Source organism: Arachis hypogaea, chromosome 19 (assembly GCF_003086295.3).
Source record: "Arachis hypogaea cultivar Tifrunner chromosome 19, arahy.Tifrunner.gnm2.J5K5, whole genome shotgun sequence".
In the NCBI taxonomy this organism is placed as follows: domain Eukaryota; kingdom Viridiplantae; phylum Streptophyta; class Magnoliopsida; order Fabales; family Fabaceae; genus Arachis; species Arachis hypogaea.
The window spans coordinates 9,267,237-9,339,325 of NC_092054.1; the positions used below are offsets into that span (position 1 = coordinate 9,267,237).

Here is a 72,089-nt window from a genome sequence, read left to right on the forward strand (position 1 = left end):
TCAGGTGCTCATAGCGTCGCTTGTTGCGACGCTCCAATCTCTCATACCGGCACCGGTTACGGCGCTCCATCTGATCAAGCTATCGGAATAGGCGGTGCACGAGGCGGTATACGGGCTCAGAGGCAGGTGAAGGTGCAGTGGTAGCAGCAGGAGCAGTAGTGGCAGCTGTGGATGAAGAAGTTCCAGCAGACGGTGGGGCTGGCTCATCAGTAGCAGTGAAGGGTGGTGGTCTGTAGCCCAAAGCTAAGAAGTTCCTGCTGTGAGGAATGATCTTCCTGCAATTCGCCGCTGGTGGTCTCTCATCGGCATCCTCCCATGGCACGTCAGCTCGACGGCCTAGCTGTGTAACCAGATACGGAAAAGGGAGGGTGCCTCGGACGTGGACCCTGGCCATAAAATGCCGGATAAAGTGTGGCAGATAGAGGTCCTTCCCCTCCATCACACACCAAAGGAGGGTGATCATAGCAGCCGGGATCTCCGTCTCGTGAGTACTTGGCATCACATAATTACTCAAGATCTGATGCCATAACTGAGCCTCATCATTTAAGTACGCTCTCTTGATCCCTCGAGGCATGGTGGTGTCCTGACCCATCTCCCAAGGAACTGTCGGGTCGAGAGCTATCCGTGCCTTCACGGCATCCCAATCAAACTGCATCTGACGCATGTCCTCCTCAGCCTTTGAATAACCATCAGGCTGATCGGACTTGGCTGGGAGCCGGAGAATGTCCTCTAAGGCCTCCTCAGTGACTAGAATTTGTTTTTCTCTTAGGTTCACTGCATCTAGGGTGGTGAGGTAGTAGTTGCAGTAGAATTCCCGGACCCAAGATGCGTTGACCTCTGTCAGTGTTCTCTCCAGAAAGAACTAGCCCCTTTGCTTGATTTGCTCAGTGGTGTACTGCTGGAGTACTTCTGGAATCTTCAGAGTTCGCTCCAGGTACAGATTTCTGGAGTTTGCAAAAGCCGGGTACTTCAGCTCACAGTATCGGTTTGCAAATTTTATAGGATCATTTGCAGGGAGCAGCTGGTCAGCTTTTTCCTGCTGTGTGAAGTTCTTCTCCCGCTATGAGGAATCGTGCATGAGGGCAATGATGGACTGGGAGGAATCTCCTCGCTTGCGCTTGCCAGTAGCCTTGCCTTTTCCTTTCCTTTGGGAGGCAGACATCCTGAAAAATAGAAAACCAGGATATGGATAAAAATAGTAAAGCAAATAGGGAATTAAACAAAGGAAACTCAAAGCGGCAAAGGAGAAATAAAATAAGGAAAATGAGTATATGAAATGTGATTGAATTTATGTTAAATGGAAAAATAATCAATATGCCATGGTTAGAAAGTTAGAGGAAAGTGAAAATAAACAGAAAAGAGATCAAAAGGGTTAGTATGGTTAGAATTTGAAGAAGAAATTAGTAAATTAAAATTAGTGAGTTAGTAAAGTGCGGGTTAAAGTAAGTGGCATAGAGAAAAATTCCATATAACAAGGATTTACAAGTAGGAATAGAAGTACTCATAATCGAACAAGGAAAACAGGGTGATGCTGATTCGAATAGAAATAAAGAAAGCAAAAATTAGAATCAGTGAATCACAAATGCAGTTTATGAACCAGGAAACCAAAGAGGATAAGAAAGTCTGCCATAGCATTCATGAAACGGTTTGGGTAAAGTAGAGTAAAACAGAGTTCAGAAATGCCAAACCAAAACATGAATGAAAACAATTTACAAAAAAAATTTGGACAGCATTCCGGCTAAAATTGGATTGTCCCGGAAAATAAACACCAATCATAGCAGTGCATATGAATTAAAAACTTGCTGTAGTTACCTATAATTAATAGAAATAGAAAAATTCAGAGTAACAAGCAGCAAATGCAAGAAATCACAGCATATGAACGAGGTCACAGGAACAACAGAATTGCAGTTATGATAAAACAGAAACAGGAACAGTGCAAGTAAACAGACCTAGATCCACTAACCACAGCCTAAGCTACCTAACAACCTAAAAATCCACTACAGCATGCATATCTATCTATCCTAAGTATGAACAAAAACGGAAAAAAATACAGAAAAAACGACGAATGGATAAAAGAGAGTACGTGTTGCGGAACCTGAAAAGCGAAAGAAGCAGAACGATTGGGTGATGGTGGCGGTGGTGTCCGGCGCGGTGGCGGGGCACGGCGGCACGGTGGCGGCTGAGGGGGAATGGGATAGGGTCTTAGGGTTAGTGATAGAGGAAGGGAGGGGGGTTGCGGGTGGGTGGCGGAGGGGGGGGCGCGGCTGGATGGCCGGCGGTGGTGGGTGGTGGTTCTGGGTGGTGGCAGAGAGGAGAGGAGAGAGGAAGAAAGAAGAAGAAAAAGGGGGAGGGGGTGGTACGGCGGCAGTGTCTGGACGGCGACGGCGTCTGGGTGGTGGCGCGGTGGCGGCTGGGTGGTGCTGGGTGGTGGCTGGAGGAAGAAGAAGCAGAGAGGGAGAAGAGGGTTGGGGGTGGGGGGCTGCGCGACTGATAGGGTTCGCGTGGCTGGGGGGGTTATATTTTCGAATCCATGCGACCGCGTGGGGCACGCGGTCGCGTGGTTGGGGTGAAAATGGGAGTGACGCTATCGCGTGGGGCGCGCGATCGCATGTGAGGGGGAAAAGAGGGGTGACGCGATCGCGTGGGTCACGCGATCGCGTCGCTGGAATTCGTGCTAAACGCACGACTCCAGCGCCGTTTTAGCGCAACTCTCTGTCTCCTTTTTGGGGTGATGTGCAATCCATGCGACGCGATCGCGTCGCTCATTCGGTTGTGTGGGATTGGTATTGTGCAAGGGACGCGATCGCATGGGGCATGCGATCGCGTCGGGCCAATTTGTGCGAAACGCACAAGGGCCGCACGATTCCAGCCTAACTTTCTGTTCGTTGGATCCTTACGCCGATATATATATATATCACGCGGCCGCGTGGGTCATGCGGTCGCGTGGGTGGTGTTTCTCGCAATATGACGCGATCGCATGGGGAATGCGGTCGCGTCGTGCACTCCCTTTTTTTTTTAATATATATGCATGAAAAATGCAGAATGCAATGATTAACATGAATGCTATGCATGATTCCAGGTTTAATAAATTAAAATGAAAAAGGAAAAATGAAAGCAATTAACAAGAAATAAATTGAAAAAGAAGCGAACATACCATGGTGGGTTGTCTCCCACCTAGCACTTTTAGTTAAAGTCCTTAAGTTGGACATTGGAGGAGTATCCTATTATGGCGGCTTATGTTTAAATTCGTCTAAAAATCTCCACCAGTGCTTGAAATGCCAATAGCCTCCGGGGTCCCAAACCAAGCATGCAAAGCTTCTGAGCAGCTCCAAACAGATTTTCAGGCTCCCGGGACGACGAATGTTAGGATAGAGTCCAGGATTCCAAGCCTTGCTTTTAAATCCGCCTCTGTCTTGATCTACATGTTTCCATTCGGGCGGTTTAAAAAGTAGAATCTCACCTTGGTGACCAAACGTTTTCCGTGATCCATGCAATTGAGCATGATACCAATCCGTATACTTCGAGGTGAAGCGTGGAACTTTATTGAACCTTGTGCACCAGCTCTGAGTACGAGCCATTTTCCTCTTACTCTTAAAGCCGCAGAGAGCTCTAAGCTGGCCATCTGTTTCAAGCAAACCATATTCAAGTGAATAAGTAAAGTTATAAGTTAAGGATTGTACCCACTTGAAGCTTGTATTAGGTGGTAATGGCCTTGGGATAGGTGTTTTTGGTGGTTCTGCAAGTTCCATTTCTTTGTGCTCTTCTGTGAATTCCTCCACTTCTTTGCAAAGATCTTCAATTATATTTGTGTCCTGGTCAAAGTCTTCTGTGTCTTCCTCATCACTTGAGTCATAGATTGGAGGTTGAGAGAAATCTACCTTTGCATCATCTTCATATTCACTTGGGGAAGATTCTTCGATCTCAGAGAATTCACTTGCGGATGCAAGTTCATCACTAAGAGAGCTAGACTTGTGACTATCACTATCGAGGGAATTTGTTTCTTGGATTATTCCGTCTGATTCTTTATAAACGACTTGCCTTGGAGAAATATCCTCCTTAGCATCAACTGTAGTCTCCTTGACGGCATGTTCCTCAATTCTGGATTCCCATGGAGGTTCAGCATCTCCTAGATCTTCAACCAACTCTTCTTCTTGAGCGATGACAGCTTCTTCTACTTGTTCTAGTACGAATTCATTCTCTGTCTTGTCCACTGGAGTTTCTGGTATCTCCTTCATGCTACGCTCTTCGTTAGACTGTTCACATGGGGCTGTGGCTGATCCTTGTGTATTTGAGCGCCTAGAAACCCATTGAATTATCGCTTGCTCCAGTTGTTGAATGGTTATTTGAAATTTATTTACTGTTTCCGTTAGGCGAACCTCTGCTTCTCGGGTTGCTGGACTTGGACATGACACAAAGGAAAGTGGTGGTGATTGGGAGCGATTGGATTGGCACTGGGGTAAGGAAGGATCATATGGTGGCGAATGGTGAAGAGAAGCTTGTGAGTGTGGTGGTTTGAGGTGATATTGAAAGGATGGTTTACATGCACGGGGTGGGGCTTGTTGGTAGTTACAAGGTTGTCCACCATATCTTTCAGTTGGGTATGCATTGTAGAATGGTCTTTGTCCAGGATATCTCGGAGGGTGTTGCTGCCAAAAGGGTTGATTAGATCCTCTTGGTTCCATCCATCCTTGATTGGTCTGACCTTGATGCGCGTTCCTGCTGTAACTTCTATTTCCTTTAACAATATTAGAACCAAACTCAAAGCGAGAGGGGTGAGAGTTCATGGTAGCAAATAAAGATAAACAGGAAAGAAAGAAAAAAAAACAAAAATAAATAAACAAGCAAAAGAAAAAATATTTACAATAACCAAAAATAAGGCACACGTTAGCAGTTCCCCGGCAACGGCGCCATTTTGATGTTAGGGATTTTTGCCAGTAAAGAATGTCATAAAAACAGTCGCGTTGTAGATATAGTCCCTAAACCGACAAAAATCCCTTCGTACAAACGTTTTGGGTGTCACAAGTAACAAATCCCTTTAAAAATTGTTAACCGAGTATTCAAACCTCGGGTCGTCTTCTCAAGGAACTGCGAGGAGGTATGTTCTTATTATTGGCTATAAAGGTTGTAATCGGGGTTTAGAAGATGAGAAGCAAGTAATTTAAATGACAAGTAAAGTAAATGGCAATTAAAATAAATAAATATTGTAAAGCAGACTTTTGGCAAGGTAAGAGAAGTTGGAGGTCCAACGTAGTTATCTCTCTCAACTATAATAAAAATTGAATCTAAACTCCACTTGGTCAACCTTTACTAGGGCAAAGGAAAGTCAAGGGACTAATTAAATTGACCTTTAAATCCTATTTATTTCCTAAGAAAAGGTTGGGATTACTTAAGTTCAGCTCAATTAGCAAGATAACGATTATCAATTATGTTGAGTTTAATAACTGTTGAGTTACTGAATTCTTAACCAGGACCAAAAGGGGAAAAAGTAAAATTGTTGGAATAATAAAAATGTTCTTAGATGGAAGCAATGGTAACTTAAATCAAAGAGAACAATCATAAACTGAAAATACCTCAATTATCATTAATTCAAATAACAGTCTGTAACATGGAAGAATTCATAGATTCAATTATAAAGGTAAATAGCCAACTCATATACTGAAATAAATAAATAAAGTGAAAGGGAAGTTTAGAACAAAGAAATATAAAACCTGGATTGAGAGTCACTCTTAAAGCGAGAAGAAATCCTAAATCCTAAGAGAGAGAGGAGAAGATCTCCCTCTCAACTAAATCTAAATCATTGAAAAATAAAATATGCGAGCTCTCTTTTGAATGGGTGCATTCCCACACTTTATAACCTCTGGTCTATGCTGTCTGTACTTGGATCTGGGCCAAAAAGGGCTTCAGAAATCGCTGGGGGCGTATTCTGTAAATTCTGATACGTGGCCTCTGTCACGCGTCCGCGTGGGTCACGCGGTCGCGTCATTCGGAGCTTTTCCTTGCCACGCGGTCGCGTCAGTCACGCGTCCGCGTCGCTGCATCTTCGCTTCTGGCACGCGATCGCGTCGTCCATGCGATCGCGTGAATACCAGTTTCCTTCAAAGCTCCGTTTTGCTTTCTCCTTCCATTTTTGTATTTTTCCTTTTCCATCCTTTAAGTCATTCTGCCTTAGAAAATCTGAAACTACTCAACACACTAATCACGGCATCGAATGAAAATGAAGGTAATTAAAATAATTAATTTTTAAAGCTTAGAAAAACATGTTTTTCACAATATGACATAAAAAGGAAGGAAAAGTAAAACCATTCAGTTAATATGAATAAGTAGGTGGAGGATTGAATAAATCACTCAAATTAAGCACAAAAGAACTCATGAAATATGGGTTTATCAGAGACTTATTGAGCTAAATGACCTTGTTGGAACTGACAAAATATGCAAAAATGTAGAAATTTTAATGAAAAAATACAAAAATGTGTTGTTTGCCAAACTCTTTCCCCAATTTGACAAGGTTTGCTATGTAGAAAATGTAAAAGAACACTCACATGATAGGCTTATCTCTAAGCTTTTAAAAGAAGAAATTTGCATACCTAATGTTGTTGGATTCCAATATGGCCTAAAAAGGCTTGGTAACAAAAAGGTTTTCAATTTTTCATAGTGCTTGATGATGTGGATAGTTTGTGTTTATATCCTGACCCAACACTAGGGCCCAGGTCCAAGCACACCAAAAAGGCCCAATCCAAAGATTATCCTTCGCTTCCGAACGACCTCCTCGAAAGAGGTCGGAATCAACACAGACTCCACCTCAAGGAAGCCGGGATCAAATGATAGTTGGCAGATAACACTTATTCGAATAAGTAACTGCCCCTAAAATCTCTCAACCCACTTCCTGGAGCCATATCTCAACTTCCCTAAGATAAAGGGACGGTTATCCACCTTAAAAGGTGAAACTACTCTAACGGTGGTTATTGGTTCACCACTATAAATACACTGACACCCCTCAGGTATCTCTAAGTTCCAATACTCTCTAAACCTGCTAAAATCCTTTGCTAACTTAGGCATCAGAGTGTCTTTGCAGGTACCACCCCCCATTCTTTCACATACACAACTCGGACAGTAGATCCCAGACGCAAATCAAGTTGGAGATCCTCTCCTCCAGATGTTTGGGCCAACCTTATCAGTCCAGCCCATTAATCTCCGGTTAGCCAACGTATCAGTTTGGATCAAGTAAAATATTTTTGTAGAGAATACCGAGACCTAAGTGAAGATAGTAGACTTATCATAACAACTAGAGATAAGCATATTCTTAATGATGAAGTGGATTGGATCCACGAGGTAAAAAAATGGAACGATCCACAATCATTACAACTCTTTTGCTTAGAAGCCTTCAATGAGATTCATCCTCGAGAGGGTTATGAGGTTCTATCCGCCAGCGCGGTAGAGTATGCTGGCGGCGTCCCCTTAGCCTTGAAGGTTTTGAGTTCAAGTCTTCGATCGAAACCTATTGACTTTTGGAAAGGTACTCTGGAGAAACTGAAGAAGTATTCTAATGAGACTATTCAAAACTTGTACAAGATGAGCTACGACGGATTAGATGAAGAGGAGAAAAAGATATTTCTTAAAATTGCATTTTTTTCACAAAGGAGAAGAAAAGGATAGTGTCACAAGCATATTGTTGGCTTGTGCGCTTGAAGCAAGGTGTGGAATGGTGGTCCTTCAAAATAAAGCTTTCATATCTATTTCATATAATAATACATTAGAAATCCATGACTTGTTGCAAAAAATGGCGTTTGAAATAGTGCGTCGAGAAAGCAGCGAAGATCCTACAAGACGTAGCCGATTGATGTGGGACACCGAAGAAATTTGTGCTATACTCAAAGATAACTAGGTAAGACTAGCTAACACCCTTCTCATATATTAAAAATGATTTTACTAAAGAGAGTTTTAAGGATAGAAAAGTTCGACCGGTGCCACCAATTTATTATTTTTTATTAATATTTTTAGTTATTAGTTTAATATTTTTTATTTAAAAGTTTAATAATATATTTTTAATTTATATTTTTAAATATTATTAATTAATTATAGACTAAAAATAATAAATTTTATTAATTTTTTTAATATATATTTTTTTAAAAATACGTACTAATTAAGAAAGTTAAATTTTTTTTTCTAATAATTAAATTTTGCTATATTACTTTTTATTTGTTATACAAAGTAATGAAGTATTCAACTTTTGGTAGAGTTATTATAATGATCTTATATCAGTCAATTTATCTATTTATAATCTATAAAATTAATTTTAATTTTTTATACAATTTTTAGTTATCTTATTTTTTTTAATGATATTATATTAGTATTTTTAATCATATGACAACATACAAAAATCAACCAATCATTTTTAAGAAGAAAAATAAAAAAGTTAAAAAAAAGATCTTACCTACTATTATTATTATTATTGTTTAATTAAAATATAAATTATTAATTAAATATAATAAATATATATAAAAAATATCATAATCATAATTATAAAAAAAATTAGTTATAAATATTTAAATTTCACATTATTTAACTTACTTATACATGTTGATATGTTATATATAAGACTCTTACTATTATATTATTTAGTCTATTTATAAAGTATGTTGCATATAGGGCTCTTACTACTATGCTTTATTTTTTAATCTCTCGCACCAATTACTAAAAACTTCTCCAAACAAAATTAAATTTAGCACAATATTTTTTTACTAGATATATTTAAATATATCATGATTATAAAGTCAATTTATGATTTTATATTATATTTTTTACCTTTTTGTTGTATTACATTTTTTTCCTAACTTTTTTTCTTTAATTATTTGCAAACAATAAAAATAAACAATAAAGATGTAAAGTTATACAATTCTAATATAAAAAATTTATATTTTTTCTAAAATAAATGAGTTCAAATTCCTAAAACAATAAATTATATATAATCTAATTTGTACTACATTTTAGTTGAATAATTATATAAAATTATATACAAATTATCAAATAAATATTTTATAAAATATTTTTAATATAAAATATTTAAATTTAACATTAATTTATATATTATCTAATTAATCTCTAAATAATATTAAAATATACTATATAATATAATTAATTTATCTCTTTAGTATAGCGTGTATCTCAATCTAATTCAACATAACACGAATGAATTAATTTAATATACGTGTCAAATTAGACAAAAAAGTTTGCTAGATTATCGTGATAAAAATCAGTTTTGGCCGGAAAAGAAATAAATTGTTGTTGCCTTTTTATTATTAGTAAAAATAATAAATAAATTTTATAGTACTTTAGTTTGATGTTTTAAAAGTATAATTTTTTGAATTAATAATTTAATGTCAATAAAAATAAAGTTATCAAGATATTTTGTGAGGTTTTGCTAGAGAAACAATTTTTTTACTCAACAATTATCAACTAAAATAGTGGATGAACAAATATTTAAGGAAAAAATTAAAAATAAATGTTGATTAATTATTGGCCAAAAAAATTTAATTCATATATATATATGCACTTCCTAGTAAATTTGTTTTATGAATAATAATAATAATAATAATAATAATAATAATAATAATAATAATAGATATAACTCTGTAGTAAGTATATAAGTACATGCCAAGAAAAGAAAATTCAAAAAATCAGAGAACAATAATAATTTATGTATAAAATATTAACCAGTGTTATACTATTTGCTATTCTGCTATGTAGGGTACAGATGCCATTGAAGGCATAATGTTAGATTTGTCACAAATCGAAGAAATGCAGTTGAATGCTGATGCTTTTAAAAGGATGAATAATTTAAGATTTCTTAAATTATATAAGCCCTCAGATCAATATGCTGGCAACACTAGTCTTCCTGAAGACCTTGAATCATTTTCTCACAAACTAGTTTACCTTGAGTGGTATGGATACCCTTTGGACTCTCTTCCACTAAACTTTTTTGCTAAGTTCCTTCTTAAGATTCGCATGTCGCACGGCAATGCCAAACAACTATGGCAGGGGATTCAGGTACATATATAGATATACATAATACATACAATATTATTTGCATACTGAATTTAGTGTCCATTAAGATATCTTTTCATTTAGTGACAGAAAAAATAATTGAATGAGGAAAAAACTTGAGCATAAGATTTCATGTTTCTAAAACATATTTACATTATATTTGGATAATATTTTCAAGACAAAAATAAAAAAATAAGACATATAGAAATTTGTTAACTGGAGAGATAAAGAATTAATACAAAATTTTGTTATCTTGTAGTATAAAAAATTAAAAATATTAGTGGTCCGTCAGAATTTATTATTTTTGTCATTAGTTGTAATTAATGTTTAAAAGTATGGAATAAATTAAAATATATTGTTAGACTACTAAATAAAAAAAATTAAGTTAATAATTAAGTGATAACTAAAAAATATATTTTGATGCCCCCTAATCGACAAGCACCAACTTCATGTTCTATTTGATGGCTTACGTTCTCTACAGATATTGCATCTCAAGGAATGTAGTAATCTCACTGAATTCCCTGACAACATTGGCATCTTGTCAAAATTACAGGAACTAATACTTGATGGAATGATACGCCTAACAAGGAACTCAAGGAATCTAGCCAGCAAACTCAAAACAACAGCAGCCCAATTGAGGAATTAGAAGAGAATGTTGAAGTAGCAGATGGTCTAGCCATTGAAAAAGGCCCAACAAGTAAGAGAGAAAGAAGAGCCTCATCATGGATGGAGGATTACCATATGAACTAATAAAGAGAGAGCATGATAGTCAATCCATATAGGCAGTTAGTTAGGATCTCAGAAGAATAAAAGGTAAGGGATAAGGAGAGAGAGAGGGCATAGAGAATTACCAAAGTGTGTAATGGAGTCATTCTCCCAAGACTCGAAGCTGGGGGTAGCGTCATTGTAATTACTGGTGGTTGTTGAATTTTGCTTAATTCCTATTTTTCATTCACCTTTCACCCCGTTCATGTGCATTTTCATATTTTGCATTCATTGAGTCTAACAAATTGGTGCTTTCGTTGAGAGGATTCGGAAATGGAATCAGGAACTCCACTGTCCCGTTTGGAGGATGCTTACCAACAACATCGGTCCGAGATCGCAGCGCTTCAGAGAGGGCAAATCGAAACCATCGCTCAGGTCGTGGAAACCCAAAGCCGACTTGGATCTGTGGAAACGTCGGTTAAGAGCATTGAGAAGATGCTCAAGGAAAGCTTGAAGCTCAAGCAAGCGATACCGGAACATGGAGAGAGTTTCGATTCCGCAGGTTCTATGGGGAATCTCCATCTGTCGCAATGGCCGAAGGGAGTTCGGGCCGAGCTACCAATTTTTAACGGCGAGGGAGTGGAGGAATGGACCTTCCGAGCCAGGGAGTATTTCGAGCTTTGTACGGTACCAGAGGCGTGGAGAGTGCGGCTCTTGTCCTTCCACCTCACCGGCCCAGCATATACATGGTATCGATGGTGCGTAAATAATGGCATCATGTATACTTGGGAGGGATTCTTGGAGGCGCTAAGCACTAGATTCGGCTGCAATATTTTTCATGACCCAAAGGCAGCGTTGAAAGATCTTCAACAACATTCCACGGTCACAGAGTACCATTCCCAATTCGAAGATCTGTCCAACCAAGTCACGGGACTGACGGAGGATTGGCTAGTGTCACTCTTTACGGCTAGGTTGAACGATGCACTCAAGTGCGAGCTCATGCTTGCGAAGCCTAAGACATATGTGGAAGCGGTCGCCCTTGCCAAACTGCATGAGCAGAAGCATAGTGCAAATTCTCTCAATCTGCGACCACACAGCCACCGTGCTGCCGGAGGTACTCCTACCACTCTCAGCCCTGTTCGGCCACCATTGCTACGACCACCCTCATCATCCGCATCATTGAAGTCCCCAGTACTTGAAAAGGGACCCCCTGGCTCACAAAGCGGGAGCAATACTCCTCATCGTCGACTCACAGCTGCCGAGATTAAACAGCGGCGCGAGAAGGGACTTTGTTATTATTGTGATGAAAAGTATTCGGTGGGACATAAGTGTAAATCATCCTTTCTACTGCTGGTGGGAGGTGAAGAAATGGATGAGTTACTTCATGGGTGGCAGACCGAAATGACTAATCCAGAGGGAGACTCGGCCAGCTTGGGAACACCCAGTCCGGAGAAAGGCGTGGTGGAGATAAGCTTCAATGCCATGGTGGCAGTGTACCACCCAGAAACTATCAGAATCGCTGAAACCTGTGAAAGGAACCCAGTAATGGTATTAGTGGATGGGGGAAGCACCCATAATTTCATGAAATCAGCGACAGCAAGGAAAGTGGGCTTACCAATCACTCAAGTACCGTAGTTGAATGTATATGTTGGTAGTGGCGAGTGTTTTGGTTGTGTTTCCAAATGCAATCAGGTGCCACTGCATATGCAAGGATTTGGATTCCGGTTAGAAACCTTCATTCTTGATATCAAGGGAGCCGATATTGTTTTGGGTGCACAATGGTTAATGCAATTAGGTGATGTAACAATGAATTACTTGAATTTAACAATAGAATTCGTGGTAGGGGGACATACTGTAAAGCTGCAAGGTGAGCGGTTGTTCCAGCCAGGGGCAATCGGAGGTAGAACTCTTAACAAGATGGTCACTGCAGATGTCATCGCTTCCTTCCTTCATTTAAGAGTACTGGAACTGAATGAACTTGAAGCCACACCAGAACAGCAAGATCAACAAGTGCAGCAAGTATTGGAAGAGTACCAAGAGGTGTTCCAAGAACGCACCGAATTACCTCCACCTAGAGAAATTGAGCACCAAATTCACCTCCAACAAGGAGCAGACCCGGTCAATGTACGCCCCTATCGTTACCCACACTATCAGAAGGAAGAGATTGAGAAATTGGTGGAGGAAATGCTACAAGCAGGGGTTATTAGAGAAAGTCACAGTGCTTTCTCCAGTCCAGTATTACTTGTACGCAAGAAGGATGGGAGCTGGCGTTTTTGCATGGACTACCGCGCATTAAATGCAATTACCATTAGGGATAAGTTTCCGATCCCAAATATTGATGAGATCCTTGATGAATTAGGTGGTGCCAAGTACTTTTCCAAGATTGACCTCCGTTCTGGCTACCATCAAATTATAATGTGTGAAAGTGACATTCCGAAAACAGCCTTTCGGACACACTTGGGACATTATGAGTTCATTGTTATGCCCTTTGGGTTAACCAATGCCCCTCTACATTCCAGGCTATTATGAACAAACTGTTTCATCCTTATATTTGGAAATTTGTAGCGGTTTTCTTCGACGACATTCTCGTTTATAGCCGGTCCAAGGAAGAACACCTGTGCCACTTGCACACTGCCCTGTCAGTGCTGCAACAGAACCAATTTGTTGCCAAACTTTCGAAATGTGTCTTCTGTCAAACCCAAGTAGAATATCTTGGTCATGTGGTCAGCGGTGCCGGGTGCAAGTAGATGCTTCCAAGATAGCCGCCATAGTTGAATGGCCAAAACCAACCAGCTTGAAACAACTACGGGGTTTTCTCGGTCTCACTGGGTACTATCGACGCTTTGTAGCTCAGTATGCGCATCTTGCTGCCCCATTGACGGACCTGCTCAAGCAAAACAGCTTTCACTGGAATCATCTAGCTGACTTAGCCTTTGAGAGGCTTAAGGCTGCTCTTACTCACACCCCAGTACTTGCCCTCTGATGAGCGGATAATTTATACGCTTTTTGGCATTATTTTTACATAGTTTTTAGTATGGTTTAGTTAGTTTTTAGTATATTTTTATTAGTTTTTAATTAAAAATCACATTTCTAGACTTTACTAGGAGTTTGTGTGTTTTTCTATGATTTTAGGTATTTTCTGGCTGAAATTGAGGGACTTGAGCAAAAATCTGATTCAGAGGCTAAAGAAGGACTGCAGATGTTGTTGGATTCTGACCTCCCTGCACTCGAAATAGATTTTCTGGAGCTACAAAAATCCAAATGGCGTGCTCTCAATTGCGTTGGAAAGTAGACATCCAGGGATTTCCAGCAATATATAATAGTCCATACTTTGCTTGAGTTTAGATGACGCAAACTGGCGTTCAACGCCAGCTTTCTGCCCTATTCTGGCGTTAAACGCCAGAAACAAGTTGCAAAGCAGAGTTAAACGCCAGAAACATGTTACAAACTGGCGTTCAACTCCAAGGAAGACCTCTACACGTGAAAGCTTCAATGCTCAGCCTAACCACACACCAAGTGGGCCCCGGAAGTGGATTTCTGCATCATTTACTTATCTTTGTAAACCCTAGTAACTAGTTTAGTATAAATAGGACTTTTTACTATTGTATTTACATCTTTGATCAGTTTTACGCTATCTTAGACCTTTATGGGGGATGGCCACTCGGCCATGTCTACCCCATTATCACTTATGTATTTTCAACGGTGGAGTTTCTACACCCCATAGATTAAGGTGTGGAGCTCTGCTGTTCCTCATGAATTAATACAAAGTACTATTGTTTTTCTATTCAACTCAAGCCTATTTCTTCTCTAAGATATTCATTCGCACACAAGAACATGATGAATGTGATGATTATGTGACGCTCACCACCATTCTCACTTATGAACGCGTGCCTGACAAACACTTCCGTTCTACATAAAAACAAGCTTGAATGCATATCTCTTAGCCTCCTGATCGTGAGATCAGAGTCTTCGTGGTATAAGCTAGAATTATTGGCGGTCATTCTTGAGATCCGAAAATTCTAAACCTTGTCTGTGGTATTTCGAGTAGGATCTGGGAAGGGATGACTGTGACGAGCTTCAAACTCGCGAGTGCTGGGCATAGTGACAAACGCAAAAGGATTACTGAATCCTATTCCAGTATGATTGAGAACCGACAGATGATTAGCCATGCGGTGACAGCGCATTTGGACCATTTTCACTGAGAGGACGGGATGTAGCCATTGACAACGGTGATGCCCAACCTACAGCTTGTCATGGAAAGGAGTATGAAGATTGGATGAAGGCAGTAGGAAAGCAGAGATCCAGAAGGAACTAAGCATCTCCATACGCTTATCTGAAATTCTCACCAATGAATTACATAAGTATCTCTATCTTTATTTTACATTTTATTTATCTTTTAATTATTAAAACTCTATAACCTTGAATCCGCCTGACTGAGATTTACAAGGTGACCATAGCTTGCTTCAAGCTGACAATCTCCGTGGGATCGACCCCTTACTCACGTAAGGTTTATTACTTGGACGACCCAGTGCACTTGCTGGTTAGTTGTGCGAAGTTGTGACAAAGAACTAAGATTATGAACGTGCGTATTAAGTTTTTAGCGCCATTACCAAGGAATGAACAATCACGATTTCGTGCACCAAGTTTTTGGCGCCGTTGCCGGGGATTGTTTGAGTTTGGACAACTAACGGTTCATCTTGTTGCTCAGATTAGGTAATTTTATTTTAATTTTAAGTTTTTTTGTTTTTCTTTTTATTATTTTATTTTCGAAAAAAAATTTTCAAAAAAAATTTTAAAAAAATAAATCATTTTATTCTTCAGAAATTTTAAGAATGAATTCTAAAGTTTCTTCATGATTTGTTGAAGCCTGGCTGGCTGTCAAGCCATGTCTAAATTTTTGGACTGAGGCTTCCACCTATCATGGCAAGAGCCCTTGTACTCTCATCTAATCAGCTGTTATATGCTTGATTTGTATCTGCTGAAGCTTGGCTAGCCATTGGCCATGTCTAGTGTTTTGGACTGGAGCTTTCACTGAAAGCTTGGCTGGCTAGTAAGCCATGTCTAATTCCTGGACCGGAGTTTTAGACTAACATTGCATGATTCCTGGAATTCTCATTAAAAATTTTGAAATCCTTAATTTTCTTTTTCCAATTAATTTTTGAAAAATCCAAAAAAATTTAATACAATCATAAAAACAAAAAATTTGATGTTTCTTGTTTAAGTCTTGTGTCAATTTTTAAGTTTGGTGTCAATTGCATCTTGTTAATTTCATTAAAATTTTCGAAAACTCATGCATGATGTTCTTCATAATCTTCAAGTTGTTCTTGATGATTTGCTTTGTTTGATCTTTGCATTTTTATGTTTTGTGTCTTTTCTTGTTTCTCATAGGCATTTTCAATTTGTTAGTATCTAAAGTTTGAAAATTTCTAAGTTTGGTGTCTTGCATGTTTTTCTTTTCTTAAAAATTTTCAAAAATAAGTTCTTGGTATTCATCTTGACATTCAAAGTGTTCTTGCATGCATTGTGTGATTTGATTCATAATTTTCATGTTTTGAGTCTTTTCATTGTTTTTCTCTTTCATCATTAAAAATTCAAAAATAAAAAAAATATCTTTCCCTTTTTCTTCTCATAAAATTCGAAAATTTGAGTTGACTTTTTCAAAAAATTTTAAAATCTAGTTGTTTCTTATAAGTCAAATCAAATTTTCAATTTAAAAATTCTATCTTTTTCAAATATTTTTCAAAAATCAAATCTTTTTCATTTTTTCTTTCATAATTTCGAAATTTTCAAAATTTATTTTCAAAATCTTTTTCTTATTTTTATTTCATATTTTCGAAATTAATGCTAACAATTAATGTGATTGATTCAAAAATTTTAAAGTTTGTTACTTGCCTATTAAGAAAGGTTCAATCTTTAAATTTTAGAATCATATCTTTTAGTTTCTTGTTAGTCAAGTAATCAACTTTAATTTTCAAAATCAAATCTTTTTAATTTTCTTTTCAAATTTGATTTTCAAATCTTTTTCAATTAACTACTTGACTTTTTGTTTGATTTTAAAAGTTTTATGTTTCAATCATACCTTTTTCAAAACTACCTAACTAATTCTCTCTCTAATTTTCAAAAATCACTAACCACTTTTTCAAAATTCCTTTTTAATTAACTATTTGTTTTAAATTTTAATTTAATTTAATTTCATTTTTCTTCTTAAAATTTTCGAATTTTAACTTTTATGTTAAATTAAAAACAAAAATATTTTTATTTTATTTAATTTTTGAATTCTTCCATCTCCTTCTAATTATTTATTTATCTACTAATACTTCTCTTCTACTAAAAAATTCGAACTCACTCTTCTCTATGTGTTCAAATTTCTCTTCTTATATTCTTTTCTTCTTCTACTCACATAAAGGAATCTCTATACTGTGACATAGAGGATTCTTATTCTTTTCTGTTCTCTTCTTTTTCACATGATCAGGAGCAAGGATAAGAACATTCTTGTTGAAACTGATCCAGAACCTGAAAGGACTCTGAAGAGGAAGCTAAGAGAAGCTAAAACACAACACTCTGAAGAGGACTTTACTGAATTTTTCGAAAAAGAAGGTGACATGGCCGAACCCAACAACAATGCAAGGAAGATGCTTGGTGACTTCACTGCACCAAGTTCCAACTTACATGGAAGAAGCATCTCAATCCCTGCCATTGGAGCAAACAATTTTCAGCTAAAGCCTCAATTAGTTTCTCTGATGTAACAGAATTGCAAGTTTCATGGACTTCCATCAGAAGATCCTTTTTAGTTCTTAACTGAATTCTTGCAGATCTGTGATACTATTAAGACCAATGGGGTTGATCCCGAGGTCTACAGGCTCATGCTTTTTCTGTTTGCTATAAGAGACAGAGCTAGAATATGGTTGGACTCTCAACCTAAAGATAGCCTGAACTCTTGGGATAAGCTGGTCACAGATTTCTTAGCCAAGTTCTTTCATCCTCAAAAGCTTAGCAAACTTAGAGTGGATGTTCAAACCTTCAAATAGAAAGAAGGTGAATTCCTCTATGAAGCTTGGGAGAGATACAAGCAACTGACCAAAAAGTGTCCTTCTGACATGCTTTTAGAATGGACCATCCTGGATATATTCTATGATGGTCTGTCTGAATTATCAAAGATGTCATTGGACTATTCTGCAGGTGGATTCATTCACCTAAAGAAAATGCCTACAGAAGCTCAGGAACTCATTGACATGGTTGCAAATAACTAGTTCATGTACACTTCTGAAAGGAATTCTGTGAGTAATGGGACGCCTCAGAGGAAGGGAGTTCTTGAAATTGATACTCTGAATGCCATATTAGCTCAGAATAAAATATTGACTCAGCAAGTCAATATGATTTCTCAGAGTCTGAATGGTTTGCAAGCTGCATCCAACAGTACATCTTCTGAAGAAGAAGCTTATGATCTTGAGAACCCTGCAATGACAGAGGTGAATTACATGGGTGAAGCCTATGGAAACACCTATAATCTCTCATGGAGAAATCATCCAAATTTCTCATGGAAGGATCAACAAAAGCCTCAACAAGGCTTTAATAATGGTGGAAGAAACAGGTTTAGCAATAGCAAGCCTTTTCCATCATCCTCTCAGCAACAGACAGAGAATTCTGAACAGAATCCATCTAGCTTAGCAAACATAGTCTTTGATCTATCTAAGGCCACTCTAAGTTTCATGAATGAAACAAGGTCCTCCATCAGAAATTTGGAGGGACAAGTGGGCCAGCTGAGTAAAAAAGTCACTGCAACTCCTCCTAGTACTCTCCCAAGCAATACAGAAGAAAATCCAAAAAGAGAGTGCAAGGTCATAACCTTACTTGGTGTGGCCGAACCCAGAGAGGAGGAGGAGGACGTGAATCCTAGTGAGGAAGACCTCCTGGGATATTCAGTGACCAATAAAGAGTTTCTCTTTGAGGAACCAAAGGAATCTGAGGCTCATCTAGAGACCATAGAGATTCTATTGAACCTCCTTTAGCCATTCATGAGCTCTGATGACTATTCATCTTCTGAAGAAGATGAAGACATTGTTCAAGGGCAAGTTGCCCAGTATTTAGGAGCAATCATGAAGCTGAATGCCAAGCTATTTGGTAATGAGACTTGGGAGGACGAGCCTCCATTGCTCATTAATGAACTGAATATTTGGGTTCAGCACACTTTACCTCAAAAAAAAAAAGGATCCTGGTAAATTCCTAATTCCCTGTAACATAGGCACCATGACCTTTGAGAAGGCTCTATGTGACCTGGGGTCAGGCATAAACTTAATGCCACTCTCTGTAATGGAGAAACTAGGAATCTTTGAGGTACAGGCTGCCAAATTCTCATTAGAGATGGCAGACAAATCCATGAAACAGGCTTATGGACTAGTAGAGGACGTGTTAGTAAAGGTTGAAGGCCTTTACATCCCTGCTAATTTCATAATCCTAGACATTGGGAAGGATGAGGATGAATCCATCATCCTTGGAAGACCCTTCCTAGCCACAGCAAGAGCTGTGATTGATGTGGACAGAGGAGAGTTAACCATTCAATTGAATGAGAACTACCTTGTGTTTAAGTCTCAGGGATCTCCCTCTGTAACCATAGAGAGGAAGCATGAAAAGCTTCTCTCACTGCAGAGTCAACCAAAGCCCCCACAGTTAAACTCTAAGTTTGGTGTTGGGAGGCTACAACCGAATTCTAAGTTTGGTGTTGAACTCCCACATTCAAACTCTAAGTTTGGTGTTGGAAGGTCCCAACAATGCTCTGAACATCTGTGAGGCTCCATGAGAGCTCACTGTCAAGCTATTGACATTAAAGAAGCGCTTGTTGGGAGGCAACCCAATGTTATTTAATTATATCTATTTATTTTCCATTGCTATTTTATGTTTTCTTTAGGTTGATGATCATGTGAAGTCACAAAAACTACTGAAAAAATCAAAAATAGAATAAAAAACAGCATTAAAAATAGCTCACCCTGGAGGAAGAACTTACTGGCATTTAAACGCCAGTAAGAAGCATCAAACTGGCGTTTAACGCCAGAAAGAAGCATCAAGCTGGCATTAAACGCCAGAAACAAGCACCAAGCTGGCGTTTAATGCCAGAACAGAGCATGGAATTGGTGTTAAACGCCAGAAACAAGCAGCAAGCTGGCGTTTAACGCCATACATGCATTACAAGGGCGTTTTGCACGCCTAATTGGAGCAGGGATGCTAATTCATTGACTCCTCAGGATCTGTGGACCCCACAGGATCCCCACCTACCCTACCTCTTCTTCTCTTCTCTTCACCCCTTTCCATAACACTCTTCCCCAAAATAACCTCCACCAATCACCTCCATTACTCCTCCAAAACCATCATACAAACCCATCTACACCCACCCACTCAAATTTAAACCATCACTCCTTCCTTTTCACACATCATAACCACCTAAAATCCCCCTTGGCCGAACCACTCACACCTCTCCATCTCATATATTTTCTTCTTCTTCTACTCCCTCTTCTCTTCTTTTGCTCGAGGACGAGCAAACCTTCTAAGTTTGGTGTGATAAAAGCATTGCTTTTTATTTTTCCATAACCATTTATGACACCTAAGGCCAGAGAAACCTCTAGAAAGAGGAAAGGGAAGGCAAAAACTTCCACCTCTGAGTCATGAGAGATGGAGAGATTCATCTCAAAAGCTCATCACTAAGAAAAGGATGGAGCAAACAAGAGAGCCCACTCATGGACCTCAACAAGAGCATGAGGAAATTCCTCATCATGAAATCTCTGAGATGCCTCAAGGGATGCACTTTCCTCCACAAAACTATTGGGAGCAAATCAATACCTCCCTAGGAGAATTAAGTTCCAACATGGGACAACTGAGGATGGAGCACCAAGAGCACTCCATCATTCTCCATGAGATTAGAGAAGATCAAAGAGCTATGAAGGAGGAGCAACAAAGGCAAGGAAGAGACATAGAGAAGCTCAAGAACACCATTGGTTCTTCAAGAGGAAGAAGGCGCCACCCCCACTAAGGTGGACCCGTTCCTTAATCTCCTTGTCTATTTATTTTTCTGTTTTCATTCTCTATGCTTTATGTTTATGTTTGTGTCTTATTACATGATCATTAGTGTCTAGTAACTGTGTCTTAAAGCTATGAGTGTCTTATGAATCCATCACCTCTCTTAAATGAAAAATGTTCTAAAAACAAAAGAACAAGAAGTACATAGATTTCAAATTCATCCTTGAAGTTAGCCTAATTATTTTGATGTGGTGGCAATACTTTTTGTTTTTCTGAATGAATGCTTGAACAGTGCATATTTTTGAATTTGTTGTTTATGAATGTTAAATATGTTGGCTCTTGAAAGAATAAAGAAAAAGGATAAATGTTATTGATAATCTGAAAAATCATAAAATTGATTCTTGAAGCAAGAAAAAGCAGTGACTACAAAAGCTTGCAAAAAAAAATGGCGAAAAAAAAGAAAGAAAAAGAAAAAGCAAGCAGAAAAAGCCAAAAGCTCTTTAAACCAAAAGGCAAGAGCAAAAAGCCAGTAACCCTTTAAACCAAAAGGCAAGGGTAAAAAGGATCCAAGGCTTTGAGCATCAGTGGATAGGAGGGCCCAAAGGAATAAAATCCTGGCCTAAGCGACTAAACAAAGCTGTTCTTAACCATGTGCTTGTGGCGTGAAGGTGTCAAGTGAAAAGCTTGAGACTGAGCGGTTAAAGTTGAGGTCCAAAGTAAAAAAACAGAGTGTTCTTAAGAACCCTGGACACCTCTAATTGGGGACTCTAGCAAAGTTGAGTCACAATCTGAAAAGGTTCACCCAGTTATGTGTCTGTGGCATTTATGTATCCGGTGGTAATACTGGAAAACAAAGTGCTTAGGGCCACGGCCAAGACTCATAAAGTAGCTGTGTTCAAGAATTAACATACTGAACTAGGAGAATCAATAACACTATCTAAATTTTGAGTTCATATAGATGCCAATCATTCTGAACTTCAAAGGATAAAGTGAGATGCCAAAACTGTTTAGAGGGAAAAAGCTACTAGTCCCGCTCATCTGATTGGAGCTAAGTTTCATTGATATTTTGGAATTTATAGTATATTCTCTTCTTTTTATCCTAATTGATTTTCAGTTGCTTGGGGACAAGCAACAATTGAAGTTTGGTGTTGTGATGAGCGAATAATTTATACGCTTTTTGGCATTATTTTTACATAGTTTTTAGTATGGTTTAGTTAGTTTTTAGTATATTTTTATTAGTTTTTAATTAAAAATCACATTTCTGAACTTTACTAGGAGTTTGTGTGTTTTTCTGTGATTTCAGGTATTTTCTGGCTGAAATTGAGGGACTTGAGCAAAAATCTGATTCAGAGGCTGAAGAAGGACTGCAGATGCTGTTGGATTCTGACCTCCCTGAACTCGAAATGGATTTTCTGGAGCTACAGAAACCCAAATGGCGCGCTCTCTATTGCGTTGGAAAGTAGACATCCAGGGCTTTTCATCAATATATAATAGTCCATACTTTGCTCGAGTTTAGATGACGCAAACTGGCGTTCAACGCCAGCTTTCTGCCCTATTCTGGCGTTAAACGCCAGAAACAAGTTGCAAAGCAGAGTTAAACGCCAGAAACATGTTACAAACTGGCGTTCAACTCCAAGGAAGACCTCTACACGTGAAAGCTTCAATGCTCAGCCCAAGCACACACCAAGTGGGCCCTGGAAGTGGATTTCTGCATTATTTACTTATCTCTGTAAACCCTAGTAACTAGTTTAGTATAAATAGGACTTTTTACTATTGTATTTACATCTTTGATCAGTTTTATACTATCTTAGACCTTTATGGGGGCTGGCCACTCGGCCATGTCTACCCCATTATCACTTATGTATTTTCAACGGTGGAGTTTCTACACCTCATAGATTAAGGTGTGGAGCTCTGCTGTTCCTCATGAATTAATACAAAGTACTATTTTTTTTTATTCAACTCAAGCTTATTTCTTTTCTAAGATATTCATTCGCACACAAGAACATGATAAATGTGATGATTATGTGACGCTCACCACCATTCTCACTTATGAACGCGTGCCTGACAAACACTTCCGTTCTACATGAAAACAAGCTTGAATGCATATCTCTTAGCCTCCTGATCGTGAGATCAGAGTCTTCGTGGTATAAGCTAGAATTATTGGCGATCATTCTTGAGATCCGGAAAGTCTAAACCTTGTCTGTGGTATTTCGAGTAGGATCTGGGAAGGGATGACTGTGATGAGCTTCAAACTCGCGAGTGCTGGGCGTAGTGACAGACGCAAAATGATTACTAAATCCTATTCCAGTATGATCGAGAACCGACAGATGATTAGCCTTGCGGTGATAGCGCATTTGGACCATTTTCACTGAGAGGACGGGATGTAGCCATTGACAACGGTGATGCCCAACATACAGCTTGCCATGGAAAGGAGTATGAAGGATTGGATGAAGGCAGTAGGAAAGCAGAGATCCAGAAGGAACTAAGCATCTCCATACGCTTATCTGAAATTCTCACCAATGAATTACATAAGTATCTCTATCTTTATTTTACGTTTTATTTATCTTTTAATTATTAAAACTCTATAACCTTGAATCCGCCTGACTGAGATTTACAAGGTGACCATAGCTTGCTTCAAGCCGACAATCTCCATGGGATCGACCCTTACTCACGTAAGGTTTATTACTTGGACGACCTAGTGCACTTGCTGGTTAGTTGTGCGAAGTTGTGACAAAGAACTAAGATTATGAACGTGCGTATTAAGTTTTTAGCGCCGTTACCAAGGAATGAACGATCACGATTTCGTGCACCACCCTCCCTGATTTTTCTCAACCCTTTATAGTGGAGACAGATGCTTCGAGTCATGGAATTGGAGCTGTTTTATCCCAAAAAGGGACACCCCATTGCTTATTTCAGCAAGAAACTCAGTGGGAGGTTGTCGATGGCATCAGTGTATGTTAGAGAACTTTATGCTATCACACAAGTTGTTGCAAAGTGGAGGCATTACCTTCTTGGTCGCCATTTCGTCATTAAAACTGATCACCAAGGCCTTCGTGAGCTTATGAATCAAGTGGTGTTGACCCTTGACCAATAATATTACCTCACTAAGCTGCTGGGATATGATTTTGAGGTGGTGTATCGGTCTGGCTCCCTGAACAAAGCTGCTGATGCTTTGTCTCGGCAAGGGGAGGAAACTGCAACCCCAATTTGCTTCCAAGCCTTCTCATAAGTTCAATCGGCTTTAATTCCTACATTGCTGCGTGCCACTAGAGAAGATCCAGAGACAAAATTGCTAATTGAACAATATAAGCAAGGAGAATTACCCTGTGATTTTCTCTTTCAAGATGGATTGTTGGTTTATCGTGGTAAAATTTGGGTCCCAGATTTCGAAGGTATCCACACACAACTGCTTCAGGAGTTTCATAACACCCCATTGGCTGGGCACCACGGTGAGCTCAAGACGTATAAGGCTATTGGGGAGCTTTTCTTTTGGCCGGGCCTGCGTAAAAATATTCATAAGTTTATTCAAGAGTGTGATGTTTGCTAATCAACCAAATATATGACTTCTAAGCAACAAGGGTTATTGCAACCGTTACCTGTGCCAAGTGGGCCGTGGATGGAACTCTCAATGGACTTCATTGTTCAACTGCCGATGTGATGTCTGCTGGATACTCTGCAATCTTGGTGGTTGTGGATCGCTTTAGCAAAACGGCACACTTTAAACCATTGCGAGCTGGGTTCACTGCCAGTACGGTGGCAAGAATTTTCATTGGGTCAGTAGTGAAGCTTCATGGTTTCCCTTCCTCCATTGTATCTGATAGAAATCCCCTGTTCCTCAGTCGTTTTTGGTGCAACCTTTTCGAATTTAGTGGCACTCACCTCCACTATAGTATGGCGTATCACCCTCAAACCGACGGCCAAACGGAAGTCACTAATCGCTCCCTTGAACAATATCTGCGTGCCTTTTCCCATTCTCAACCACAACAATGGGCAACCTTCCTACCATGGGCAGAGTTTTGTTATAACAGTTCCTACCATTCAGCAATTCAAATGACACCACACGAAGCTTTACATGGGTTTCCAATGAATCTACCACCAGGATATACACCGGGGTCCTCTCCAGTCATAGAGGTTGACTTGTTTTTACGCACCCGTGAGATTTTGAATGATGAACTCGCGTATTACTTGCACCAAGCCAGAAAGCGTATGAAGAAGCAAGCAGATTAGAATCGGAAAGATAAGGAATTTCAGGTGGGAGATTGGGTATTGCTTAAGCTCAAACCTTACCGGCAATTGTCGCTGTCTCGCCGGGAACACCCTAAACTTGGCCGAAGATATTTCAGGCCCTACCGTGTGAGGAGTAAAGTGGGGAAGACTGCGTATCGCTTGGAGCTACCAGAGGGGAGTACGATCCACCCCGTCTTCCATGTATCCATGCTGAAAGAGTTCCACGGCGCACAAACTGCTGACGCACCCATCCTCGCTGTGGCTCCTGCATCGTTCCAGCCAGTGCCAATGGCAATTGTGGGACAGCGCTCAGTCGAGAAGGATGGGAGGCAAGTGATGCAAGTCTTGGTGGACTGGGAAGGCTTACCAAGAGATGAGACCTCATGGGTGGATTGGGATGAGTTACTGAAGTTGTTTCCGGAACTCAACCTTGAGGACAAGGTTGTTCTCAGGGAGGGTATAGTTGATACACCTAACAAGGAACCCAAGGAACCCAGCCAGCAAACTTAAAACAACAGCATCCCAATTGAGGAACCAGAAGAGAATGTTGAAGCAGCAGATGGGCTAGCCACTGAGAAAGGCCCAACAAGTAAAAGAGAAAGAAGATCCCCATCATGGATGAAGGATTACCATATGAACTAATAGAGGGAGAGCATGATAGTCAATCCATATAGGCAGTTAGTTAGGATCTCAGAGGAATAAAAGGTAAGGGGTAAGGAGAGAGAGAGGGCATAGAGAATTACCAAAGTGTGTAATAGAGTCATTCTCCCAGGACTCGAAGCTGGGGGTAGCGTCATTGTAACTACTGGTAGTTGTTGAATTTTGCTTAATTCCTATTTTTCATTCACCTTTCACCCCGTTCATGTGCATTTTCATATTTTACATTCATTGAGTCTAACATGGAAGCTCTGTGTAGTGCTTGCCTCCGAGCATTAAACATCTTCAAAGGCTGGAAATTCTGTCCTTGAAGAGTTGCAAGAAGCTCTGGAGTTTGCCAGAGCTTCCACCACTAATCCATGAGTTCTGTGCTGATGACTGTGCCATATTGAAGTCGGTGTCAAACTTGAAGACCTTTTCTAGGAAGATGGTGGGAAAGACGAAACACATTTCATTCAAGAATAGCTTGAAATTGGAGGAAGAGTCATTGTAGTCTGTTATGAAAAGCCTCCATTTAACAATGATTAAAGCTGTAGCTAACAATGTGGTAGTCAGAAAACACCACGAAGGCTATAATTATAACAGTATAGAGGTTTGTTTACCAGGAAACAGAGTTCCAAGAGAGTTTTTCGCATACAAAAAATCAGAGTCTTCATCCATTATCGTTACCGAACTTCCTGACTCTGAATGGTTAGGCTTCATTTACTGTGTTGTTCTTTCGCCATCCGAAGGAATAAGGAAGGAAGGCGCTAAGCTTCGATGTCAATGCCAGTTGGTAGGAGGCAAAAAGGTTACATGGTTGAACAAAGCCGTCAGTGAATTGAACTCGGATCATGTTTATGTATGGTATGATCCACTTCATTGTGACAACATTCTTAGATTCCATCCACTGATGGTTCGCTTTGAGTTTAGTGTTACAACTGATGAAGGGGAAGTCGATGGATCAATCCATATTAAAGAGTGCGGTGTACTCCTCATAAGTTTTTCTGTTGTGGAAAATGTTTTACAAGAATTGGAGCTGCATTTGCCTGTTGATTTGGTTGAGGAAGAAAATGTGCTGGCCCCTGAGGAGAAGCCAATTGCATGTTATTCTTCTTAACTAGATATGCCTTTAGAAGAGAATCAAAATAAATCCATGGATCTTGACAAATCTAAAGGATTACTGCAAGAAAGAAAAAATGCGCTCGTGCAACGAACTGAATGCAGCTTACCTTCAAACAGTGAGTTTCATTTAAGCCCTATATTTGAAACTCCATTTTATTTTATGTTTTTTATGAACTAGTCTTATGTTTGTGTTTTCTATGGTAGTGAAAGATGTAGTCAAACAGGCAGAAGTTGAAGGCGACTCTGCAATGACTGCTCAGTTATTAGAAAACTTGGAAGGACCGTTATTGGACGATCATGTCCTAAATTTAGACGATCATTCCCTAATGAAAGGCGATGGAGGTCCTACACTTTTCCGTTGGCTTCAAGATCAAGCGCTTCATTCGGCGAGCGTTGCAAGATACGCGGAGCAGGTGTTCCAAGCTGCCTCAAGAAGCATCGCTGAGAAAGATGAAGAATTAACACTTGCGAGAGATGAGGCGGTCAGGAAGCAAGAAAGTTTGAAAAGAATGGAGGATAGAGTCCAGGATCTAAACTACCAGCTGGCTTATTGGAGAAGAAAATATGAAGAAGCTCAAGAGAAATGGCGTAGAAGGGAAAGTGCGTTGGAGACAGAGGTGGCAATGTTGGTTGCCTCGTTTCAAACTAGTAGGTTGCAGGTTCAAATTTATCTGCCAACTTATTGCCAATAATAATTAATTAGTATATTTTAAACACATATATAAAGAGACACATCCAAAAAATATATCTATAAAGACACTTCTATTAAACATATCCATAAAAAATACATTTTATTAGACACATCCATAAAGACACTTTCATTAAATATAGTTATAAATAAGAGTTGGCAGAAATTGGCAGAAATTCTGTTGGTAACGTAGCGGGATTGTCGTACGTAATAGTTGTTTTATGTTTGAGTCAATTTAATTTTTAATACTCTAAAATGCTTAACTAAGATCTATACTTTAAATTTGATAGGAACGAGTAGATGTTCAGTGATAAGACCAGCTCTGTTTGGGCAGTTAATCAGCATGGCCGCTTCTTTCTAGCTGCTTCTTGGGCACGACCTGAGACGGGCTTCTTTAAAGTGAACTGCGACGGCAGTGTTTTTAAAGATGAGCGTAAGGCGGGCTTTGGGTGCTTGCTGAGAGATAGCTCTGGAAGGTGGGTCCGAGGCTGCTGTGGCAAGGTGGCTGTAACTAGTGGGTTGAGATTGGAGCTTTGGAGCTTATGGAGAGGTCTTCTCCTGGCTTTGGAAGCTGGCATCGAGTTCCTTGTGTGTGAGACGGACTCCATGGAAGCCTTCTCTCTGGTTTCAGGTTGGAGGATTCCCAGTGACCATGTGGAGAAGGATCTGGTTATGCGCTTCTTTGAGTTGAAGAGACTGCAGGGCTGGACTGTGCGTTTTGGGCTGATAGGGAGAGATGCCAATTCGGTGGCTGATTGGCTTGCTAAGGAAGGGGCTCACGGCGAGGCTGCCTCTACTGTGTGGTTGCACCCACCAGTCCCACTTCAGCTGCTCCTGCAAAAGGACCTTGCTTAGTCCCCTCTTCTTTGCTCTTTTCTTGTTTCTCCCTTTTTGTTTCTTCTCCTTCTCTTTTTCTGTCCAAAAATAAAAATGAAAACTATAAAAAAATCAACATATTTTAAATATAATAACAATTCATCTCTACATACAAGTAATTTTGCTCTACAAGTCTTACAAGTCCTCTAATTGATGTTACGCTCAAATGCATCTGTTATGCACGTATGTTTCACGCACCTCTAACAGATTTTAACTCAATCAACGTGCGAATATATAATTTCCTTTTTTGAAAGGATTTCATTTCCTTTTTTCAAATTTCTTGCCTTCTCTCTTCGATATTTTTCCCGCGTTTCTCTCTACCTTCTCCTTCGTCTTTTACGTGCATTTTTCTCTGCTTTCTCCTTCTTCATTTACGTGCTTCAGATTTTTTATTGTGCATATATCCATTGTTTTTTGACATCAAGCTGTGAAATCATTTTTGAAGATAATGGATGATTCAACTTCAGATTATCAGTTGAACCAGAGCGAAGTAGATTTTAAAACTGAATCCAACGAAGTTCATGAGGTATGATTTAGTTTTAGTTAGTAATTGAATCTGAATTTGAATCCAATTAGTAGTTTTTGATTGTGTAGCTGAATAATGCGTGAACCTTGCCTGTGATATTTGCTGTTTATTCTTCCTTGTTTGAATTAAATCTAATGTACTAGTTCTCATTAGAATTCAAATAATTTTGTCCATTTTATATCAGACATTCGGGTGTAGATCAGTCACAATTGGGTCTATTTCAGAAAAGTTTGGGTGCATTTACAGTTTATGACTTTTCATCTGACGGAGGGTGAATTGTCTTATTATTTTAGTTGAATTGTTTTAGTTTTTGTTTAGTAATGATTCATAAATCTGGTTTTCTTATTTTTGATGATGGTTTTATAGTTGTATTTGCATTCTATATTTTATGCTTGTTTTAATATAGTGTATTTTGAGTGTATTTTGCAGACCTTCTGTGGTGTTGATGACCAGTTTGTCCCCAAGGTTGGGATGACTTTTAACACCCTTGAAGATACTGCAAAATTCTACAAGGATTATTCAAAGGTTGCAGGTTTTTCTATAAGAGTTTGGAGCACAAATAAGAAGGGAAACGAAATTAAGAATCAATTGATTACATGTAGCAGAGAGAGATAATGGAAATAGAAAATATCTCTGACCGAGAAGACAAATCCCTCAACTGGTTTAAATTATCCTGCAAGAATTTATATACACGTATTGAAGGATGTTGGTGTTTGGATCATTTCGAAGGTCGTGTTGCATCATTCACATCCTTACTGTCCAGATCAAGCATAGATGCTCAAACAGCACAGGGAACTAAGCATGTCCGTGCATCGTACAATAGAGAATAACGAGGAAGCTGGTATCAGACCTAGCAAAACTTTTTAGTCATTTGTTGCAGCAGCGGGGGGTCACCGCGAGTTAAATTTTATCGAAAAAGACGTAAGGAATTACATCACTAGAGAAGTATAGAATGTTTCGGAACAAGAGGATGCAAAAGAATTCGGGAAATACTTATTAAGAATGAAAGAAAAGAATTGTAATTTCTTTTTCGAGCTCGAACTCAAGGACGATCAGTCCATTAAGCTTGGTTTTTGGGCAGATGCAAAGAGCAGAGCTGCCTGTGAGTATTTCGGAGATGTTATTTCATTTGACACCACCTACAATACAAACAGGTAACATGCTGTTCTGGTTTATGATACTGAATTAATATTGTTTTATTAATCTGCTGCAGAGGTATATATTGGAGGTTTTTGAGTGTATAAGATCATTATTTAGGTGTATTTATTGATTTTAATTCTGTTTAGTCGTAATCTGTTTTAGGTATAATCTGGTTTGTGGTTCTTTTGTCGGGGTGAATCACCACAGTCAGTCAACACTTCTTGGATGCACTTCGATGAAAAATGAAGATATTCAATCATTCAAATGGTTATTTTAATGTTGGCTTCGTTGCATATGAGGAAAGGCTCCGAAAGAAATTCTCACTGATCAATGTGCATCGATGCAAAGTGTTATCGAGGCTTGTCTGCCCACAACAATTCACCGTTGATGTATTTGACACATCATGAAAAAGATTCCAAGCAAATTAAACGGATACAAGGGACACATAAAAATCGAACAAGAAATGAGCCATGTTGTTTGGATCTCTCATACCAAAAAATCATTTGATAGGAATTGGGATGATTTTCTGCTCAAGTATGGTCTTGTGGATAATTAGTGGCTTTCAGGTAATGACGTTTAAAATCTACAGTAGAGGTGTAAATTGCATGTTTTTGAGTGTATTATAGTCTGATTTGGGTGTATTTTGCAGATCTTTATGAAGACCGTCATATATGGGTTCTAATTTATCTTGATCACCACTTCTGGGTCGGGATGAGAATCACACAAAGGAGCGAGAGCATGCATTCATTTTTTAACAAGTTCATTACCTGAAATAGCTCACTTATCCAATTTGTCAAACAATACAATAATTACCTCGGAAGCAGGGAGCAAACAGAGAGAGAATCAGATGCTGCTGATTTTTACACTGTCATACCGTGGGCAACAAAATTCTCCACAGAAGCTCAGTTTCAACATGTGTACACTCACAAAAAGTTTAGGGAAGTCCAAGCACAATTCAGAGGGAAGGTGAATTGCATCACAAGATTAATAAACTTCGCTTTAGGCTATTCAGTATACGAAGTTGGAGAACAAGTTTTCAACTCAATATTCAACAAGTTTGCGGTTACTTACGACTCAGTAGCAGCCCAAGTGAAACGCCAGTGCTTATTATTCGAGTTAAGAAGGATATTGTGCCATCACGCCCTAAGCGTGTTAAGCTTTGAACAAGTAACCCAATTGTCACCGAGATATATACTGGAACAATGGAGCAAGAAGGTAAAGAGGCGACATACACACATCAAGAGCAGCCACGATGAGTCACTGTTGGAGCCAAGAAGCAAGAGGTTTGACAAATTGGTGTTTTGTTTGCAAAATATTTGCGAATTTACATCGGAATCCGAGGAGCTAACTGCCATTCTGCACCGTGCCTATGATAACGTCATGGTTGAGATGGAAGAAATGAAATCCAAAAGGAAGGGGACATGTTCATTATCTCACGAAGGTGCTAACTTGGAATCCGTTAACGAGCTTCAAAGCCCTCCAAGGGTTCGAACAAGAGGACGTCCAAAATATAGGCTAGGTTCAAAGTTGGACAAACAAATTGCAAATGCCTCAAAGAAGAAGAAAACGAAAACTCTAAGCAAGGTAAAAGTGATGTTCTTTAAATAGGTGGTAATTGAGTTTAATTATTTTGTTAATAGTTTTTCTAATATGTGAGTTTATTATTTCCAATTAAACCTTTTTGATGCTGCATCAGTGGTGCAAGCAAATTCCAGCCAATATCACGGACATGTTATGAATTATCAGTTCATCCAGCAGCAGGGGATAGGTTTTTGGGTGTATAGTTACAGGATATTGGTGTAATGCTCAGTTTTTTGGGTGTATTTCTGAATTCTCTTGTGATTGACATTTTAATTTTATATTTTTCAGATGCTACTATTTATGTTAGAAATTAGTATTTTGTTTAGTTTTTAAGGTATAGGATTTAGGGTTTAGGGTTTAGGTTTTATGGTTTAGGGTTTTAGGGTTTATGGTTTAGGGGTTTAGGCTTTAGGGGTTTAGGGTTTAGAGTTTAGGGTTTAATATTTTAAGGTTTAGGGTTTAGGGTTTAGGTTTTAGGATTTAGGGTTTTAGGGTTTAAGGTATATGGTTTAGGGGTTTAGGGTGTAGGGGTTTAGGGTTTAGAGTTTATGGTTTAGGGTTTAGGATTTAGGGGTTTAGATTTTACGAGTTTAGGATTTATGGTTTAGGGTTTTAGGGTTTAGGTTTTAGGGTTTAGGGTTTTAGTGGTTAGGATTTAGGGGGTTTAGGGTGTAGGGGTTTAGGGTTTAGGATTTTAGTGTTTAGGGTTTAGGGGTTTAGGGTTTAGGATTTTAGTGTTTTAGGGTTTTAGGGTTTAGGTTTTAGAGTTTAGGGGTTTAGGGTGTAGGGGTTTAGGGTTTAGTGTTTTAGGGTTTAGGTTTTAGGATTTAGGGTTTTATGGTTTAGGGTGTAAGGTTTAGGGATTTAGGTTTTAGGGGTTTAGGGTTTGGGGTTTAGGTTTTAGGGGTGTAGGGTTTAGGATTTAGTGGATAAGAATGAAGAGAGCGTTCAATCGATCGAAAAGGTTAGCAATACTAAAGATCGGGATAAGATGAATGAGGTTGAAGGTGTGAAATCTAAGTTGATTAATGTTGATGAGAGAAAGGATTTGCAATCTGAAACTAGTTCTATTCAAGAAGTGCAAGGAAGTAATTCCAAGGGATTTGAAGATGAAATTAAAGTCAATACTAATGCACAAGAGTACTCTGGTGATAAAGAGGGTGCCAATGGAGATTGTGAGCCCGAAAGACTATATCCAAATCTGGATAAAGATTGATGAACTTGTAGTAATTGTCCGCAAAATGAAAGAGTTTATTCCTGGGAAGGACAGATTTCACAAAATGCGCAGGTTCACTAACTGTTTTCTTGAGTCAGAAGTTGTAGATTTCTTGTCTGAAGGTCGGTATCTAGAAAGCCCAGAGGTATGGATTTAATTACCCTATATACAACTAAAACCCATGCAGAAATCCTCATATGTAGTCATTATTTTAATATTCTTTGATCATTTTATATTTGTTAATCATATGATCAGACAAATCTACTGAATATTTTAATTGATTATCTTGGTACAATTCTTAGCATCATATTGTCATTACTATCTTTGTGATTGTTGTCTGGTGGTGTAGGCTGTTGAGTTTGGACGAAAACTTGCTAGCAAACTCTTCTTTTATCATGTTCTTGAGTATGTCCAAGCATTTTATTTGACGCTTTCAATTTCTGTTGTTTTAATTATGTTTTATCAGAAAGTTGACAATTCTATGGTGTCTTATTATTTTGATTCTATTTTTTGCATTTTTTTTGGTGATTTTGATACTTTTTGTTTTCTTAAATTTTTGTGTTTGTGAATTGAGTGTCTTAGGTAACTACATCATCATTATTAACATAGAAATATTAATTCAATTTTGTTATTTTGTGTTTTTTCCAATGCATTGAATTAGGATAGTTTGTATTGTGGAGTTATAGAGAACTGCCTTGGAATTTAGTTTACATAGAGCCCTTTGAAAGTGATAGTCGCTGTGATGCTAGGTTATGGCATAAAGGCTTCGAAATCTAAGTTAAGGATTCAAGTACAACTTCAAGAGGTAATGCAAGACCGTGAGGAGCTAACAAAGGAAATAGATGTGCTAAAAAAAAACTTGAAAAGCAACAAACACGCCAAGAGAAAGAATTAGCTCGAGTGAAAGCTCAATTGGAAGCTCAACAAGCCGTTGTGAACTTTTTCATAGTGCACTTTGACAATGAAAGAAACTAGACAATTAAAGGTACTCCTAAAATTGCTTATGGTTTTAATACATATTCCTAGATGATTCATATATTATTAGTATAGTTTAATTTGTATATGGATCTATTTATTACATTTTACTTGTGTCATGGTTGAGAAATAAGTAGTGAATTGGTTGTGTATTGGCTGAGAATAAGTAGTGAATTGGTTGTTTTTTATGGAACCGTAGACGGTGGAAATATCCAAGTTTTAGGAGAGGTTCTGCCAAAATTTTTCTAAACATTTTGGATAAAAGTTAATGGAAAAAATTATAATTAGTGTTATATTTTGTTTCTAATTTTTTCTTTCGGTTTTTCTTATTTACAAGAGTGCTAAAATGGTGACAACATGCTACCATAAGGGTTCAAGAATATTTTGATTCATACAGACACTAATCTATGTTAGACTTTTAACTTTTGGTTGAACTTGTACAAGAAATATAACTTGTAGAACTAATCAATGTACTCACTAATGTTATTTTGTTTTAAAACAATTTTAGTTAAATAAAGTATGTTTGAATTATGTATGTTTTTATATATTATATAAATGTTGACTTGCATAGTAAAGTAGTTAATATATCAGTTAATTAAAAAAAAGTTGTTAAAAAAATATTTTGCTTTTGTAACTAAAGAAAAAAAAAGTTACAAAATCAAGTTACATTTTGTAACAAAATTTTATAATAGGAAAAAATATATTGTCACAAAAAAATTTTGGAGATCAAAATTTATTATCACTTTTGTAATGACTTTTGGTTTTTTGTATCAGAAAAATTTGTTACAAAATATTAGTTTGAATTGTAACAGTTCCATTTTTTGTTACAAAAATTTTTTGTAACGGGACATACTGCAACGGTCCCTTTTTTTGTTACAAAATCTTTTTGTTTCAAAATTTCGATTTTTTGTAACAATTTTTTTGGTTACAAATATTATTTTTTCTTGTAGTGGGTTTAGGGTTTTATGGTTTAGGTTTTAGGGTTTAGGGTTTTAGGGTTAGGGTTTTAATGTTTAGGGTTTAGGGGTTTCGAGTTTAGGGTTTTGGGTTTAGAGTTTAGGGGTTTAGGATTTTAGGGTTTAGGGTTTTAGGATATATATTTGGGTGTATAATTAAAGTAATTAGTCGTATTAGTTGGTTTGGTGTTGTTTTCCTTTAGGGGTTTAGGGTTTAGGTTTTAGGGTTTTAGGGTTTAGGGTTTTATGGTTTAGGTTTTAGGGTTTATGGTTTTAATGTTTAGGGTTTAGGGGTTTCGGGTTTAGTGTTTTGGGTTTTAGGGTTTTAGGGTTTAGGGGTTTAGGGTTTTAGGGTATATATTTGGGTGTATAATTAAAGTAATTGGGCGTATTAGTTGGTTTGGTGTTATTTTCCTTTATTTTTTTTGTACCTGTAGTTTACAGCTTTTGAATACAACACAGACAGTTTATTTATGCAAACAAATTTTATAATACAAATGAATTAAATATTCACAAAATTTACAAGAAATGTTCAAACTATTTCAAGACTAGATAACACTGAAATTAATCACTGTCACTGTCAATATCATATGAATCTACTTGACAATATGGACTCAACAACACTGCAGATGGCTTGGACAATCTCATTGCTTCACTTCCCCTGGTCGCTGTATCTCTATCACAATTCATCTCATGAAAAGAATATTCTTTTAATCAACTCTGTTAATTTAGAAAAGTAATAGAGAGTTATACAATTTTAAACACAATTACCTGAGTTCAATTGTCCCACTCATACTTCTCCTTTATAATATTTTGAGGTTGGATTATTTCAAGCCATTTTATTACATAAACAGCACAATCAAAGCTGAAAACCAAAAATAATTTAGCAAATTAAAATAGGACAGCAAGAGAAAACACAATTTTCAGAGTGAAAGATTTATATGGTGTTTGTTGAGAGGTTCCCCTCAGCATATACCCTAATTCTCGAACTTACGTACCCCTAAAAACAAAAAAACAAAGCAAAATATAAGAAAGAATAAATCTAATAAATGAATACACCCAAAGGATCACAATGTACACCTTACTTTGAATTGAAATACACCCAAATTTTAAAACGCAAAAAACATAATCAACTTACAACAAATTTATTTAGATTCATTCTGGCTTTGGAGGGATACTCATTGTGATACGGGTCAAGTGTATAAAATTTTTTCTTTCTTATGTCAGCCACCCATATCCACCAATACTCTGAATAGCAAACAGGTGCAAAAATCTGAAGCATATCCATATTGAACGGTGTTTTAGTTTAATTCGCACATAACCAAAGAATTGTGATAAGAAGTTTTATAAACGAAAACTTACATATAGATGTGATGCTGATTTTTTCAGGTCCAAAAAGGATATAAGCATTGGGTAGTCTTCGACCATAAATGGCTTTTTGGATTTCGGCTGTAAGAACTCTCCATCTGCATGATTTCCAATGGCCATGTTTTGCAGCATTTGTGAAAAACCAAAAGAAATCTTTTAATACACCCAAAAGATTACACAAATACACCCAAATTTTATTACATTATACCTTACCACAATATTAGGCGGGAGACAGTAAATTTCTTCCTGAAATCTTTTAATATTTTCTTGGTTCAGGATCAGGCACATAGCAGTGACAATCTAGAAAAACAAAATACCCAAATTAATTACATCAATCTATATTGTAGTCACATGTCATAATATAATCATTAATCATATTCAATTCTTACGCCAGCTTCGATATATGAAGTAGCTTTTAGAGATGCAAAGTGGACTCTTGAAAACACCAATGGTTGTTGGGTATTGAGTGTGCAAACAGGATCATACTCATCAGTACTTCCGTCCCTGTATGTCTTTATATGTGTGGCCCAGAGGTAGCATTTTTCTTTCATTTCGGCCGACATTAAATTCCTCTTTGCAGGAGTTTCAAACTTGTCAAAAATTTGGCCCACGGTCTGCTTTTCAATTAGGGGACTTTTACCCTATGCAAAATCCAGTGCTGTCTTTTCTCCACTCTTTGTAATTTTTTCCACCAGCTCATCTAATTCTTCGATTTGTACTGTGGTTTTCGGACTTTTTCCCACCTAAGGTTCTGGTTACCCCTCTCCCTCTTAGGTCTATGTTTCTTCTTGGCTTGAATCAGTGAAGTCAAGGCTGAATGATGGCAACGAAAATTCTCTAGGTACGTAGGATGCTGTCCGGGCCATCATCAATAGTGCAGCAGCAGTGGCTTCAGGGGCTGGATCACTGCGTGTTGACATGTATCATACTATAAGAATAAGAATATACGAATGATATCGAAAACCAAGTTATATTGTGCTGAACTTACATTTTAGATGGAGCTGGTGGCATCGTCGGTGTGCTTTCATCAACTTTCTGGGGTTGTGGAGTGCTGCAGGGTTAGAGAAAATGAATCAAATTATAAAAAAAATCAATTACAGCTCAATTTTCAAGATATACACCCAAATAAGAAAACAATACACCCAACAATAATGACATACACCCAAATAGTTTTCGTCACCTCTCTATTAGCGGGATGGTTCAAATGGTGGCACATGGCTTGCTGATGTTGTCTGGAATGAAGGCAGCATAGTTGAATTTAAACTCTAAACAAGACAAAAATAAAACGTTAAGAAAGCCCTTTAAAATAGATTATTAGAAGGTTGAAATTTAGTTGTAAAACTTACATATTAAGCGGTTCAGAGGGCGGTTGAAAAACGATCATCTATTGTTGAGCTGGATCACTCACCGATTCTTCTTCCCGACTCAACCTGAAATCCACCCAAATAAGAAAACAATACACCCAAATATTAACCAAATACACCCGGAAAGGCTATTTTTTTTTAGAACTTACGTAGTTGCAGATTTTTGTTTTTTTTCCTGCTTTTTTTTTCTTGAATACAACATTAAAGGGCTCTTTGTTCTAAAAAAAATATATACAAAATTAGAATTAGAATATGGTAAAAAAAAGAATTTAGAAAATGGTATAAGAAAAAGAAATTACATGCTATTCGAAGGTATGTTTACACTACTTTGATCCGTTTGTCCTTGAAACAAAGGATCAGACTCGTTTGCTAAGTTCACCTCCGGAATTCTAAGTATAGAATAAATATCATTCAGTAAAAATACTATTTAGTTAAATCAGGATATCAAAATTCTATAAAAAAAAAAAAGCAAAAATAATAACCAGCAACAAAACACCTAGTGTGTCAAATAACCAAAATTTTTTGATACGCCTCCTCTAAAGTTGTATTGTCACTTTAGAGAAAAAAGTACATCATTAATCACCATTGGATTAAGATAGTGGGACTCACAGATAATAAATGTTACAAATTCGAAGGTGATTAAAGCATAATTTTACCACTTTACTAACATTGTCACTTTAAAGGATCTTTTTTCAAATTTTTTATACAACTGACATGTAGTTTTTGTAATTTACTAGTTAAATAGTTAATTTAATTTATTTTAATACTACTATACTATCCTATTTAAATACTTTGGTTTTACAATGCAATAATTTAATGTTGACTGTTTGAATTTTGTGTTATATTCATCTCAACTTAATTGCTTACTTTAATTACTCACTGAATAACTGTTATATTTTCTTTTTTTTTCCATCGAAATAGTTTAACTTAATCTTTTATGTTTGCTAAAAATAAACCCCCGTTATTTAAACATTAGTTATGAAAAAAGAATACCAAGTAACTTCCTACTTTACAATATATATATATATATATATATTTAATAATTATCTTAATGTTTTTTTTGTTACTTTGTGTGCCCTATTGTTATTTTGTGGTTCCGTAGCTAAATTTGCCCAATTTTCCCTTCATGTATGGTTGCTGGATGCTATGGAGGGGCCTACTCCAATTTCTGCTCTTATACATGCTACTACTATGGTAGCGGCAGGAATCTTTCTTGTAGCTAGACTTCTTCCTCTTTTCATAGCTATACCTACCATAATGAATGGAATAGCTTTCATTGGTATAATAACATTATTTTTGGGAGCTACTTTAGTTATTGCTCAAAAAGATATTAAGAGAAATTTGGCCTATTCTACAATGTCTCAATTGGGTTATATGATGTTAGCTCTAGGTAGCTGCTCTATTATATATATATATATATATATATATATATATATATATATATATATATATATATATATATATATATACACACGTGCCCGTTAGTGACAACCCCTACCCCTACTAACCCTTCTTCAGTTCTTCTCTGCCGTAACTCCTTCTCTCCCCTCTCTACCCTCTCTATCTATCCTTCTCCCTCTCTTTATTTCTACCACCCTCCACTGCTCTCTCCACCGTCTGCCACACCGACACACTCATCTCCACACACGGCTTCCATTTCGCATCCTCAGTGTCACTTCAGAAGGAAGATTCGATGTCTAACGCCTGAGAATGACCCACCTAGAGGAGAACCGTCGTCGCCGGAAGAAAAATCGTTGCTTGAAGTGTCATCGTCGTCGGCCATTCGTCGTCGTCTTCTTCTAGGAAAATGTCTCAGGAATCCATCACGGACCACGTCGTTAGTCCCGACGACCTCGCGGAACTGTCGATCGCCGCTCTTATCGACATCATCCGTAGAGATGAAAAGTGCACAGGTTGTGACCACGTTGGGGCCGCACTGGTTAGGAGGGAGGAGATTTTGAAGGCTAGACTTGAAACAACCGAAGCAGAGCTAAGGCAGGCGAGGGTGGAGATGTTTGCCGCCAAGATCACGACAAAAGCAAAGGTGGATGAACTAGAGGAAGAGGAGAAGGCGTGTCGACGGCTGGAAACGATGTTGCAAATGGCGCACCGAAGGAATAACGTGATCGTTCGCCAATTGGATGACAAAGAAAAAGAATTGATGGCAGAAATCGCCAAGCTTCGTCGATGGGAACAGCACGAGGTGCCACCCTGGCATGACCTGGAATGCAGGTTCGACGTTTTGGACGACAAGAAAAATTTCTTGCTCCGTCGGGGTCGTCGTCCAGCGCCGCAGAAGGCACACAGCTCCATCGAGCGGCCGCCAGGCAGGCAGAATGAAGACAAGGTCGGAGGTATTTGACCTGCTGCACATGTTTGATATCTTTATGTCATGTAGTTTTACGCCGAGGCCTGTATGATCCTTTTATTTGCTTTGTTTATTTTATCTTCTCTTTCGGTCTTCTGTAATGCATCTTAAAACTGGGTTAATATAATTATATCTACTATCATCGGTTTGTTCTTAATGTCTAAATTCATGTGAGCGGTTGACACACAATTATAGGGATTTATGTTGCGTTGGTGCCAAATAGTACCATTTCCAATTAATGATTTCGGAACATTTTGGCAACTATTTGTTGGGCCAACCGTGGGGAGCTCTCGACCATCGGGGAGACTTCGGGGAGGAATCAAGTAAGAGAACATAAGATGAGAAGACACCACATCCAACTCAAAACCTTAAGATGTCAAGTTAATGGGTCTCTCATCTTATAAACTCCTCACTCTTCCTTGCTTTCTTTGATGTGGGACTAACTTTATGCACTCCTCACACTTGCAACATTAACAATCTCCCCCTCAAGTGTGAGTCTCCACATCAAGCATCAACTCCCCTCTTTCTAGCTCCTTTGCCACGAGTATTCGTCCATCACACCACCGTAAAACACCGTGGGCTGGACCTTCTTTGCCGGGAAAACTTTCGATGCTTCACTTTGAATACCCCTTAAAATGAGACCGATTAAACCATCGGCTCTGATACCACTTGTTGGGCCGCCGTGGGGAGCTCTCGACCACCGGAAAGATTTCGGGGAGGAATCAAGTGAGATAACATAAGATGAGAAGACACCACATCCAACTCAAAACCGTAGGAAAGAGCCTAGTAGCGGAAACAACACAAATATCCAACACAAGAACAATATGAAAGCACTCACAATACAATATGGCAGCAACTATGAACAAGCAAATATAGCAAGTAAAGCAATAACAAGAACACACTGAGATTTTAACGTGGAAAACTTCCTCAATGTGAGAGGTAAAAACCACGGGTCGTCCAGATCAATGAAATAGCTCCACTATAATCAAATGAGATATGAGAGTCTCAAACAAAGCACAAAAACGTGCATATAACTAGTCAAAATATCAAAGCACCAAAGCTCATAAATGAGAAGCAAGAAGATGAAATATACCTAAAAAACAAAGCTGCTGTCAAAGCCAATTTCTCCCTTTGCAGATCTCTAAATAAATTCTCCATCATTCAAAATGAAGAACAAGATGTGAAGAATCTACTATTTAAATTTTACGTCGATCCAACAGTGAAAGAATGAGAAACTGCCGTTCAAAAATTGCTGCTCTGTGTAAAAATGGAAAGCCTAATTTCTCTCTTGCGAAGCCAATTTCTCTCACTAAAAATCCTCAATCAACATCTTCACCGACCAGAATGAAGAAAAAGATTATAGAAACACGCTGTTTAAGTTTCAAGCCGATCCAACGGTGAACAAATGAGAAACTGCCATTTGAAATTTACTGCTTTGCATAAAAACGGGAATTCTGTTTTCCCTCTTCTTTCTCTCTTTGGTGGCTACACTCTCTACCTCTCAATAACCCCAAAATCTGATTAGGGTTGTGTTATAATGGATGCAAAGAAACACTCTCAAAATGTTGGGCTTGGGCCTCACAAAAGAGAGAAAAAACCCAACAAATCTCCCCCTTCTCGACTAGGTGGAGGCTCTCGCCATTTTGGCGATCAAACAACATCTTTCAAACTTTTCTCTTGACAATGCTTTTGTCATCATATCAGCACCATTGTCATCAGTGTGAACTTTCTCAAGTTTCAACAACTTAGAATCTAACACATCCCGTATCCAGTGATACCTAACATCAATATGTTTAGATCTTGCATGAAAAGTAGAATTCTTGGCAAGATGAATAACACTTTGGCTATCACACAACAACACATAACGGTCTTGCTTGAAACCTAGTGCTGCAAGAAACTTCTTCATCCACAACAACTCTTTACATGCTTCATTTGCTGCAATAAATTCTGCCTCTGTGGTAGAAAGTGCAACACACTTTTGTAGCCTTGACTGCCATGAAATAGCTCCCCCTGCAAACTTGACCAAATAACTTGAAGTAGACTTTCGAGAATCAATATCTCATGCCATGTCTGCATCAGTAAAGCCAATTAGCAAAGGTTTCTCACCACCAAAACTCAAACTCAAGTTAGTTGTACCTTTGAGATATCTCATAATCCATTTAACAGCATTCCAATGTTCTTTACCTGGATTAGAGAGAAAACGACTCACAGTACCAACTGCATGAGCAATGTCTGGTCTAGTACACACCATAACATACATCAAGCTTCCAACAGCTGAGGCATAAGGAATTTCATCCATTGCTTGTTTCTCCTTATCAGTGGTTGGACACTACTTGGTGCTCAATTTAAAATGAGGAGCAAAAGAACTAGTAACACATTTGGCATCATTCATGCCAAACCTTTGAAGCACCTTCTTTATGTACTTTTTCTGTGACAAATAAAACTTCTTGAAATCTCTATAACGAGTAATAGTCATGCCCAAAATTTGTTTGGCAGGACCTAAGTCCTTTATAGCAAAGAACTTGCTCAACTGTTTCTTCAACTCATTAATCCTCAAAGCATTCTTGCCCACAATCAAAATATCATCCACATAAAGCAAAAGAATGATGAAATCATCATTAGAAAATTTTTGCACAAATACACAATGATCTAAAGTTGTCTTACGGTAACCATGCTCCCCCATAATAGATTCAAACTTCTTGTACCACTATCTTGGGGCTTGCTTCAACCCATAAAGACTCTTCTTAAGCTTGCACACGAAATCTTCCTTTCCTTTAACAACAAAGCCCTCCGGTTGCTCCATGTAGATTTCCTTGTCTAAATCACCATGAAGAAAAGTTGTCTTCATATCCATTTGCTCAATCTCCAGATCAAGAGATGCTGCTAATCCAAGCACAGCACGAATGGATGACATCCTCACAACATGAGAAAAGATCTCATAATCAACACCTTTTCTTTGACTAAAGTATCTAACAACCAATCTAGCCTTATACCGAGGCTTAGAACTGTGTTCTTCATTCTTGATTCTGAATACCCATTTGTTCTTCAAAACTCGCATACCCTTCGGTAGCTTCACCAACTCATAGGTATCATTCTCAAGCAAGGACTTCATTTCTTCTTGCATAGCTTCAAGCCATTGAGCTTTGCTTTCATCTTCAATAGCCTTTCCAAAGCATTGAGGTTCTCCCCCATCAATCAACAAAACAAACTCATGTGGAGAATACCTTGACGAATGCTTCCTCTTTCTTGTAGACCTTTTGAGTGCATTTGCGGAATTTCCAAAGCTGGTTCTTCATCTTGATCATCATCACCAACTTCATCAAGTATCGGATCAACTATTCCATCTTTACCTGCACTTGTATCATGCTTATTATTTTGAGCTTCATCTCTACCATCTTCTACCATAGGCATAGAGGAAGTAATATCCAGGTCAGAAAAATCATCACTAGGCTGAACCATTGGCTTCTCTGTATTATCAACATCCTTCAATGTTTGGTCTTCAACAAAGACAACATCTCTACTCCGAATCACCTTCTTGCTAACAGGATCATAAAACCTGTAACCAAACTCATCCATGCCATAGCTAATAAAAATACACTACCTAGTCTTTACATCAAGCTTAGATATCTCATCTTTAGGAATATGAACAAAAGTTTTACATCTAAAGACTCTTAAATGATCATAAGAAACAACTTTACCTGACCATACCTTCTCTGGCACTTTAAATTGCAAGGGAACACATGGTGTCCAGTTCAAGACATGAACAACAGTGCTCAAAGCTTCACCCCAAAAGGATTTTGCCAATCCAGACTGTGACAATAAGCACCTAACTCTTTCAACCAATGTTCTGTTTATCCTTTCAGCCAAGCCATTCAACTGAGGAGTCTTCGGAGGAGTCTTCTGATGTCTTATACTATGCTCTTTACAATAAGCATCAAATGGACCTGGGTACTCACCACCATTGTCAGTACGAATACATTTCAACTTCTTTCCAGTTTCTCTTTCAACAGAAGCTTGAAATTGATTGAACACATTCAAAATTTGATCTTTGGTCTTCAAAGTGTAAACTCAGAGTTTCCTAGAATGGTCATCAATAAAGGTTACAAAATAGATAGACCCTCCAAGTGTTCTTATCTTCATCGGCCCACATACATCAGAATGCACCAAGTCAAGTATCTTCAGTTTCCTTGAAGGTGGATGACTCTTGAAAGAAACCCTGCTTTGTTTCCCAGCAAAGCAATGGTTGCACTATTGCAAAGCAACCTTACAGCCAGATAAAAGATTTCTCTTGGATAATATATTCATGCCTTTCTCACTCATATGACATAATCTCTTATGCCATAAATCAGTTTCATCAACAAACTCAGCAGCATTAACAATATATTTCACAATCTTTGCTTGAGTTAAATAAAGAGTAGAGTGACGTGTACCTCTAGCAACAACCATGGAACCCTTGGTGAGCTTCCAACTATCATGAGAGAATGAGCTATCCAAGTTCATCACACAACTTACCAATAGAAAGTAAGTTCAACCGAATATCTGGAACATGCTTCACACGCTTCAAAGTCAACTTGGTACTGTTGGAGGTTTCTAAGCAAACCTGTCCAACACTGGCACATTTTGCAACACCTTGATGAGCCATTTTCACATCACCACCAAAATCCCCAGGAGTATAAGATGTAAACAAATCCCTCCTAGATATAACATGAATAGAAGCACCGCTATCAATCACCCAACTAGTGCTATTATCAACAAGGTTAACAGATTCAAACTCCTCAATAAGAAGAAAATCATCATGAGTTACATTAACCTTGTCTTCGTTGTTACCATCATCTTTATTTTTGCTCTTGTCTTTACTTGCCTTGGCTTTCTCCTTCTTTAGCTGCCAACAAAATTTCTTCACATGTCCCTTTTAACCACAATGATGACACTCAATATTCTTATACTTTCCTCGAGACTTGCTTCTGCTTTAATCTCTACTTTTAGGACCTCGACTTTTGTTTCTCCCTCTAGACTCAGAAACAAGAACATCTGAATGTGTAGTTGATGTACCTTGTGATTTTCTTCTCATTTTTTCATTCAAAACACTGCTCTTGGCAAGATCCATAGAGATTACACCATCAGGAGCAGAATTAGACAATGACATTCTGAGAATTTTTCACGAGTCTAGTAAGGAGCCAAGAAGTAACAATCCTTGAATCTATTCATCAAACTTGATACCCATGGAAGATAACTTATTCATTATTCCTTGAAAGTTATTCAAGTGATCTATCATTGATGTCTCATCTGTATACTTCAAAGCCAACAACTGCTTGATCAAAAACATCTTGTTATTCCCAGTTTTCCGAGCATACAACTGTTCAAGCTTAATTCAAAGGGTCCGAGCATGTGTCTCTCCAATAATATGGTTCAACACATTATCGTCAACCCACTGCCTAATATATCCACAAACTTGTCTATGCAACAAAGTTCAATCATCATCAGATTTATCATTAGGCTTCTCTGTACCAAAAACTGGTTGATGAAAAATTTTGACATAAAGTAAATCTTCCATTTTTGACTTCCACAAATCATAATTAGGACCATTAAGAGTGATCATCCTACTAGTATTAGTATTAGCTTCCATTGTTCACAGAATCACAAGCCCAGAAAAATACCAACAAGCTCTGATGCCAGTCTTGTTGGGCCAACTGTGGGGAGCTCTCGACCATCGGGGAGACTAAGGGGAGGAATCAAGCGAGAGAACATAAGATGAGAAGACACCACATCCAACTCAAAACCTTAAGGTGTCAAGTTAATGGGTCTCTCATCTTATAAAGTCCTCACTCTTCCTTGCTTTCTTTGATGTAGGACTAACTTTATGCACTCCTCACACTTGCAACATTAACACTATTTACGTGTGCGTTATCAAAGACGTGTTTATCAATTTATCCTTCCTTGCAAATTGGTATTACGCCACAAGCAGTGCGTTTGATTATCACAAATTTTTAAGGGTTCCTTCTAATACGAAGGGAATTATTTAAACAAGTTTCAAAGTACTTCTCTCTCAGGTTATAATAAACCAATTAGTGCAATTAAATAATAAAATCTCCTTAAAAAGCCTCACCAAATTCTTCTTATTAAAGAACAGGTATTGAATCTTAATCTATTATACTGCACGTATACAATCCCGTGTTCAATTGGAAAATATATGTATGTTCATAATTCAACATTTCTATTAATTTTATACACCATCATTAATTTTTACTGCACAAATGACAAAATATTACATTAATTAGCTAAGTTGGTTTTACAGAGTATTTTAATTATTATATCATACATAAATTTAATATTGCTTTTAAACGGTTCAACAACTTATTATACATGCAATAAGTATTTTGGTGTTCTTCTTTCTTGATCAACCATGTGAGGATTTTTTTTTTTTGTATAGAAAAAAGGACCATACTAAACCATTTATCTAGTTTTAACAACATTGTTAATAGCCCAACACTTAAGCCCATCATTGGTTTCAGAAAAAACATGAATCTCCATAAAAAAGAAAATTATACTCTACAGGCCCATCTGTATTCCAACCTAACCGGCCCGACCCGAAATATCATCTGCCTCTCCTTCGTCATTCTCTGCCCCACCATCTCCACGCCGCTGCCTCTCCTTCGCTGTTGATCGTCTACGGCAAAGCCATACGCTAAACCCGAAACAACACTCCCTGTTATCCAACGGCGATCGATTCTCGTTCCGGCGATGACACAAACGTCTCGTCATCCTCTGAACGAATGAGTCGTGGCAGATGCACCATTCATATAGTAGGCAACTTTGCATTGTGATTCTGCGGGAGAAAACTTCCTGCAACTCGATTGATGGTTAGTGACGGAAACCTAAACGTCAAAGCCCTTCTTGTATGCGTCAAAGGATGTCCACGGCACATCTCCTTCCTTCCAGCCGAACCCCATCGTCTCTGATTTAACGTAATACAGAATCACTAACTGCAATTAATTTCTTCTTAAAACATCATAAATTAATCCTACATAAACCCAGATAGTTTTTGAATCTAACAAAAATAACCAGCTACAACATAAATTTTGTAAAGTGACCCCTCTAACGCAAGAGATTCACTAACCAATCAAAGGAAGAGAGAGGCAAGATGATCTCTGCCGTTGGATTAAAAAACAAGCAAGATCCGACGACCATCATCACAAGGCGCACTGGTCAGCCAAAGACAAAGGATATGCGCACTAAAACGCCAAACGTCTTCGGCACATGGAATCCGTGCCCCACAAACATCAAAGAGCTCACTACTCATTCCTAAACACCATCATATCATCAAAGCTTATCTCATGGATCTTCTCAAATTTTTTTTTTTATAATTAAGAGAGTAAAGTATGATCTTTTTCTATTAATTTTAGAAGTAAAACAAAAAAAAAAATATAAAAAAATAATAAAAAATATTTTATTCTTAATTTTTTTTAACATTTAAGAGGATCTATTTCTTCTCAGCAGTTCAGTCAACTTTTGTTTATTGCCAACATATACTCGTCGCTATTGCCGCACTTCTTGTCGGATCTTTTGATTTGTGTGCTTGTGTGTCGCTACTCTCCTCTATTCGTGCTCAAAATTATTTCTATAATTAATGTATTTTGGTTTTGTTACTGACAATTATAATATGAAATTAATTATAATAAAATTCTACGGTAATTGTTTTTATTGTACTTAGAGCTAAATTATAATACATATATTTTTCTTCCCCAGATAGTAGTTAAATAAGACAAAACTTACAAAATTCTCTTACATAACTAGTATTCTTTTTTAATTTGCTGTTACTAAGAAAATTCCTTCATCCTTTCTCAAGCATTGCTGCGCAATTACGTGGAAAAAGCAGCTAAATAGGCATATCTGTTGAAAGACTAGGATTAATAATTAGGCTATTTAATTTAAATTAATTGAACTCATACATCTTACATTTTGCTTCAAATTTTTTTAATAATTATATACATATACGACTGGAGAAGATAACCCGACATTTAATTTCCACCGTCGTGTAGGAATAAGCTGTAGCTTTCATATTAAAAATCGAACAAACAACACCGAGTAAGGATGGAAATGGACGGATTATTCGAAGAAAATTCGTAACCACCGAGTAAGGATGGAACTGGGATGGATAATTTGAAGAAAATTCGTGGTTCAACTCATTTTAAGTTTAACTCAACTTATTTTATTAAACAGGTCAAATTTAAATTTTTTGTAAAATCTATTAATTAAAAAAATCAAATAATTTCGCTAAAAAACTAAGAATAGTATAGTCAACAACAAGCTAACAAGTATATTTAAACGACACTCTATATAAGTCACAAAAAAAAAAACGACACTCTATATTAATTAATTGTCATTAATTATTAATTATTTAAAATTTATTTTTAAAAATAAAATACAAAATGAATGATTATTAATTACCTCTTTTTATTTTAATTCATCTTTTATTATTTATTACGTAAATTCTAATTTTTCTTTTCAAAAAACAAAACGTCCAAATTCCAAAAAAAGAAACACCAAAACATAAGATAAAAAATCATTCAGATCTTAAGAAAAAAATACAAAATATAGGAAAAAAATCATCTAAATCCTAAGAAAAAAACATACAAAACATAGAAAAAAAATATCAAAAACTAATAAAAAGAATCATCCAAAATTTAAAAAAAAGAAACATAAAAAACTAGTTAAAAGAATCATTCAAAACTAAATAAGAGAGGAGAAAAAGAAGAGCCGTAGGGTGACTAGCGACGACATCTTGGACGGTGTTGCGTGTACGGTGGGAGACTCGTGGTGACGCGCTGCGAGGAGGAAGCCACAGAGGCCGCGCATCGCGAGTGGAGGAGTCGTCATGGATCGGAGTAGTTAATCGCGTGTTGCGAATGGGGTACCGGCGGTGGCTGCGTCGCAACGGATGGGACCACGGTGGTGCAGATGCGTCGGGACGATGGGCGACGGCGTCGACGAAAGAAGGACGACGACGGGACGCGTGGAAGAGGTCACGCAGCGTGATGAAAGATGCGACAGTGGTCGGTGGGCGACAGCGTCGAAAATGCGTAGAGACGGCGGATTTGTGGAGGGAGAGATTTGACTGTTTTATAATGAATGGAAAGGGGTTAGATTTTTATGGATTGTTTTTATTGTGTATTATAAATGTAATTAGGATAAATGTAGAAAGAATTTTTTTAAAATTTTGAATTTTGATTTTTAAATTTTTATTTACTTATAAAATTTAAATTATAATAAAGTTGGCTTATGTTGGTTTGTAGAAGAGTTATTTCCCTTTACGTTTTCAAGACCAATGCAAATTATATATTTTAAAAAATTTAAGAAATTCGTTGGGTCGATTCGTTAAAATATTTTTTTGTAAAAATAAATTATTTTTAGTTTAAATTTTTAACTTAATACTTATATTAAATATAAAACAAAACTAAAAAGAATCAATGATCAATATTAGTTAAGATTGTAATTTTTTGTTCAAAAAAAATTTATGGATTGTAACTTTGTAAGTTAGTTATGATAACGATTGATATATAAATGTATTATACTTTATAAATTATGAATTATAAAATGTGAAATACATTTAATGTTAATTTAAAAATTTTAAATTTATTATTTTGAGTTATAATTTACGAAACAGGCTTTTCAAATATGCTTGTGGGTTTGTCAAATTTTAAATGAGTCGAACTCGAACCTAAAAAAAACTTATAAGAAATAACAGGCTTAAACTTAAATCATTTATTTACGATATGAATAACTAGACTTATCAAAGCTAAAAGAGTCCTGTTAGGGAGCCAATTGAGTATTTGTACAATGTGTATAATGTGCTACTTATTTGGCCCAGTATGAGTTAAAAATGAAAATTACCTACGAAATAATAAATTTAAAAACTCTTATCCAGTTATTTCATATCAAATTTCAAATTTCAAATTCTCTAATTTCAAATTTCAATTTTTTAAAAATTTCAATTAGTTATTTCAAAAAAATAACCATATGAAATCCTCCAATACTCTCTTCTTTCTCAACAGGCGGCCACTCCACCTTCGTCAATAATAATCCCATTTCACCGTCGCTACTTGGCTTGCCACACGGCACTCACCTTTAATAAAAATAACCATCCACTTAAGGTTAAAAATAATCATCCGCATATATACTTAATAAATTGAACATCTAACATATTTTAATTATATATAACTAAATTCAATCCAATCAAAATAATCATCTACATAAAAATAAAATAACCATCCGCATACCTACTAAAATGACCATCCTAAATTGACCATTAAAATAGAAGAAGAAGATGAATAAACAGAGGAAACTATTATTGTGGTGAAACATAATTTTGAAGGGTTAGTCATGACAAAAGCGACATTGTTGTGAAACATAGGGCTCAAATCATGAAAGAAGCTAACCATGCTTGGATCCGAAAAAGAAGAAGAGCATAGTGGTATCATCGGTGAGAGCATGGTGGTATCATCGGTGAGAAGAAGCTTTAAGAAAAAGGAGAAAGCGAAGCCTGTTCGAAAGAGAGGCACGAAAATAGCGGCAGCAACGTTAGGCTGAGCGTCGGAGGGCGAGACGCACCAAGTTGACTGGCGGAGGTGAGGACCGTGTCGGTGGGAGGATGCGGCGGCCTCGGTATGACCGACAAAAAATTCAGTGACGCAAGACAAGAACCGGAGAAGATGACGGTAAATTTTAGACGTATATTGGAGGTTACAATAAAATTAGAAATAACTGTATATAATGTGAATGAATTTAAATACTAATATTAATTTTCAAATTTTAAAATTTAAAATTAAATAATTAATTAATAATCTAATTTTTAATTTTAATTTTCTTTTTTTTAATTCATTGTACACATTATACAAATTAATATTAGTTTTCAATGCTTTCTCAGGCTAAAATACAATTCTCGACTTATTTCCATCTCTATCACTCAAAGACCAAATAACATTGCTTAATTGATCTCGTCATAAATTTGAAAACAATAAGTAATACTAGAAACATAATAATTAAGATTATTTTATTTTATTTAATATTTATAATTTTATACGTATAATATTTATAATTATATATATTTTACGTCTAAATTTACACAACTATTTTAATGATAATTAATAAATAGCAAATAAAATACTTTTGCACTATTTGAAAATAAAAAATAATTACCAAGTTGTTAATTTAATTTAATGCATGACATCGCTAGGTGGTTGCTTACCACAATTAATACAACCATACTCCAATCCTGTTCTATATATATATTTTCTCTTCCATAACCATAATATTAATAGTAGCGTGTGCATGGTATGGTGTTGGTCCTCTGATCTAATTTTTGGAAAAAAAAAAAAAAAAGAATAAATTAGAGAGAATTTTACATTCACTTTCGTACAACTTTGTCATATCAGTCTTTTCTTATCATTACATGATTATTGTTTAATGTATGTGTAAGTGTGTAAACTGTATAGGGAGGGATAAGGTTTACACGACATCATTGGCTAGGTCTTCGTTTACCAATAGAATTCAAATAGTATCCAATTATTTTTAGTTAATATTAATTAATTTTTTGAATTTTAAATAATAAAATTTAAGTTTAATATTTTAAATTTTTAAAAATAAAAAACTGAAAAAATAATTTTATAATAAAATAATAATTAATACTAAATATTTAAACATTAATTTTTTATATTTTTTATCCCATCATACTCTAATTCTTTTTATAAAAGAGTTTTTTCATTTTTTTATATATTATAATTTTTTGTAAATCATTTTTTGATTTTTTATTAATTAATTTTAACATAAACGTATTTGATTAATATCTAATAAAATATACTAAATATTATATGTACTATCAATTAATATTTTAAATTATTATTTATTGATAAAAATTATTAAAAAATAATTTATTTATAATTTTTAAAAAATTGATTTAATTAATAAAATCTTTCAAAAATAAATTTGAAGAATAATTTATCCCACTAATTTTACCCCAATAAGTTATATATATATATATATATATATATATATATATATATATATATATATATATATATATATATATATATAACTTGCAACCTTCTATAAATAGCATGAAGTTGAGGTGTTTGGCCCTTTACTTGTGCAACAGCAATAATAACTAGCTAGTTGAGAACAAAGATATGTGTTCATCGGCAAAAGAGTACGATGTTTTTCTTAGTTTTAGAGGTGCGGACACACGTAACAACTTCACCATCCATCTCTTCAACGCTCTGAAAAACAAATCAATCAAGACGTACATGGACTGTCTTATTGATGGAGGAGAAGATGTTTGGCCATCACTTGAGAGAGCAATCGAGGACTCACACGTGTCAATCGTGGTTTTCTCTAAAGACTATGCTTCTTCGAAGTGGTGCTTGCGAGAACTGGTGAAGATTCCGCAGTGCAGAAAAGATGTTGGTCAGGTTGTTATACCTGTTTTTTATGGAACAGATCCGTCACAGATAAGGGGTCAGACTGGGAGCTTCGAGCAATCATTTGCGAAACATGTAAGAGGTCTGGGAGACAATGACATCAAAGTCAAAAGATGGAGAGATGCTCTCACTGAAGCTGCCCAAATTTCTGGATGGGACTCCCGAAATCTGTGAGTGTTTTACTGTTCTCTCTTTGTAATTTAATCATTCTTCTTAGTTTATATCCATGTAAATTCATGACTTATTCTAGTAGTTTTTTATTTTTTTTTTCTATTTCATGTTATTTGTATCTTTCTAATTGTTAAAAAATATTATAATCAATTAATTTTTATTAAAATTATTTAATATATTTAAATATTTATTATAAGATATAACGTCTTTATTATTTTAATTTTTTTAGTATATATAAATACTTTTTTATTATATTATATTATTTCAGTATTCAAACACAACTTGGATACATACAAATTTTTTTTCTATTGTTGTTATTTCTTTCCTTATTAATATGGTATAAGAGCTATGGTATTTTCTAAGGAGGATAGGTTGTTTTCTTCTCATGAAATTACCATATTTTTTACGCTTTTTCTTTTTGTCGTTTTTTCTTGTCTTTTGTCATTCCTTTGATATTTTTTTACCTTATCGATTAGTCTATCCTTTCTGTCTTGAGTCTTTCCGAGTCTAATAAATCAAACATCATTGTCATCCGTTACTTACTTTTCCATGGAGAAACCATATATTTTTTGTCACTTTCCGGCAGTTCATCATCCTCTAGCATTTTACCATCTCTTCGTAGTTTACCGCTTTTCGGCAGTTTTCGAGCAGTTCGCCATCCTTTCAGCAGTTTTTTCTGCGATTTCTTTGCGGCATTTTTGTCTGTACTTTCTTGCGGCAGCTTTGTCTGCACTTCCTTGCAACAGCTTTGTCTACGCTTTTTAATAAAACTATGAAAGAATAAGAAAATAAAAGATAAAGAAATTTTATTGTGCATGATATAGAGAACAATACTACCTATTTATACTAGACTGATTATGAATTTTAAAATAGCTCAAACAACCAAATTCTCTAGATAATTCTGTAAGAGAAAGATAAGCATAACAATTTTGTTTTTAGAAGAAAAAGATGAAATGGGAAGGATGATTTAATACGCTCCTGCAAGTTGGTGGATGGAAGATGTTAATAATTCACAACTTGGATAAGTTCTGATGAAATGGTTGAGGAAGACGTGTGCGGCATGGTGACGCAGAGGAAGATGCATGCTGCGGAGCTAGGGCTTCCGACGGCCAAAACAGAGAAGCATATATTGTGCTTGAGGAAGAGAAAGCAAGCAGCGATCTTCAGAGAGCGCATAGAGTGTGGTAAGAGCGATCTTCAGAAAGCGTGTAGAGCGCGGTAAGAGGAATCTTTAGAGGGCGCGTAGAGCGCGATAAGAGTGATCTTCAGAGGGCGCGTAGAGCGTAATAAAAGTGCAAACGGATGGAAGGAAGCGCAGACAGAACTGCCAAAAGGAAGCGGCGCGTGGCGACGAATTGCAGCTCCAACAGCGATAATTTTTGGTTCATTATACTCGAAAGGATAAGATGAAAAGAGTGAATTATTTGGTGAGATGAAAAAGATATCAAGTAAGCAACAAGAACAAAATTATTTTTCTCAGAAAAAAGTATGGTGATTTCTCACCGAAAAGATGATAGCATATATGTATGTCCTCCTCAAGGAGAATACCATGACTCTGATACCATAATAAAACTATGAAAGAATAAGAAAAAAAAAGATGAAGACTTTTATTGTATATGATATAAAGAACAATGCTAACTGTTTTATACTAAACTGATTATGGATTTTAAAATAACTAAAACAACTGAATTCTTTAGATAATTCTATTAGAGAAAGATAAACATAACAAACTTAAAAATAGATAAGCATAACAAATTTTGTTTCTAGAAGAAAATGGATAACATGGGAAGGATGCATGGTTTAATACTTTTCTTGCGGTAGTTTTGTCTGCACTTCCTTTTGGCAGCTTTGTCTGTGCTTTTCTTGCGGCAGTTCGTCTGCGCTTTCTTTGCAGCGGTTCCATGCTTTCTTGCAGTAGTTCAATCTGCACTCTTTTGTGGTAGTTCCGTCTGTGTTTTTTTGTGGCAGTTCCGTCTACGCTTCCTTCCGACAGTTCTGTCTGCACTCGTTCTATCAATTTATGTAGTTCTTTTCTTTATTTCATTGTTTTAAATAAGTTTCAAACTCAATTTATCTCTTAAGTTTAAGGAGGGATGTTAGAATATATTAAGATCAATTAGTTTTCATTAGAATTATTTACCATATCTGAATATTTATTATAGGATATTACGTCTTTGTTATTTCAATTCTCTTATCACTTATAAATATCTTTTTATATTATGTCATTCCATACAACTTGAATACACACAAATTTTTTTTCTATTACTCTCTCTATCCTTTCTAACACTAATATTTTATTTTTAAAATTATAAATAAAGGATTATGATTATATAAATCAAATAAATTTTAAATAATATTACAAAAAGTTTGTTAGATTAAATTATACATCAGTGGAATGTTAGAATTCATCAATTATATCAATGAGAAATTCATCATCTTTAGAGATATAATATAAGTCTACAAAATTTACATCTAGTATAAATGAGTTCTCTCCTGATTTATTATAATTAGATTGTATAATTATTTTTTAGTCATCAATTCTCATTTGATATAAATTTAAAAGCCTAATAATCTTTATAAATATGAGACAATATTTATTCTTTAAATTAGCTTTTGAAACAGGTTAGACTTATTAAATTTTTAATATTAGTATCATTCTAAAATCATAAGAAAAGTAGACGATGATTTCTTCCAAACCCAAGCCAATTTTAAGGGTAATTTACCCTTGCTTAGATGTCATCATCACAGCCATTAATCAAAAAAAGTTTTCAAAGCTTCATTTAATTGAATCATTGGTTACAGTAAAAGCTTTTAATGAACCTATAACATAAACATACTACATTAGCTAATGTATATACATACTGTATAATGTATTGGGGAACATTTGCAATTATAATTTCTAATCTCTAATTTTTTTTAAATACCCTCCATCTCTTCTTGAAATTGAACATGCATGTCTGTGAAATAGGAAAATGAATTGCATCCATAGTACCCACTACCCAACCCTGTTTCATTTTTTCGCCTTCGTTGTATGTTATACCACAGATTAATCAACCCAGCATCCATTTAGCAAGCATGATCTCCTTCAAGTAACAGGAGCCAGAACTGGTACTCTGGTTCCGTCGGCTAGGCATCGACGTCAATTGAGGAGAGGGCGAATGCTAACCTGATGTGGCTCCAGTAGAGAAATTTGTAGCTGAACTTCTGCTTGTGACGAAACTGTGGTTGGTGGAAGCTGGTTTACCATCCCCATTTTTCAGCTGCCTTCTAATTTGGTACGGCGAATTAGGTAAGGTCACTTCTCTCTGGGAGTTTATTTTTTATCCGTTCAAGTTCAACCTTTGGTTGTCATCAAGGTATGTCCGATTAAGTTTTTGTGTTAATCCAGATTAGTTTAATTTTGATGATAGTCTATGCCTTTTCCATGGTTCTCTGTTTAGGGTGTTGGGTTGCTATTCTGGAATTTGGAAATTAAGTAAAATTATCCAGTTCTATGCTGTGGCTAGGTTTGGGGCATTGAAATTAAAACGTTATACTGGGGTCGTAAACAATTGGGTTAGTTTAGTTGGGTTTGGTTCGGGTAATTTTACATGCAGCTTAGGTTAGCTTCCTGTAGTTGCTACCATTGGTTCTGTTTATTCACATTTTTTGTCACCCGCTTGGATTTTGGCAGGGGTAAAATTATGTCCAGAAATGAGGATGATGTTAAGAATGATTCTGATAATGATTTGGGTGATGATTTCGATTATCAACCAAATGCAGAAGATGATGTTGAAGACGATTATGTGGATTCGCTGGATTCTACTAGCAAGAGTGAACAAGATTGTGGTGTAAAAAGAATAGCAGATTTAATGGTGGACGATATTTGGAACCTGGAGTTTAGGATAGAGGATGAGGCTTGCCAATTTTATAACGCTTATGCTTGTTGGCATGGATTTGTAATGAGGAAGGACGACGTAGTTAGGGATAATCAAGTTATAATCATTAGCAGGCAACTTGTTTGCAATAAGGAGGGCTGGAAGAATATGAGGTATCTTGATTTGGATGATAGATCAAGGGAGGTAAGGTCACTAACGCGAACCAAGTGTCCAGCTCGGCTTAGGGTAAAGCTTGACTACGGCTGCGGTAGATGGAAGGTATCATGGTTTGTGGAATCTCACAACCACGATCTGACGGCCCCCAATTTGCGCATCTGGTTCCGGCCAATCGTCGTCTCACTATTACTGATAAAGTCCAAGTAGAAAATCTTCATAATTTTGGTGTCAAGACGTGCCATATTATGGGATATATTGCGTTCCAGAAGGGTGGATATCATCATGCTGGCTTCACACACAAATATTTGTACAACCATATTGATCGTTATCGTCGGTCAAAAGTAAAAAACGGGGATGCCAATGCGGCAATAAACTATTTGATTGGCAAGTCAAACAACGATCCGCTGTTCTTTGGGAAGTATACGTTCACTAGTGACAAAAAGCTCGAGCATAAATTTTGGGCAGATGGCCAGTCAATTGTTGACTATCACTGCTTTGGAGATATTGTTGCCTTTGATTCAACGTACAAGAAGAATAAATACAACAAACCTTTGGTTATTTTCTCCGGATGCAATCATCATGGGAAGACTGTTATCTTCGGCTTCGACCTACTATCCGACGAAACCACAGAGACGTATAAGTGGTTGTTGGAAACGTTTGTTGAAGCTATGGGTGGGAAAAGTTCTAAAGCAGTAATAACTGAAGGAGACCTTGCCATGCGAGATGCAATCAAGAATGTTCTTCCTGATGCGACCCATCGGTTATGCGGATGGCATCTTCAGAAAAATGCATGTGAAAATATAAAGAATCCTAATTTCCTACGCGATTTTAAGGGTCTTATATACGACAACAACGACCACAGAGACTTTGATCGGAGATGGGCAGCCATTTTGGATAAGCACAACCTTGTTGGGAGTACCTGGATGGAAAAGACGTACGAAACTCGTGCGATGTGGTCCCATTGTTTCCTGCGGGATAAGTTTTTCGGTTACATAAGGACGACGTCACAGTGTGAAGGTATAAATTCTCTCATCAGATTTTATGTTAATCGCAAGAACACCCTCATTGACTTCATGCATAACCTGGATAGGGCCTTAAAAGAGTATAGAAACAATGAATTAATAGCTGACTTTAAGTCTCAGTGCTCTGAGTCAGTGATGATTACCTCGTTGAAGGTATATGAAAGATCTGCATCATGTTATTTTACTCGAAACATTTTCAAGGAAATTCGTAATGAGATTCAGAGGGCAGGGGCTTTGAATATCAAGGTACTAAGCACAACCTTGGACAAGGTAGAGTTCAGTGTGACTGCTCTCGGAGACCCAGCCAAAGATCAACGGGTGGAAGTCGATAGAAGTATGAATCTGTTCTCGTGCTTGTGCAAGCTATTTGAATCACGTGGTATTCCCTGTAGTCATGTTTTCTGTGCCATGAAGTTCGAAAACATCCTTGAGTTTCCAGATTCATTTAGGGGTGTCTGCGGATCGGATCGGATCGGATATGGCCAAAATTCCGATCCGATTCGCACTACAATCATCGGATCGGATCGGATCCAATATCCGCAGTTTTTAAGGTTGGATCCGATCCGATCCGATCCACACATTTGCGGATCGGATCGGATATCGGATATCGGATATATCCGCAAAACACAAAAATATTTTTAAAAGCTTATTTTTATTAAAAAAATATCAATAAAATTTATTTTTTCTATTCTTTTAAATATGTTTACTCTTAAAATAATATAAAACATACTTTTCTTGAATAATAAATTAAAATAATTTAACATATATGATAATTATTAGTTAAAATAAAACATAAAAAGAATATTTTACTTATTTATTTCTTTATTTTTGCGGATACGCGGATATGCGGATCGGATATGCGGATACCAACATAAAATCCGCAATCCGATCCGATTAGTGTGTGGATCCGATCCGATCGGATCCGAAAGCCTTGCGGATCGGATCTATATCCGCAATTTTCGGATCGGATTCGGATAAACACCGCGGATATGCGGATCGGATCCGATCCATGGACACCCCTAGATTCATTGATCTACAAAAGGTGGACAAAGAATGCAAAGAACGAATTTATTAGCACAGAAATGCCTGTGAATGATGATGTCGAAAGGGTCTTAAAGTTTCGAGTTGGTGCATTGGCATCGAATTGCAACAAGCTGTGTGATATTGCTTGCAAGGACCTTGCAGAATTTGACGAAGTCCAGTCTGAACTTGTGAAGTTAGTTATCCGCTTGCAGTCACGCAAACAAGGCAAGTCAACTCCTAATGTTAACGAGGAAGGCATCAACGATCCCTTTGTTGTCAAAAGCAAAGGAGCCCCTTGCAAGAGGTCTTCTTGGAAGAAGAAGAGAGCATGCTCTAATTGCCATAAGTACGGTCATTACTACAAGCGCTGTCCAGATCTGATGCAGCATAGTGTGCAAGGTAACCCTTGCGAGTGATCAGATGGCAATGCATCAGCCAAGGACTCAGGTTTTAGTCCAGAAAGGTTTGCTAATTCTTCGAGGTCGTTTTCAGTTAAGTCCGAAGACCATTTAGGACATAAGACCAAGGTACGATTTGTTTATTCTAACTAAGCTGATGCTGGGGAAATCTTCTTCGGTGGGTGTCCCTTTCAAAAGCATTAAACGATGTGAATGTATTCCTCTGTTTGCGCAACCTTTTAAAAAGGGTGGATCAAGGAAATTGACGGCGACGGGTATGAGGAATCGGAAGGGTAACAACAACACATTTGATGAGGTAATTTTTGTGAATCTAAACCTCTAATTTCTGTCACTTGAACTGGGTAAATTAATGAAGATCTCCTTCTTCTTGTTTAAAAAAAAACATATATAAAACAGCGGAACCTCCATGAAAGTAGTGAATCCATTGACATCGTCTCCATGAATGGATTTTTCAACAAAAACTTCTACTCCTTAAAACAGGTGCGTTGCGTTAAACTCCTTTTAACCACTTTGCGATGAATGACCATTATGCTTTTATGCATGATTATGGTTTGTATTTCGCGATAATGATGTCATCACCAGGTGAAGGACTCACAGCAGGACAAAGGACACTCATTCACAAACTATGAATGTGATAATGATGTCATGGATGAAAAATGTGACACACCACATGTGCAAAACGATGTCTGAGATCTGTTACCGTCGTCAATGCCATGTGGAAACAAACAAGGATCGTACATGGCATTGTTCACGTCGATGCATAAGATACGTTGACCAATTGGAAGATTTAGTCTTCAGAATTTAGTGCAATGCAAATATTTGGTTTTATAAGCATGATTTATCCTAATTAACTAACCGCAATGTATTTGCCATTGGTTGGTATTGAGGAGTTTTAATTTGTAGTAATTTAAGTTAACTGTGAACGGAGCACGGTGTACCAGACAACAGTGTATTATGTCCATTAGGATGAAAATTATGTTCAATAATATGTATGTGTTTTGCTTACATTGCTGTATTTTAGTTGCAGTTAATTGTGGTTGTATTTGGGTTAAGGAGTTCGTACCATTGTGATTATGCAATACAGTGGATCAATTAGAATTGTGTTAATGGATTTTTTTCCTACTTAGTGCATTTGATTTACCAATCAAATGATTAGATTGAATAGTTAACTTCGTAGTCTCGAGGGTTGAATTGTTCGTTGATGGTTATCTGGTACTTCAAACAGTGTAAATCTCTTTTGTTAGTTTGAGGGTGTAAATCTCTTTTGTTATTTTGACTTTCCAATCGTGATCCCAAATTTTTTGGAAAAGATTTGTCGCCCTGTGTATGAAAGCAGTTTCAAATTCTAGCGAGTATTTCTTATTTCGTTTTAGCTGATTAGTTATGTGTCATGAATCTGTTATATTAGGCAAAAATATAAACATAAACACATTTATATTTGATCATATCATAGTTTCAAGTATTAAGAACAAATCCAGTTTGAAGATGTTGATCTTAGATACTGACAGAATTTTTTCTACATATACCGTAAAACTAGTTACAATTTATGTGAAGCCAATAGATCAACTGAAACCCAAGGGACATTTCCTTTAACATTAGCCAATCTTTCTCTCTTTTCAGCTATTTGACTACATCATGACTTTGAGTCATGCAGTACTTCCTGGGATTTCTGGTTGATCGTTTCCATGATGTGTTCATCTGGCATCCGTAACATTATAGAGTATTATTACCTGATATTAAAAATTAAAAAAATCATTGTAACAAAAGTATATTGTAAACACAGTTCACGAAAGCAAGACTGCAAGTTTATAATTACATGAGTCATCCAGCCATTTGAACATGCAACTCATCCATGTCGTCACCCAAAACCCACAATCGCCTCTTGCAAAAAAAATAAAAGGTGTTATAATTTATGTTAAGCATATGAAGCTCGTTAAGCAATTATAGAAGCAACAAATATAGTGAATTAACAAGGACACTACAACAACAAGCTCTTTCATGTATCCGTAAGTGTTATTAATTGTTTCAGTCGATTTTGCCCACTTCATTCTTTCTTATTGTATTCTCTTATAAAGAAAATGGAAAGGGCTATCAAAACCGATGGCTTTGGAGGTTCTAGCTGGGGATGGAATGAATGTAAAATGGAGCAAGAAAGAAGATGATAGTATTTGGTTGAATACACTCCGAAACGGAGTTTTAGAGTTATTAGAATTAAAGCATGTGTACTTTGTGATTCTTAAATACAAAGAAGAATCTAAATTTAAGTTCATGGTGATCCGTTTGAGTGCTTCGGAGATTGAATACTCAAGTTTGAGAAGTTTCCGTAATGCTCACCCCATATGAATCGGAAAATTATTTCCCACATGGTGATGATCGTCACCATGGAAATTTGTCAACCTCGAATATTCAATCTCCGATTCACTCGAACGCCTCACTAGAATCCTAAATTTAGATTCACCTTTATATTCAAAAACCACGAAATACCCAAGCTTTAATTCTAATAACTACACAACTCTGTACCAGCATTCACACACCCAAACACTACCATCTCCCTCCTTCCCCCATTTTACGTTTATCCCATACACGACGATTGAAAATTCCTTTGTCTAAAAAGCTTTTTATCGATTTTGAAACCCCGACAATTATTTATTTGGATATCAACTATATACAAAAAATTTATTATTCCGATACTAACCAATTTGTGAGAAGGTGTTGCAGCATCAACTAAGGATGCCCGTCAACAACATCAGATAAGCTCCTGTGTGTTATCTTGGTTTCAGTCAATATCAATCTAACATACAGAATGGGTACTTCCAACTCCGGCTCCTCCTCGTGAGCGGAGTTGAGAATGTGTTAGAATAATTTTCAACTTTTTCCCGTGTAAATTACTATTCAGCTACTAGCTGTATAACAAATACGTCAGGAGCAGCATTTGTGATGTATGATGCATTTCGGTTCTTACTGAAAACGATAATATTTTCTCAAGAGAATACTTTTGCATTATAGGTTTGGGAATTTTTTTCCTGCTCAGTTGCTAAAATGTAATTTGTAACAAAGGTTATAGACAACTTTTAAATTCTATATCGTTGGAGCTACCAACCGGAGATAAAATAAAAGCGAAATGGAGCATGAAAGAAGATAACAGTGTTTGGTTGAATGAAGGTTGGCACAGAATTCATGAGTTGCAAGGATTAAAGCATCAATATTTTGTGGTTTTTAAGCATAACAGTTAATACAAATTCAAATTCATGGTGATTCGTACGAGTACCTCAGAGATTGATTATTCAAGTTTGAGAAATTTTCATAATGATCACCACCGTCCGAATTGGAAAATCATTTCCCACACAGCGGTGATCTTCATGGAAAGTTCTCAAACTCGAAATATCAATCTCTGATTCACCCGAATGGATCACAATGAATTTAAACTAGGATTTACCGTTACACGTACATACTACAAAATACCCATACTTTAATCCCTATAACTTGAGAACTCTGTACCAAACCTACATTCAAACAAACGGTAACATCTACTTTCTTGCTCTCTTTTGCGTTTATTTCATTCCCGATAGGTAACCCCAATGATATCGAACTTAATTGTATGTTCCACTATTTAGGAAAAAAATTTTCATGCTTTTTATTGTAGACGACAACACCCAGTACATTAATCTTTCAAATGACCCAAAAGAAAAAACAACAAAAGCCCTATTATTTGGTTTTCTCCAGACAAAATTTTAACATCTTATTTTCTAATGGCATACACAAAGCTAAGTATAATAGTACGTACAGATTCAGCAGGAGTGGGTGGAAGGAATACAACTCCGCGCACTGGTAACAGAATGCTAATTTATCTAACCCTATTGTTCACATGCACCTTATCCGTAGGTGTTTCCGGACAGCCGGTGGCCTGATCTTTGACCTAAGTACCAACCTAATTGCACAATCAATGAAGCAAAAAATCACAACGACAAACACCGTGTTTCAACTCAACATTTCACATATTCACATACCTAAAACGTGTAAGTTATGGCGGACACATTAGGAGGAACAACCGATCGTGTGCTAGGCAAAAAAGGGATCCACCAAACTGGCACTAATCCTGTTGCGTTTGGGTATTAGGGTTTTCATCAATTTTTTTCCCGGTGGCCAAAACCTTCTTCGTCGTGTTACCCTGGTTTCAACCGCTGTCCATCTGAATTCAAAATGAATAAAAAAATAAATCAAACACGAAACATACAATTCCTTATGATGAATAATGTACAAAGTCACACATCTTAATCTAAGAGGATACGAATGAGTACTTACGATGAAGAGACGTATTTGAACGCTCGAAAGGTACTCACCACCACTAACATGATAGGGCAGACGACTTAGGATGATGATCTAAAAATATGAGGCGAGCGACTTTGTTGATGATAATGGATCTGCCTCTGATGAAATATGGTTAGGGTTTCCTTCAAACATATCTGGTGTCTGCAGCCTTCTCGAGTCACCCTTTTTATTTAACATTTACTGAGCTAAGAAAACAAAAAAACCTGCACCACATCATACATTCAACCCTGAAGATATATAAGCCCAAATACAATAAAGTACCCAAACCTTGAGTCATTAATAAAAAAATAAATTAAGAAATACTTGCGGTTCGGTTTTATTTCTTATTGATTGGGCTGGGTTATATTTTTAACCTATGTGCAAATACATAAAAAAAATTCTCATGTAACCAAACTCCAAAAAAATAAGAAAAATATTTCTCTAACGAAGCCTGGTTGTTCCCCTAAGGAATAAAGCTATTCTGCCATAGTTTCTTAAAAAAGAGAAAAATTCCCAGTAACTTAAAATTTTAATGCCAATTATAACCATAGGAAAACCTTCATCACTGGTGGCTGCGACGCCGATTAAGTATTCCATGGCTGGTGTAATAGCCAAATTTGTTTTCAAATACATGACATACCAAAATTAACTTAACAACAAGCAACAAAAAGAGACATGAGTTTCATACTTCCTAAAACTATGCTGACAGTTTTAGCATCATACATGGACATATATGTCAAACACAGGTGCATAATGCCTTATGCTCCTCTTCCTGAGGCATCCTATCTGCAACGAACCTGGATGATTGTGATCGGATCAGTGGATATGACCTCGAAGATCCCCACACCACCTGGCTTGAAGTTTCACAAAGAAGCAAAATTTTTCCATCTTCCAGAAATAACGCTGAAGCTACCGTCTCTTTTTCCACTGTACCTTGTGTATGTAGCTTCAACCTCTATGTGGCCGTGTGTAAGAAGGATAGGGTGCCTCTGAGAAGTGAAGTGACTAAGATGCGGGAGATTGGGCTGATGTTAACACAAGATAATTTAGTAAGTATCAGTTCGTGTAATGCAACTTCAGGAAACAATATTTTAAACAATAGGTTGCAAGAAGTATATGCTTACCAACAATCGAGACGACATCATGCGAGCAGTGAGTTCAATCACAAAAAAGGGCCACTTGGTAGATACCTTAGCGGCAACGGCTTTAGCCCTGGCTAAAGGAGGGTTGTTGATACACTTTGCAGATTGGAAGATATCATTCCTTTCATATGGCGGATCTTCCGGATGACAGAGTTGGTATGAATTCTCAATGCCACCAAAATTGAAAATCCGGACTTGGAAATTAGAGTTTCCTTTGTGCTTGAAATAGAGCATGAAGTCCAGATTGATTTGGTACCTCTTGTAGAACTCCTGCCAGCCATGCGTCAAGGCAATTTTTCCATTTTGAGTTGGTGACCAAAATCACCGAAAACGGTCGTTCCTTCCATCAGGGACAACCAGGTCCAAAAACAGGGTACGATTTGGGAGCTCATCCGGAGTTATCGGTATCGACTATTACACAGAAGTCAAGTTCGGTCAAAACATCGATAGCATCATATAATGTTTGAAATCGAAAGTTTGTAATTAAGGGAGGTGATTTACCAGTTTGAACATTGATGGCCTTATTACTGGCTTTAAATACTTCAATTTGTAGTTCTGCATGCTACCCTGATCGATAGTTTCCTATCTCTTACCCTTGTCCTTAGAAGACGTCATCTATGGCAACTGCAAAACAGAGTTCAGGGCGACACTCGAATCAAATCAGAGTTCATGAAAAAAACCACATACAAGTGAAACTTATGATTTAAAATCTATAGACATGCATCTTTTTGTTATTGGGAAAAAAGTGGTTGAATTTTTTCACAAATAGTGCAACTTCCGTTTCATGAAATAGGTAAATGTCGTGAACTGTTGAATCATTAACAGAACAACCATAAGCAAACCTAAATACGAAAATTCCTTTGGAGATGAACAAATGTGAAACCCAAATCGTTCATTGGTTTCTTTCATGAATCTTAAGTTGTTTTTCTTGATTTTACTATCATTAAATTTTTATTAGATGGACATTGCGTGAAGATGATGATAACTACTGATCGCTATCAGGAAATGAGTTAGCATAGAGGTATACCTTCGTCAGCGTTTTCGCGGGATTGAAGCTCTTGGAGTCGATTTTCAGCTGCAAGGTGTGTTGGTTATGGTTACAAGGAGGAGTTTCTTTTGAAAGAAGATGGATACTGAAGTCGGCTACTTAGGTAGCAAGCCTTTGAGTTTTAAAAAAATTGAAATTTGAAATTAAATTTTAAAACGTGGTGTTTTTTATTTGTACTCTTCAACAATTAACATCATCCGTTCTATCCCAATCCTAACTCCCTGTAAATCCCGCTTCATCAATGCTTATACATTATAAAAACGTCAAAAAAATTTAATTTCCTTGAAAAATTAAATTCTTTAATGTTTGTTATTAACCAAATTAATGCTAGAAAACAATATTCCCAAATGAAACACATCTTTATGACTTAAATTAAAATTTTGAATTCATTTGATTACTGGGTTTCTTGATATATAACTAGTATAAAGAATATAACAAATAAATTACTTTGCGATTCAATTTTGTTTTAAAAATAAATAATTTATAAAATTTATTTCATAAACAATGTATAAATGCATTAGAAAAATTCAGTGTTTAGGATAACAATTTTCAAAATAATTGAGATTTATTAAAATATTCCAATCTTCTTTGTGTAGGTCCTTTTTAATGTAACACTGTCACACATAAAACAACTAATGACACCAATTTTAAATGTAACAGAAAAATTCGACTAAAAAAATGTTTATCATGTACTCCTGTAAATACTTTTTTGCTACTACATTTCATTATTCATCTGATCTGATGTTGTATTCATTACCTATGCATATTTTTCCTTTTATAAACGAAACATTCCTAAAAAATATTGATAATCAATTAAAGGGGACTATAATCCATTTACGTTTTCCAAAAAATAGGATAACCAAAGAATTTCCTAATAATATCTCCTCTACTTCCAATACCACCGATTCGACGTTTTGGATTAATTCTCATTAAAAGTTTCATAAATTCTCAACTAACAGAACAAAAAAGAAAAAAAAACAAGTAACACCCATTAATCAATCTACTATACACCTTCCTCTGCATCACTCCCGTGGCCTATCCCTCGACTAACAACCGCATCCAGCTTCGGCATGATCAAACAACCATAGAACCTGCATTCTGCTAAGCATCTCCTTCTTCTATCACCTTTGATCTCGACGATGCTGTATCTGTAAAACATTAAACGGGGCACAGTTACAAATCTGAATGCATAATGAGTTCAAGTTTGTGTGCGACAGTAAATAATGAGTCACGTATGCATAGGTTATAAATCAATTCTTTTTTAGCTTTCAATCTCGTGTAGTTCATTAGTTTTTGTTTCTTCCTGTTGGTTAGGTATGTTAATACATTGAGGAACATACAACAATCATACAACCAGTATTATGTCTTTGGCCTTTTCACAATAGATGTAAGTTAATGCACAATTGTTCCTTGGTTCATTGATATGCTTCTATTCAAATAACTTTCGAACATTAACGTGTCATGGTTTTGTGTTGTTTTACCACAGGATGATATCGAATTCCCACCTCATATCGTGTGTCTATTCAACTGGTACACTACCACGGATATTTATTTAATAGACACTCAAGACAATTACCTCCATATGACGCCCAGGAGAGACGGTGACAGGTTCTGGATTAAGGCAGCTGACTTAGGGAGGATATGATGCATGTATAGATGATCTTCTTTGCTTAGTGTGGAACTGAGGTATGTTGCTTAGGGTGTCTTCTACATGATTATGAGGGACATTAATCGAAAAGAGGAACCTCCATGTGTCGTTGACGAACTCTATGCCTCCAAGGTGTTGCCCGAACATATCATACGTAGCCTAGCGTCGCGGTGCGGAGCATACTTCAACAAAGAAGCCCAACTAAGAGTATTCCAATTGTTATGCCTAAATTTTTGAACTTTACTACAGTGTGAAATAGCGGCAACAAGGTGGGGGCTGACGCAGGTCCTAGTAAGCGGCAGCGACCCACTACCTCCCCTGACTCGTCCGTCAACCAGGGATCATCCTAGCAGACACCTTCAGATCTTTAAAAGTTCCTACGTAATGTAATTATGGTTTAATGTTTTTATGAATGTATTTTATTTAGTTTATGATGTGCTTTGAGAAACATTTGGTGAATGTTTGTATTAATTTGAACACATTAACGACACAAGTTAAATTGTAACCCTTATAAATGTTGGGTTTATTTCATTTCTTCATCTACTTATGTGTTAATTGGAATGGCCTGCCGGTTTAGGGTATAAAAAAAAGAAAGGAAAACTAGTAGATTGATAAAATATTGAATTCCGAACAGGTACATTGTCACTGGCCCGTTTAGTTTTAAATTTGATATTTTGGGCATACTGTGTAAAGTTAGACATTGACGAAACTTTTTTTGGAGCCCTTGAAAAAAATAAAAACAAAAATAAAAAACAAGCACAAACACCATCCTGAATTCTTAATGTCAAACTAAAAAGGTGCTATTCAATGTGTATAGTTCCAAAAAAAAAAAAACTGGTATGTCCCCTAAATTTCTCCCAACAACTTCAACTACATCATAGTCTCTTTATAAAAGACTTCAAACTACATGAACTTAATAACTGGTCACTTGTTCGTTATATTTGAATTTAATCTTCATGACCGCAAACAACAAAAAAACCAAATTGTTTCGAGTTTACGACAAAACCAGGAAGAAATGATCGATGGAATTTTTAAATTGGATAAATAAATGACCATTGGTGCTTTTGTGGTATATCGCATGGGGTTTTAATTCCACACAACGTGATTATCAGCTCTACTAACAATAACAAATTTTGGTGTAAATGAATAAAAAAATGAAACTAACGTTCATCGTGTATTGTACATTAATCCAGAGAGTGGAAATGTGTTCCTATCCACCATCTGATCCAACTTTTTATCCCTTGTATTCTATGATGAACAACATGTTTGTCCCCCATGATAATACGCGGGGTTGAGGCGTCATTGAAAAGAACAAATGCAAAATCACCTGAGTCTTTGTCCCTCCGAGGCATGATGTCACCTTATGAACCATTTGACCAAACAAGTTGGAAAAAAAATCAGCAATAGCTTCCGCAGTGGGCATAGACTCTCGACCAAAGCATACGGTCAGTGTCTTTGGACACTCCTCGTCGTCCAGCTCCTTGCAGACGTACTTTTGCTTTCCCTTTTCTTGCTGAGTTTGTCTTCCTCCTTATTGCATATGCATTCGTCGAGCAGTGTCATGTCTACTCAATTCGTCTGGTGCAACGGAGCTACCCTTGTCGTGTGTGTTGAAACCCAATACTCTTGCGGGATTTCTCTGATACTCCAACCACACATCATCCATGGTGAGGTCGCCTAGAATTCTAGAGCAAATATTTGAGAGGGTTTCGGGAATTATCGGTAGCAGAATGGATCCCATCCCATGAACCTGAGATATGGTGACCTCAGTTTTCAACGCCTGTCCGAGGGTTTCCAATTTTTTTCCATAACACCTGATAACACAGGAGATAGTAGGCATTGCAGACAGATGACACAATCCTCAGCAAGACTATTCATAAACCATCTCTCTTTTTTGTGGTATTTTACAGAATACCGCTTAGTCCCATGGTCTTCAATGACAGTAGAAAGGCCATGACAATCAAAGATTGTGTAACGTCACGCTGAAGGACTTACGTCAGCATCTTGAATGCAGTTCGATCGATTCCATGGAACATGTCCAAACATCAATTGCCATGCTTGCGGGCTTTCTTCTAGTATCCATGTTCTATGCGGCAGAATATGGAATGATATAGTTTGTAGTTTTTGTGCGTAGTCCACCCAGTCGAAGCCTCCTTCTTGTACGCATGCAGCATGGTCTCTACTTTATTGCACCATGTTGTTGCTCGTTGTCCTAGACTAACCTTCACCTACCTTGAAATATTAATTAATGGCCTTAATTATGTGGTATATGGATACCACTAGGTGCAATTTAGAGTTTCTTCTTCTAATAGAACATGAGTTATCTTTACCTAATACGGAAAAATTGAAGTTAAATTGAGTAAACCTATTAACCCTAATGCCATATTTTATGAATCATAACAAATTATTTAGGCTTAGCAACTTTATACAAAAACTGAGTTTTAGGGTTATCGGTTTAGGGTTATTGGTTTACGGTTTAGTGTTTAGGGTATATGGTTTATAATTTGTGGGTTCGGGTTTATGGTTTACGGTTTTACTATTCATGGTCCAATGTTTAGGTTTAAGTTTTTACGTGATAGGGTTTACGGTTGACGGTATACTGTTCACGGTACAGTGTTTAGGGTTAACGGTTTACGTGATAGGGTTTAGGTTTCAGACTGTATGGTTTAGTATTCACGGTTTAGGGTATGTGGTTTATGGGTTAGGGTTTAGGGTTTATGTTTTACAGTTTAGGGTTTAGGTTTTAGGGTGTATGGTCTAGTATTTACGGTTTAGGGTAAGTTGTTTAAGGTATGCGATTTTCGGTTCATTGTGTAGAGTTTACGGTTTACGGTTTAGTTTTTAGGGTTTACGGTTCCCTATTTATTGTTTACGATTTATGGTTTATAATTTATGGTTTTGGGTTTACGGCTTACAGTTTAGTGTTCACAGTCCATCATTTAGGTTTAAGGTTTTACGTGATAGGGTTTACGTTTTACAGTATAGTGTTCACGGTTCAGTGCTTAGGTTTTAGAGTGTATGGTTTAGTACCTATGGTTTAGGGTTTAGCGATTTATGGTTTAGGGTTTAAGGTTTACGGTGTATGGTCTAGTATTTATGGTTCAGTGTGTATAGTTTACGATTTACAGTTTAGGGTTTAGGTTTTACGATTCTATGGTTTAGGGTTAATGGTTTCTGGTTTAGGGTTCAAGATTTAGGGTTTATGGTTTACGTCTTAGGGTTTAGGGTAAACGGTTTATGGTTAAGGATTTACGATTTAGGGTTCACAGTTTAGACTTCCGGATTTAGGTTTCAGACTGTATGGTTTAGTATTTACAGTTTAGGGTATGTGGTTTATGGGTTAGGGTTTAGGGTTTACGTTTTACATTTTAGGGTAAGTGGTTTAAGGTATGTGGTTTTTGGTTCAGTGCGTAAAGTTTACGGTTTACGGTTTTATGTTTACAGTTTAGTTTTTAAGGTTTATGGTTCCCGATTTATTATTTACGATTTATGGTTTATAATTTATGGTTTCACTTTAGTATTTATAGTTTAGGGTATGTGGTTTAACGTATGCAATTTCTGGTTCAGTGTGTAGAGTTTACGATTTACGATTTATAGTTTAGTGTTCATGGTTCAGTATTCAGGGTTAAGGTTTTACGTGACAGGGTTTACGGTTATCGGTTTATGGTTAACGGTTTCTGGTTTATGGTTTATGATTTTTGGTTTATGGTTTAGGGCTTAGGGTCTAGGGTTAATGGTTTCTGTTTTATGGACTATGGTTTACGGTTTAGGGTTTATGGATTATCGCTTATGGTTTAGGGTAGAGGGTTAATGGTTTATGGTTTAAGGTTTAGGATTTACGGTTTACAGTTTAAGATTTAGGTTTTAGGGTGTATGGTTTAGTGTTACCAGTTTATGATATGTGGTTTCGGGTTTACGGTCTCGTGTTTATGGTTTATGGTTTACTATTTGGATTTCGTTTTGGGTTACGATTGTACGGTATAGGGTGTACAGTTTAGGGTTTACGATCTACGGTTTACGGTTTATGATTTATGGTTTCGAGTTTACGGTTTAGGGTTTAGCGTTCACGATTCAGTGTTTAAGGTTTAGGTTTTAGCATGTCAGGGTTTAGTGTTCACGATTCAGTGTTTAGGATTTATTGCATTATTTATAAAATTCTTATTATTTCTCTCTATATGAACTCGTTATTTATTATTTATTATTTATATTTTTTATTAATTTTTTTATTTGACATTGTATATTTTTATAGTTATAATTTTTGTGTTTTATATTTATTATTATCTTTTTTATAATAGAATTTATTGATCCAATTAGGTAAGATAAATTAAACAAAAAAATTAATCATAAATAATAATAATGGTTAAAAATTATAACATACTAAAAAAGAGTACTATGAGTATTAAAAATATACTATATAAAAAACATATAAGAAAAAAGTATAAAAAAGAAAATTAAACATGTATTAAAAAATAACATTATAATTTAATGTCATGTCCTTTTAAGTAATTATTTATCTAAAAGTGCTTTTAACTAATATTATCCAAACAATATTTATTTTATCAAAATCAATTTTGGTAAAGAATTGCCAAACATAAATCATGTTGACACAAACTTACTTTTACCCAAAATAAAATCTATAAAATCACTTTTATTCAAACTCCAGTTTGACAAACCACAATCCAAACACACACTTAATGATTTAGTGTTTATGGTTTAGGGTTTAATGATCTAATAGTTTATATTTTTTAATTTCGTTATTTTTATTTGGGGAAGGAAGTGTTTTGCGATAAGGGATGGAAACTTCATTCTCCTATAACTTTATAGGTGATGGCAAAAAAGTGGAAAGCAAAAAGTCATTAGGCAATAAATTAGATGAAGAGTGTCCATCACAAAGAAAAAACCATAGACTTCTGTGGGAGACAGGTAATGTAATACACATAATTAATGAAAGGGAATATAACTCATAGGAAATGGAAAAAAGATACTCTTTTCTCGAGTTAT

General features: G+C 36.7%; 2 protein-coding genes and 1 non-coding gene across 7 annotated transcripts; 2 read left to right on the forward strand and 1 right to left on the reverse strand.

Annotated features, from left to right (window-relative positions):
• The first annotated feature begins 11,079 nt into the window (after positions 1-11,079).
• On the forward strand, positions 11,080-13,729 carry LOC112777841 (uncharacterized). Its single transcript, XM_025822228.1, has 3 exons — positions 11,080-12,294; positions 12,439-13,224; positions 13,343-13,729. The coding sequence occupies exons 1-3, from the start codon at positions 11,080-11,082 to the stop codon at positions 13,727-13,729; spliced, it is 2,388 nt and encodes a 795-aa protein (XP_025678013.1).
• Positions 13,730-17,741: 4,012 nt separating this feature from the next.
• Positions 17,742-17,849, reverse strand: LOC112781300 (small nucleolar RNA R71). The gene has a single exon (XR_003192084.1). It is a non-coding gene; the product is annotated as a small nucleolar RNA R71 (small nucleolar RNA).
• Positions 17,850-51,924: 34,075 nt separating this feature from the next.
• LOC112777843 (toll/interleukin-1 receptor-like protein) lies at positions 51,925-67,629 on the forward strand. Of its 5 annotated transcripts, XR_011877728.1 has the most exons (5): positions 51,925-52,443; positions 55,490-55,733; positions 56,118-59,237; positions 59,339-59,422; positions 59,525-60,297. XR_011877728.1 is itself a non-coding variant. In XM_025823629.3 (3 exons), exons 1-3 carry the CDS (start codon positions 51,983-51,985, stop codon positions 67,083-67,085), a joined length of 693 nt encoding a protein of 230 aa, XP_025679414.2. In that variant the 5' UTR covers positions 51,925-51,982; the 3' UTR covers positions 67,086-67,629. The 5 variants fall into 5 exon arrangements, 2 of the variants coding, with proteins under 2 accessions (XP_025679414.2, XP_072083983.1); XR_011877726.1 differs by having other exon boundaries at positions 56,118-59,422; XR_011877727.1 differs by having other exon boundaries at positions 59,339-60,297.
• Positions 67,630-72,089: the final 4,460 nt, after the last annotated feature.

Excerpts from the sequence above, each read along its gene's own strand:
- LOC112777841 (XM_025822228.1), top strand. The coding sequence starts at position 11,080 with ATGGAATCAGGAACTCCACTGTCCCGTTTGGAGGATGCTTACCAACAA. Across the intron at positions 12,295-12,438 it reads GTGAAAGGAACCCAGTAATG|GTGCCACTGCATATGCAAGG; the intron begins GTATTAGTGGAT and ends AAATGCAATCAG. Across the intron at positions 13,225-13,342 it reads TGGGACATTATGAGTTCATT|CCGGTCCAAGGAAGAACACC; the intron begins GTTATGCCCTTT and ends TCTCGTTTATAG.
- LOC112777843 (XM_072227882.1), top strand. The coding sequence starts at position 56,574 with ATGGAAGGTATCATGGTTTGTGGAATCTCACAACCACGATCTGACGGC.